This window comes from Miniopterus schreibersii (assembly GCF_964146895.1).
Source record: "Miniopterus schreibersii genome assembly, chromosome: 13".
NCBI classification, from domain to species: Eukaryota; Metazoa; Chordata; class Mammalia; order Chiroptera; family Miniopteridae; genus Miniopterus; species Miniopterus schreibersii.
The window spans coordinates 43,043,997-43,116,085 of record NC_138113.1 but is presented as its reverse complement, the minus strand read 5'-3'; positions in this window follow the sequence as shown (position 1 = coordinate 43,116,085).

The window sequence follows — 72,089 nt, the reverse complement described above, 5'->3', positions numbered from 1 at the left end:
GCATAGAATTTACCTTAACTCTTTCCTTCTCAGTGGGAGCTGAAGCTTCATGATCTTTTTTTTCACCATTATCAGCTGAAATCAGTAAAACATCTGAAATTTATTTTCTCATACTGTATGATATTAAATCTCCCAAGAAACATGCACATTTTAGCAAAGATCAAATTCATAAACTTAAGTGCTTAATATAAAATTTTGAACTTCAGTGGACTTACAGTAGGGAAAAGTGCCTATTAAAAAGACCAACACATTTTTTTCCTAATAAATATTTCAGAGATCTTTATGCATCAATTCTTTTTTCTCATTGTGCTTCTGAGATAAAATTTTAAATTACTTTTGGGTAAAATTAACATTTTATAGGGTGTCTTGTAATATTCAAAATCGAAGTTGTACCAAATCAAATGAAACAGCGTTGCTCCATTTTTTTTCCCAAAGAACTTTTTCTTGTGCCTACTTTTTTCCCCAAAGCATATCAAAATTTATTTATTTATCTTGTTTTCACATAAGTTAACTTCACAAAAGCAGGATATTTGGAATAATTTTAGACATATTATGACTTTGGATAAATATTCCAATTTTAGCCCTTTTGGGGAAATTATTAATAATGGCAATAATGAAGAATAATTAGAAAATGTTATTTTTAAATAAAGAGCTAGGTAACAGTTGGGGCGCATATGGGAGACAACCAGTGAATATTTCTCTCTCTCTTTCTCTCTCTTCCTCTATCTCTGAATCAATAAAAACATATCCTCAGGTGAGGATTAAAAAAATAATAATAAAATAAAATAAGAGTCTTTCTTCCTTTGGATTTCTCTTAAGAAGGAGAGAACCTCTTTCCCAAAAGCTCTTGACAAGCTTCATGCTGCATATAACACTCACCTTGAATGAATAGGATCTGAGAAAAACCAAAGAAGAATGTGAGTTTTTAGTGGATAAATGAAGAGTACCGCCCTCTGAAGTAATCATGAGGGCCTTGCAGCATCAAGAGAGTTTATTCTCATAATTAAGAACAAGAGCCATGGAGAAAGTATTAAATTGCTTAAAATGTACTCTATTTAAGAGCACAGGGTGGTACGAATTAAGCTTTAGAAACATTTCCCCAAAAAGTGACTAAAAAATATCTTGACACTTAAAGAGAAGGCTTTCTGAGTACTGGGCAATATGTGTTTATAAAATACATAAAATATTTCAATTTCTGATGGTGGCAGATAAATAATGTAATGGAGAATTAAATAAATATAAGTTTTACACACATCCTCTAAAATCAATTGCCATGGACAATCTCAAATTAGTTTAGTTCTAATCACATTAGCAAAATAGATAATTTAGACAAGTCACAAAATAAGATCAAGTTGGAGCTTTTTAAATTAAGAAATGCAAACAGAGCCTGGCCAGGTGTGGCTCAGTGGTTGAGCATCAGCCTAGGACCCAGGAGGTCATGGTTCGATTCCTGGTCAGGGCACATGCCAGGGTTGAGGGCCAGATCCCCAGTCGGGGGCAAGCAGGAGGCAGCCAATCAATGACTCTCCCATCATTGATGTTTCTCTCTCTCTCTCCCTCTCCCTTCCTCTCTCTGAAATCAATAAAAATATTTTGAAAGAGAGAGAGAGAGACAGAAAAAGAAAGAGAGAAAGAAAAAGAAAGAAAGAAAGAAGAAAGAAAGAAGAAAGAAAGAAAGAAAGAAAGAAAGAAAGAAAGAAAGAAAGAAAGAAAGAAAGAAAGAAAGAAAGAAAGAAAGGCAAACAGAGCTAAGAAAAGTGCAAATCGAAGAGTCTCTTTAAAAAATAATGAAAACCAAGGAAACTTTGACAGTTGCAAAGAGAATCTGCTCCAGGCTAAGAGAAAACATTGATATATTACTGTTGTTTACACTTTGCTTTTGGAAGAGAAAAACCTAGTTCTTCCTCTTGTGTTTCTCCTTTACTTTCATACTCACGACCCTTCTGACGCCAGATGTGTTAGGGTTTTTCCCCACAAAAAGCAATTTTCTGCAACACCAACTGGGTGTTCTGCAATTTATTCAATTCTGACACTGTCTGCTTGGTGACAGCATCAGATGCCACAGGTTAAGGGATCAGTCCCTCGAGACTTCCCTTATTTCAGACTCCAACTTCATGTAGTAGATTCCCAGCTTATTGACAACTTCTGTCCAACTTGCCTACAAATTGGAGGTTCCCATGACTTCCACCTTGGATTTGACTGTTTTCTAAAACAGCCCACAGAACTCAAGGAAACGCTTGGTTATGTTCAGTAGTTTATGAAAGGAAATGATAAAGGATACAGAAGAACAGCCGGATGAAACGATACATACGGCAAAGTCTGGGAGGTTCCTGAGCACAGAAGTTTGTCTCTCTGTGAAATTGGGGTCTTCGCCCTCCTGATGTATGGGTGTGTTCACCCACCTGAAAGCTCTCTGAACCCCATACTGTTGGAGGCTCCATCACATAGGCACAATCAATCATTAACTCCATTTCCAGCCCCTCTCCCCTCGCTGGTGAATGGGAGTTGGGACTGAAAATTACAACCTTCTAACTGTGGGTTGGTCTTTCTGATGACCAAGCCCCATCCAGGAGCCCACCCAAGGAGTCCACCCAGAATTACCTCATTAGAACAAAAGACGCTCCTAGTGCTTTTACTACTTAGGTCTGTACAAGGGTTTTAGGAGCTCTGTGTCAGTAACTGGAGGCAGAGACCAATATATACATTTCTTATTATTTTACAGCTTTCTTTCGTTTTGTATTTCCCTAAAACCGGCAACAATGATATTTGACTAAAAGAGAGGGAGAGTATGTGTGAGGGAGAGAACAAATTAGGTATTTGAAAAGAAGAGACTATTTATGGATTTAAGATGAAAGAGAATACCTGAGAGGAACATACACGGAGGTGAGGGAGGGGTCAAAATATATACTAACTGTTTTTTTTACATAAAATAATGTTTGCCAATTCTTGAGTCCTAAATATGTGCCTGAGACTGTGCTAAATGACTTAAATGCATTATCTCTTTTAGCCCTCACACTAGCCAGGAGTTATTCTCATTTTTATAGCTGATAAATCTAAAGCTCAGAGAAGTTAAATAATTTTATAAATTTTGCAAAACCAGCAAGCAATGAAGCTGGATTGCAGCCAATTTCTACCTTATTGCAGGGCCTGCTCTCATCTGTCTCATTACACTGCAAAAGGATTGGCAAGAAGTAGTCTTATGACAAATACTTACTTTCTTAGTATTATCTACGAAAACAAAAGTGAATCATCTGAAACATGGAAAATTTTTAAGTATTATCATCAGGAGCACCCGTAGAGTCCCAATCTTATAAAAAGTTGAATGATGATGGTGGACGTGCCCTGGATAGAAAATTCTGAACAATGTTAGTCTTTGTGAAGAATTCTTCCCTGGGAAACAGATGGGTTCATCTGAAAGATGGAAACCTGAAGAATCTACCAGGCAGAGGCCCCCTGGATCTCTCGATAGAGGTCTCTTGAGATCATCTTTCTCCAGCCTAGACGTCCAGCATTTGCACAGTTTCTATCATAGCCCTATCTTTCAGACACTATGCCTGGAGGACTTAGCTAAATCCCGTCACTAAAATAATTGTCTTGCCTTATGCACGTTTTTCTCAGTTCTGTTTAATTCATTGTAAAATTAATAAAAATTCCTCTCAGATTCTGACATTAGTTTGGCTGTTGGTTTGAATTTTCCTTTTGCTATAACTATTGATGGTATTGATTTTCTTCTTTATATTTATTTTATCAGGAGACTAGGAGAAGTTGAAAGGGAGAATGCTGGCCTGATGACGTTTTCATTTGTAAGTTCATTATTTTCTGTAGTATTTTATGTATATATATTTTTAATTTATCTTCATTGTTGAAAATATTACAGATGTTCCCCTTTTTCTCCATTAACCCCCTCCACCCCCATTCACTCTCCCTCCCCCAGGCCTTCACCACACTATTGTCTGTGTCCCTGGGTTATGTATATAAGCATATAAATTCTTTGGTTAATCTCTCCCCACTCACCTACCTTCCCTCTGAGATTTGTCAGTCTGTTCCATGCTTCTATGTCACTGAATTTATTTTGTTAATCAGTTCATTATGTTCTTTAGATTCTACATATACGTGAGATCATGTGATATTTGTCTTTCTCTGCCTGGCTTATTTCGCTTAGCATAATTTTCTCCAGGTCCATCCATACTGTCCCAAATGGTATGAGATCCTTCTTCTTTACAGCTGCATAGTATTCCATGGTGTGAATGTCCCACAGCTTTTTTATCCACTCATCTACTGATGGGCACTTGGGCTGTTTCCAGATCTTAGCTATTGTAAACTGCACTGCTATGAACATAGGGGTGCATAAGTTCTTTCTGATTAGTGTTTCAGGATTCTTAGGATATATTCCTAGAAATGGGATCACTGGGTCAAAAGGAAGCTCCATTTTTAATTTTTTGAGGAAGCTCCATACTGTTTTCCATAGTGGCTGCCCCAGTCTGCATTCCCACCATCAGTGTACTAGGGTTCCCCTTTCTCCACACCCTCGCCAGCATGTGCCATATGTTGATTTGTTGATGGAGCCATTCTGACAGGTGTGAAGTGATACCTCATTGTGGTTTTAATTTGCATCTCTCTGATGATTAGTGAACATTGAGCATTTTTTCATATGTCTCTTGGCTATCTGTATGTCCTCTTTGGAGAAGTGTTTATTTAGGTCCTTCGCCCATTTTTTAATTGGATTGTTTGTCTTCCCCTTATTGAGCTGTATGAGTTCCTTATACACTTTGGAAATATGTATCTTTATAGGCATCTGGTGATCTTTCTCAAGGGAAGAATAGAAGAGCTTGTTAATTCAGGAAAGTATCCTCAATTGACGCTATCACCAATACTAAAAGATTATTCAGAAAAAGGTCATCTGCACAATGCTGACACTTTTTCACCCAGATTACTTACTAATTACAAAGTGGGTAATGATCTTATGTGATGGGGAGATACCGTGTCCACTCCTCTAAGTAAATGATAACACTTGGCATCATTAATAGTGGGATAACCTGACATTATGTGACTCCTGTTTCTGGTTGAAATATTTAACTTGAATATAAGCAAGCCTCTAAATTTAATTTAGACTTCAGGGAGAAAAATATCTAACAAATCCTGAATGTGGGACATCCCATGAGAAAACTGGCTTGGACTCATCAAAAAAGTCAACATCAAATGAAAAGACATCCTATTGAATGAGAGAAGATATTTGCAAATAATATTTTTTATAAGGGGCTAATATCTAAAATATATAAGGAACTCATACAACTCAACATCAAAAAAAAATCTGATTAAAAAGTAAGCAGAGGATCTAAATAGACATTTCTCCAAATAAGACAAGCAGAAAGCCAATAGACACATGAAAAGATGTTTAATATCATTAATATCAGGGAAATGCAAATCAAAACCAAAATAAGATATCACCTCACACCTGTCAAAATGGCTATTATCAAAAAGTCAACAAATTACAAGCATTGGAAAGGGTGTGAAGAAAGGGGAACCCTCATGCACTGTTTTATAATGTAAATTAGTGCAGCCACTATGCAAAACATTAAGGGGATTTCTTCAAAAATTAAAAATAGAACTACCACACAATTCAGTAATTCTACCTCTGGACAGGTATCTGAAGAAAACAAAAACATTAATTTAAAGAGATGTATACACCCCTATGTTGATTGCAGTATTATTTACATTAGCCAAGGCATGAAAGCAACTGAGGTGTCCATCAATGGATGCATGAATTATAAGATGTGATATATATAATGGAATATTACCCAGTGGTAAAAAATAAAAAAAGAATAAAATCTTGCCATTTGCAACACCATGAATGGATCTAGAGTGAAAGGACCTAGAGTGCTCGGTGAAATAAGTTAAGCAAAGAAAAACAAATATCATATGGTTTTATTTATATGTGGAATCTAAAAAAACAAAACAAACAAACTAAACTAAACCAGAGTCCTAAATACAGAGTGTTCTGTATAGTTGACAGAGGATAAGGGGGGGTTGGTGAGATGGGTAAAAAGGTGAAGAAAAATAAGAGGGACAAACTTCCAGTTATAAAATAAATAAACCATGGAGATGTAGTATACAGCACAAGGAATACAGTCAATAATAGCATAATAACTTTGCATGGTGACAGATGGTTACTAGACTTACCATGGTAATCACATTATTAGGTATATAAATGTCAAATCACTATGTAGTACACCTGAAACTAATATAATATTTTGTGCTAAGCATACTTTAATAAAAAATAAGTCAACATCATTTTTAAAAGGTGATAAAATCTAAAGAGATATAAAATTCAAATGGAAAGCTTAGATTTTAATTAACACTGGTTTCCAAAAACAAGCTATGAAAAATATTCTAGCAACAAATGTAGATATTTTAATGGGAACTAGATAACAGATCATATTAGAGGAACTTATTAAAAATCAAAAATTTATTTTGAGTACAGAGAGGGAGAGGTCACTTATAACCAGGACAAGAAAGTCTGATTGTGAGAGGTAAGATTGGGCCTTAAATATTGGGCAGGATTTTGATAAATGTTTTTAAATAAAAGAATCCTTTTATATTAAAGAGGAAACTGAGCAAAGATTGAGAGAAAGAAAGATCAGTGTGAGTTCTGAGGTCTACTCTGTTTAGTTTCAACTGGGTTACAAAGAAGTTTTCAAGCCTGAAATAGATTCACAGAACCGTTATTAGAGATGGAAGTGATGACGGAGACCGGTTAGCCCCATACACACATTTTATTGATGTTAGAATTGAGGTGCATAACAGCACTATTTACAGTAGCCTAAAGAAAAAAACAACCCAAATGTCCATCCATAGACAAAGGGATAAACATATAATGCAATATTTTTCAGCCATCAAAGGGAAAAGTATTGATATGCACTATAACATGGGTGAACCTACATGGAAGAAATCATTATGCCAAATAAAATAAGCCAGACACAAAAGATCACATACTGCATGATTCCATTTATATGAAATACCCAGAATAAGTGAATCCAGAGAAACAGAAAGCAGATTTGTGGTTGTCAGGTGGAGGAGAGGAAGGCAAGGGGAGTAACTGCTTAATGGGTAGAAGATATTATTTTGGGGTGATCAAAATGTTTTGGAACTAGGTAGAGATGTTGGTTATACAAGGTAGTGAACGTAGTAAATGCCACTGATTTGTTTACTTTAAGATACTGTAGTTAATTTTAGGTTATGTAAATTTTACCTCAATTAAATAAACAAACAAACAAAAACACTAAGCTGCAGTGACTTGGCTGAGAGCAGGGCTAGTTACTACAAGATCCATGACCAGAACCTGGATCTCAGGGCTTCCATTACATCCTGCAGCAAAGCCCTGATTACCTGGCTAAGCAGTTTGGACTTGATCTGGTAGGAAATAGGGTGCCAATTGATACTTTTATGCAAGTGAGAGACATTTTATGACGGACTGTTTATATGACCTTGTTTCACTGTAGTTGACCCGTGAACAATGCAGGGACTGGAGTGCTGACCCCTTTCTAATCCCCCAGCATGGTCGAAAATCTGCTTATGACTTAACTTGGCCCTTTTTTGCCATTTGTGGTTTCCCAACTGTGGCTAGAAAATACTGTTTTTGATCTGCATTGGCTAAATCTGCTGATGTGAATCTCAGGAATATGGAGGGCAGCTGTATATTTATTGAAAAAAAGCCACATATAAGTGGACCTAGGAAGTTCAAACCCGTGTTGTTCACGCTGTATTTACCCACTTTATACTTGTCCCCTCAGTAATGTGTGGTACTTTCTTATATTTTAAACTATAAACGTACAATATATATATACTATGTAGGTGTATATATTACTGTGTATTTGCATGAAATGTACACATAATGTGTATATAATATATAATGTGTATAAATGTGTATACTGTATAATATATAATACATTTTATATAGCATTTAGTATATAATATGTAATATATATTACAGTAGAATGCTATACATATATAATATCCTACTGTACTATTCTTCTGCAACTTGATTTTTAAAAATTTAATATCATGCTTTCAAAATTCATTCTTATGGTATGTATGTTATGATTCATTTATTCTTGCTGCTGCTTACTATTCCGTTATATACATATACTACAGCGACTTCAACTGTATTATAAGGTTGTATTTTTGTAAGTGGTAAATATTTTCTAATAAAGCTAAAAGAAAAAAATTGGCTATTGAATATCTGATTTTATTCCATCTTCCATACAGACAAAATCATATACTGTGCAAGCTTGTAGAGTCACCTCAGACTTCTCATTTATCTTAGGAGATATTCTATTCAGACACTGCTATAGGCTCCTGATATCCTTGGAGCTGAGATGGTGTGAGGCTTGATCTCAGACAGCGGAAGCAGGAAAGAGTTAAGGAGGCCAGGTAAACAAAACTGAAAATAAAGCAGATGTCACCAAAGGCCTACATTTGAATCCTCCATAAAGCAGAATATTGTTTTAAATGCTTACATTCTACATTTTCTTCCTTTTCATTTTAGATCAACTTCAGTTTCATGTTTGTCCATCAGAAAGGATTTAATTTTGTTAAGTTGACATCTGTTGGTAATTAATTTCTTAAAAGATATGTAAAGAGAAAAATAACAATGCAGTAATATAATACTGAAATTTAAATAATATTCGTAAGATTTCAAAAAGGCCACTTGTGTATAGAAAGGCTCTTTGTAAGATTAAATTCACCAGATTCAATGAATGTGTTTTTGGTCTTTCAAGCCAAATAACTAAAAGAACAGGGGAGATAGAAAGAAATAACCCAGGACTGAAAAGGATGAGTGAGAGAGAATGTAACAGTGCTTCCATCAGATCTGGATCTGTCTAGCTCATATAAATACCTGCTTATCTCTTGTTGAGGACATAACACGGGGCATGTGATTTGTCATTACGTGTCTGACTATTGTTTTGCTTTGCTTGGCCTCCTCGATTTGCTCCAAAATTAAGCATCTTTTATCTTAACTTACATGGTGATCTGTATCTTTCTGAATGGTTCCTCATTCTAAATTTGCTTTCCCCTGAATTCACTACTGGTGGCATACCAAAATCTCCACCCACCGAGAGGGTCAGTTCTCCCTCTTGCCATGGATGCCTGGCCAAAATTAATTTCAAAGAACAGAAAAGGAATAATCCTTTTCTTTGGATTTCATCTTAATAGAATTTCATATCAGAGTCACATCTTGATGTGATAAAGTGTTCTGTAAAGCCTCATACTCCACATCTTCAAAATGCTCCTCTGGGAATGCTTTAGGGGTATTAAACGGCACATACAAATTTAATGTCTCTCTATGTGTGTCTGCATGTGCATCTGTGTGTATGTGTTTGTGTATAAAAACTAAATGTTTATGTTTATGCTTTTAAAATGAATCCCAGTATATCATAGAATGAGCTCCTAACATTTACGAAAAATTTATTTTAGCGGTTATGAGAAACAATCTCTTTCTTCCCTATGGTGGTGATTGAGTGTGTTCCACGGAGCACTAAAAATTCCCCAGCTTATCTGCAGCCGTGTTTATGTTCCAAGCTAATGTACATGGCAAAGCAGATGTCTTTTCTTTGTAGGATTTAATAATTTACTCATAATGTTTAATCAAAACTAGACACTGCCTCAATGGGATTTTATCACAAACTGGGCTGGTCTTTCCATTAACTTTGACAAGAATTTTTTTAATGGCAAGTGGAAATAGATGCAACAGACAAAATCTGAGAAATACCATCCTAAATCATGAGGTTTTGTGCAAAATTACAAGTCAAGAAATGATAAGCACATAAACATCAAAAGCCTGATTTTTGGCAATTCCCATCAAAAAGTCTTAAAATGATGCATATCCTTTCACCCAGCAATTCTAATCTTAGAAATTTATTCTGAGACCATAATCCTAGATGTACAAAACTACAACAATGAAATGCTCATCACAGCCCTCTTCATAAGCATGAAGGCTTAGAAATAACTGATGTCCAACACAAAGGAGTTGCTTAAATAATAGTGTCCATAGAACTGGATAATATACAGCCAACAAATGTATGGTTGGAAAGAAGATATTTAATAGTAAATGGAAATAGCATAGACTGTTAATTGGCTGTATCCATGATCCTTTGCTCTCCTGTAATAAAACGTTGATTTTATTTGGGATGGCAAAAAACTCAAGCTAAAAACTAAAAGGGTTGACCAGTAATATTTAAGTAAATGTTGTTTGATGAGCCTCCAGGAGAGCTTTTTAGACAGTACTGATATGGTTTCCATATCAGCTCCTTAAGCTCCCTTTCTTTCCTTGCTTTTCCTGTAATTCCAGCCTGTGAAGCCAACTCTATGGCTGTTTCAGTAACTCTCTTGTAACCTAAAGAATAGAGGCCACATGTAAAAGAACATGGCTGGATTCCTGAGAGCCTGGAGCCATCAATCATTCCACACATGAACTTCTGGAATTCTTTATGTGAAAGAGGACACCTCCTAATTTGTTAAGGCAACTATTATCCTGTCTCTGTTAATATTACTTGAATGAAATTTTGAATTGCCATAACAGATGACCCCTGCCAAAATAATACAATTCAGTTTTATTTAGAAATGAATGTATATATGTGCATACATGCATAAACATAGACATATATGCATAGACTAAAAATATGGTAGGGTTTGTATCAAAATGTTGATAGTATTTTAAAAGACTATAGGTAATATTTTATTTTCTATTTTTTATTAATTAGAAAACATACTAAAATTAAAAGTATAGGCATATATACATATACATATATGTATATAACTATAATTTTAAATTCACCAATAAAGAGTAAATCCATGATACCCTATACACCCTACCCTGAACCCCAATAAAGGCAAAACCCCAGGTCTGGCTTTCTCTCTTTACCTGTGACCTTTCCTATGTAGTCCCAGGCATACTGTGTACCCTTCAAAACCTGTGAGCAATAAACTTTGTTTTTTTAAATTCCCTGACAGTTGATGCTGAGGTATGTCTTGCAATCATAATAAAAACTGCAAGGGCTGATCCAGCCACAGCACTGGCTCCAGGTGGTGAAATGTCTATGCAAGTTTGTCACAAGTAGTATGGTCCCAAGCGAGTGCTTCAGGGATTCCTAGCCAATAACACCATTATCAATAGGCTAGACCAATGCAAAACAGAACTGTAAAACATCCAGAAGTCAACTAACAAAATGGCAATAGTAAGTCCTTACCTATCAACAATTACTTTAAAGATAAATAGACCAAAATCTCCAATCAAAAGACTCTTATTACCCCCATGGAGAAACCAATTCGACAGTAATACACACACCTATTCCCTTTCTGAGAGACCAGTTAAGAGGCTACTGCACCCCATGTGATCATGGAACCAGTCACATTGGAGCTGGTAGGAAAAGTTGTGGTCTCCTACAACTCCACAACAAAACAAAATGTGACTAAAAAAATGAACAAAGAATATGAGTAGACATTTTTCCTAAGACAAAATATAAATGACAAGCAGGTACATGAAAAGGTAGTAAACATCATCAGTTGTCAGGGAGATGCAAATCAAAACCACAATGAGCTCACTCCACATCTCTTAGGATGAGATTATATAAAAAAAAAGAAATTGCAAATGTTGTCAAGAATATGGAGAAATTAGGACCCTTGTTCACTGAGAACTCAGTAATACAATGAGGATCTAACAACCTCACTTCTAGGTATTCATACAAAATTAAAAACAGAATTTCAAAGAGATGTTTACACCCCCATGTTCATTGCGCATTTTTCACAATAGCCAAGAGAGGGAAACTTCTTAAATATGCACTGATAAGTAACCAAGTAAAGAAAATGTGCTACATACATACAATGAAATATAATTCAGCCTTAAAAAGGAAAGAAATCCTGCCGTATGCGACAACGTGGATGAACCTTGAAGACATGACGCTAAGTGAAATAAGTACTGCATGATTCCACTTACATGCGGTATCTAAAGGAGTCAAACTCATAGGAGCAGGAAGTCCAAGTGGTAGTTTCCAGGGCCTGGAGGAAAGGAAAACAGGGAGTTGCTGTGCAATAGGTATAGAGTTTGGTCATGCAAGGTGAAAAATTTCTACAGATTTGTTGTACAACATTGTACATATAATTAATATCTCTGTTCTGTACAGTTAAAAATTTACTTGGGTAGATTTTGTGTTATTTTTTTCCACAATTAAAAAAAGAAATTAATTTCAGTAGAAAATGGGCAAAAGTTATAAATAAGTGAGAAGTAAGTTGTGAGCAGAAAATAAGTAGCAAAAAATGTCCAGCCAGATAAATGTTGAGCCTCAATATTAATCAGATAATTTATATTAAATAATAGAAATATCTCTCACATTTTAAAGGATGAAAATTAAGAAGAAGAGAGTTGGAGTTAATGAGGGCAGGGACCAGGTATTCTCCAACCTTGGAGATGGGAGATTAAATTAGAATAGACTTCTAGGTGACAATTTAGCATGTTGTATCCAAAAACATGATACCGTACAAATCTTTTAACACAGATACCCAAATTTTATTTCTTATACTATCCTAAAGAAATACTTTTTTGGCATTTTGCTATAAAATTAAAATATTTAAGTTTAAATTTTAAAATAATTTGATTATAACAAAAATTGGAAGCCATCTACAATACAATGGTATTTACTTAACTGTAATGCCTTCACACAGTGGAATTGAGGCAGGTTTGTAAGAAGCTAGGAAAATTCCTTGGTAGGTGGAATGGGAAACTGCAACAGATACCTGAACAAGCTAACCAAGCAATTTATAACCCGATACAGAAGATCACCAGGGTGGGAAGCCCCTGTGCCTAGCAATGGGCAAAACTGGTGCTGGACCTCAGCCCCCAAGGTGGCCTTTCCTCCCCTGGCACATCACTGGTCATGCTGTTTAGACTCTCCTGTGACATTTACTTCCTGGAGATAACATCGAGGCCTCAGTTGCATTTCATCTCCAGGCCCAGAAAAGCAGCAAAACCAAGCAGGGGATGCCAGAACCAGCTGCAATGACTAATGGCCCCCTGCCCTAGCACTGCCCAGTCAGTGGAGCCCATGACCCCCCGATGGGTACACCTGAAAAACTGATGAGAAGTCTATTGAGATCCTCCCCTGAGACCTCCCCTAAAATCCCTGCCTTTGCAAAGCAGATAAAAACCCTCAAGACAAGAAGCCTGAGCAGGCCTTCCTTGGGGCACACACCCACTTGAATCTCCTTTTTAAGTGAATCTTCTTTCTCCTAAACTCTAAGGGTTCCCATGAGATTTGCAACTAAGGGAGAAATGGGCAGTGGCAGCTTGTTCCAGGCTAACACCCTGAACTTGTGCCCAAAGCCCCCTTTTCTCTGACTCTCCAGCGAGCTGACAGCAGCCTGCCCACTCACGTGTCTCCCATAACATTTCTAGAGAGCCAAAGCAGCCAGCCTAGTCCCTCTCCTGGTGCTTCTATCCCAGGCCGTCCCCTGTTTCAGTGTCCTCAGCTTTAATAGACATACTCTCAAATCACCTGGGCTCGGTATTATGAAGTCTTTCCTGCAAGAAGTCAAGAGCCCGCATGCTACAGGATGGTCCCCTTTCCAGTACCAGAGTAAAATGTGATAGTTTTAAATGGTTCAATCAAAGTTACTTAAGGAAAACAGAAAAGTGTGAAATTACAAAGCGGTATATAGTATTGCAATGCTATCCAGAATTTAATAACAATTCAAAAATTAACAATGGTTATTCTGAATGATGAGATTTCAAAGGATTTTAATTTTCTCTTGGCTTACCTGGCCTTTGAAATGTTATCATTCAAATGTGCTACCTTAACAATAATTTAATACAGCAAGAAAAAATAAAATAAAAATACAGCAAGAAAAAAATTTTAAGTGAAAACAAAGCGTGTCATTCCTCCATTTTTAACATTTAACTTACTTTATGGGAGTTAACGGTGTAATTTCCCAACTTGGCATTAATAAATTTGCACTGAAATGACTGTGATTATTTTCCTTCAGTTTTGATGAATGTCACCTTTTATCCCTAGTAATAAAAACAACAAGCAATCAACAGTTATGTTCCAAGGTGCTTGTGTAACAGCCAGACATATATGTATCCGTTTCACTTTGAAAAATTTTGCCTGGCTCCTTTGAGTCCTCAGATATAAATCAGCACCTTTCTCAAGTGGAACAGAAAATAGAGCACCTCCCTGAGTGCCCTTTTACCCAGCAACAGATTATAGTCCCCATTTTTGTATCATTTCATTGCCAACTGTGTGCTTATTTTTTTCATGTCTGTCATTACAGAGACATATCAGTTACTTTCATCTCCCATAATATTGCTGGCGTTTTAATTATCTATTGCCATATGCCTACAAGTTCCGAGCTGATTTAAGTGTAGGATGTAATAAAAGAGGAGCTAAGTGTAATGCGTATCTCCCCAATACCTTTCTTCTTACTCTTGACAAACTATGGGAGTTCTTCAGATATTGCAGTTTGCTTACTTTTGACTGATTTACACACATGAAATTATGCATGTTTATCATTCTCTAAAGAAATCTTACATTTGAAAGGGAGATCGTGCCGCAGACTTCTTAAAGCGACGCAAAGCTGAGTGATCCAGGCTGCACTTCAATGCCTCGAAGATAATGAATTCGAGTTTTATTCATGGATTCAAATGATTTGATATAGCATCTTAGCAGGGAGCAGTTTTTCTCACACTCTCAAGATATGTTCATCAAATGACGTGGAAAGAAAACAGATTGCAGAGGGTCTGGCACCGTTTCAGGGAGCTGGGGAGTAGTAGGTGTGAGCAAAGAGAAATATTCTCAGAGGTCAAGCAATATTCTCCTGACAGAGGCTACATCTGCACATCTCTGGTTCTCATTCATTCATCTTCCTTGCTCCTAGTCCTCCAAGTCAAGTATGTTCATGTTCTCTAACCCATAAGCCTTTTGATAACTTGCCCAAGGAAATGTTGATCTTTCTTGGAAGCTGCCAAAGTAGAGCTTGTTTGCAACAATTAGTGGCTCTCTCCATAAACTCTGGAGGGAAGAAATTGAAGAGTGATGGGGATATATTTTTATTTGTTTTGATCTAAACCAGAGGTGTCTGTCCCAGAGAGGCAGTTGATGTGTTTGCTTGGACCACACTGTGATTTATTTAATATTTAAGCAGTTCCTAAAATAAAGAAGTTAAGGGATTCACATAGATATCACAATGTCTGGCCGCTCTTAAAATATGGAAGAGCCAGACACTTTGAACATGGCAGCAGTGGAGAGGATCTGAGCAGGAGCCCTCACCTTTTTGTCTCAGTCACCACCAGACTCCTGTCACCACCTCTATTGTCTCTCTGGACCCATAATGTACTGGGCTTTGCAATCCCTGATATAAGCCTCAGGCCCTCTCTTGTAGTGGTATCCTGATTATGCTTATAATGATGTTACTGGCCTGACTCTTTATCTGGTGTTCTTTCATCTATATAAAAAAAATTAGCACTGGTTGGAAAAGTGAGAAGAGAGAAGGTATAGGGGAGTCCATTGCCCAAATTTTACCATAAAAAATATTTTAGACTTTCAAATCCTCAACAGAACTACAATGAAATGATTAATGCAATTATGATGTATAAGGTCTGTACAAATTAAAATTTTTTACCAATAAAAATAATAAAAAATAATGCATGATGAAAGTTTGAGCTAAATTGATAACACTTTATTCATGCTGTTTCTTACCATCTGGTTTTATTGTTGTTTACTGTAAAAAAAAAGTTTTCTTTCTCATGAACACACTTGAATAGTTGTGCATATTTGTTGCACTCCTTTCTCTTTCTGGTTTCTTTCTCAGTAACTAGAATGACTTTTAAATGGATGGAAAATCTCCTCATTTCCTTCAGTCAGTAATTCAAAGTCAGCCTCTCTCCCTTACACTCCTTCCCTCCCTGCCTCGCTTCCTCCCATTTTTCTCATTTAATTCAGAATTCCTGAGATAGACTGAGGAAGCCTCTATGCCCATAAGGAACTGGACCCCTAACAGTAGACAACAGGCAATATTTTTAGCATAATTTGTTAAAAATGCACATATCTAGGCTCCACCCCAAACTTATTAAATCAGAATCTCTGATTGGAAAATTGAGTATCTACCTGCAGTAATTCTGATGTTTATTGGATTTACACCCAAAGACCTAGAATGCAAGGAAAATTCAACACCTTCATGGTCACAAGCTTCACATATATTGTAGTCACTATTTTAATGATAGGGTGTGTTTCTGGGATCTACATATTGCAAAAGTCAGAAAACATAGCAACTCTATGTGGTAGAAGTCACAATGCAAGAGAAATATTCAGATAAAAGCACTTAATTCTACTTCTCAAATCATGTATGTATCATCCCCTCCAATGCTTTCTCTAGAGAAGCAGATACCACCCAGTACAGCAATTTACATAATTTCTATGAAATTTTCAAGCTGGCCTCTGGCAGATACATGATCTCAGGTCTACTCATTTTTCTCTTTGATACAAAATTAAATTCTGGTGATAAAAAAGGGCAAGGTAGTAAAAAAATTAAAACTCAGAAAAACATAAAGAAGTAATTAAAAATCACCTTTAATCTTGAGTTTTTTATTTTTATTTTTTAGTTTTATGTCTAGCCTTCAAGTTTAGTGGGCTTTTGTGTTTTGGAATGTTGTGTTGGACTCACATTTTTGGCATTACACAAGTGAAAATAGCATTCTGAAAACTTTTTCTTACCAACTTTATTGAGATAAAATTGACATATAACATCGTGTAAGTTTAAGGTGTATGACATGTCGATTTGATACACTTCTATACTGCAAAATGATTGCCACCATAAGAGCAGCTAATGCCTCTGTCATGTCACATAATTACCATTTCTTTTTTGTAGTGACAACATTTAAGATCTACTCTCTTAGAGACTCTCAGGTACCTCATACAATATTGTTAACTGTCATTGCCATGCTGTGTGTTAGATCCCCAGAACTTACTCTTCTAACTGGAAGCTCTTCCCTTCAATAAACCTCCAAGTCCCTGATAACTACAATTCTACTCTATTTCCATGAGTTTGGCTTTTTTAGTTTCCACATATAAGGGATACCACATATACGGTATTTATCTCTCTGTCTGGCTTATTTCACTTAGCATAAAGTCCTCAAGTTTCATCCATGTTGTGGCAAAAGCCAGGATTTTCTTGGCTCAGTAATAAGATCTCTCTTGGTGCTGAGCTGTACAGGGCACTGCCTTGCGGGAGGAGTGATGTGCACAAAGTCACGCTATTCCACTTACCCGCTCCACTGCATCCAAGCTCTGCTTGTTTGTTTGTTTGTTTCCTCCAATGGAGTGCTGGAATTTCTTCTCTGGGAACTCGTACATCCATAAGGGATCTATCATCCATGAGTGACTGCTCAACTTGGTGTTCTCCAGATCCTCCCAGCCCATGGTTGACAAAACCTGGAACCAGTTCCTAGGCTACTGCAGGGTACACAGCTGGGACCAAGGTCTGTCTGCTTATTACCAGATGCACAGGTCGGTGAGGTCTCTTCCAGGTCCCCTGGCATATGGTACTGGATTCCATAGCTCCCACAAAGGCACTCTTATTCATAGATCAATACCAAATATTTTTGTTGTTCAGTGAGGAGACCAAAATAAAAGATGTCTATGATGGTGATGTCACCCCCAAGTGCAATCTGAAAAATTTTGTTAATAGACTTAAACTGTAACTATTTCATAGTTAATTCATATAAATATAATGTTCAAATAAAATGATGATTTTAATTTACTTCTCTTAAAATAAATTTAATTTTCATCAGAAGCTTTTCAAAATTTAGTGTACAGTCCCATCCCACATTTCCTGGATTTAATGTAAGGAAGATGATTGGGAAGAAATGATGTCCTTATAATACTGTTTTCTCCTTCCTTCCTTCAAAGTGTGTTTGGGTGAGGGCTGGGAGTTGGGGGAAGAAGGCAGGCCCTAAAGGAATGAGATTATTTTATTGTATCAGCTCTGCAATACAAAACCCAAGATGCAGCACATGAGTCCTAGAAACAGATTCCTTAGTTTCAAATCTCAACTCCATTTCTTGCCATATGTGTGCTTAGATGCTCAAGGACAGGGCCCACATCTATGTGTAAAGACCACTTTGGGTGAAAGGAGGAGAGTGAGGCAAATTGCACAAGAAAGAATGTGGGAAAATCAATTGGAAGATGATGTCCAAGTGAGGATTTATAGTATTTTGAATGGGATGATGACCTACAGAAGGAAAGCATTTGAAAGTTCTCAAAGATACTTAGGAAAGAAATTGGCAGTGCTTATTGATGGGTCACATTTGAGTTGAAGGAGAAGGAAGTTTCAGTGATAACTCCTGGTTTCTGGTTTGCACAAATTTTTTATTTAAAGTAAAAATTTTCAAATTTTTTATTTAAAATACAAAACACCGGTTTTGGAAAAGCAGATTTAAGTTAGACTTGAGACAGTCTAGTAGGAATACAAACTATCAGTGAAATATTCAAGTCTGGAATTTGGCTAGGATGAACTTAGCCTAAGGGGTAGGAAGACCCAAGATTAGAGAGTACTCAACTGCATTAAATGCTACTGAGAACCCAAGTTAGATGAGAATTAATTTAAATTCCTGTGGATTTAGTGACATGAAGACACTGATAATCAGAAAAAGTCAATTCAAAAGAGGGATGTTACAAAACCTAGACTGGGGAAAGTTGAGAAGAAAATTGGGGAGACAAATAGGTAAAAGAATATAAACAACTCTATCAAGAAGTTTAGATATAAAGTTGATATACAATGGAGGCAGAAATGGAGGGTATGTAGTTTTCATTAGTTTTATGATATAGGCAATATAATAAGAAATTAAATATTTTCTATATTTTGAAACAAATATATTTTTATAATTAAGAAAAAATATATAATTTCTTAAAACTTTAAATGTTTCATTAATAGTTTATAATTAAGCATCAAACTTTTAACTATTTGCCCTGGCTGGGTAGCTCAGTTGGGTAGATCATCCCAATATGCCAAGGTTGCAGTTTAGATCCCCAGTCAGGGCACATACAAAAATCAACCAGTGAATACATAAATAAGTGGAACAACAAATTGCTGTTTCTTTCTTTCTCTCTCTCCTCTTTTTCTGTCTCAAATCAATAAACAAACTTTTAACTACTTACTTTTGAATATTTAAGTTTAATAATGATTGAGGGATATCATAGAAAAAAGAAATATAGTTCCAGAATTGTTCTTTTTAAAATAAAAAGACACTAGATAGCTGTTTAAAATCTGTAGGACTCTTAAATGTCATCCTTAATGTTTGAGTAGCCATTCTGTGTGCTCTTTACTTTTATGTCATTTGTTTGGGTGACACTAAAAAGCTCCAGTGCCCTTATATTTATTATTTAAGTAAAACTTTATATAATTTAACATTTGATACATTACATTAACTTACGTTATTTATAAACAGAAGCTGCCTTGCCTTGCTCTGGCATATAGGCATAATATACATACTGAAGTTAACAGCCCATTGCACAAGAAACATGAGCTGTTCAAACACCCAAGCAAGTCCTCCACAGACTGATGGTATGAGAAATTTCATAAAAAACTCATTCTCCCTCAAAATGCCTGAAATGATCTTATACAGTGACCTGTTTTTGTTTCGTAGCACTTTTTCAATCCAAATATTTAGATTTCCCTTTGCTCTGCCACCCTTCACCCCTTCACTTAGCTTTTTTCTATAGTTCTGTGTTTGTGTGTGGGTCTGCGAGCACCCACACACTAGCACATGAGGTCTTAGTCCATTCTTTCTCATGTTTTCATTAGATCTAGTCTGTATTAAAAGAAGAACCCTGTGTCTGCCCAGTAAATTCCAGAAGCAAGCATTCTCTTGTGTATCTAGTAAGGATTCATTTTTACAATCATGCCAATTGAGTACTAAAAGACTATTGTTCATAGTGAGGTGAAGAGCAAAGTATCTACAGCAACTCTTAATAGACTCTGATAGAAAGAGCAAATTCACTGTGAAAAGCTGTGTTTTTTAGGAGTAGAGAGTGAAGAAAGAATGTGCTCATTTATTTAACAAGAATGTGTCCAAAGAAATATGATTGTTGATTAAAATACACACTGGGTAAAGTTAGTGGATTATCCTAGGGTTTTCCCCCTCATTTTTATATTTTCCAGTGAAACTGCTTTACTGTTCTGAAATATGTTTAAAGTGATGTAAAAAATAAATAGAATCCATCAGGATTACCAATTGATCTAAAATGTCAAGGTTTTCTGGACCATGAGCTTTCATCAAACATTACACAATCATTTAAGAAAATTTCACAAGGTTTTTAAAGAGTACCTTAACAACTTGTAATGATTTTAACCTTTATTATGTAAATATTGTTGAACTGTCAAGATGACTGCTCATTTGATTGTTAATTACCCTCCTTATAAACACATTCAATAAATGTAGTTTTTGAGTGATTTGCTCTTCTTAGAATTACAGTGAATGTATTTAGATTTCTTTTACGTTGCTAAAGAGTTTTCTTTAAATGTTTAAAGCCTGTTTAATTGATTTTTCTCTGAATTTTAGAAAATATATTATTAAAATATTGAAAGAAGTCTAATGTAATCAAAATTATCTTATATTTATTTTTAATTCCACAAACAGTACATAAAAGTGGAAAATTTTCCAATTTATCTTAGCCTTTTGGATTTCTCTCTACAGAATTAACTAATGTTAGTTGCTTTAAAAAAAAAATCTGTCAATTCTAGATTTGCTAAGTAAATGGGATGAATACACATGCCTATTCTGTGAGATTTTTTTGCTAAGCAATATATCTTAGAAACCTTGAGGGATCCTTTTGATTGCTTTAGTGTATCATAATATGGATTAACATATTTATTTAATCTTTCTCTCACTAATAAAATTAAGGCTTTAATTTTTCACTATTAAATGATGCCATAATTGACATGCCCACACATATTTTTTTTCTTTTCATCTGTGTTTCTGTAGTATAGAATTGGGTATGCAGAGTAATGAGGTCAACAGGTATAAAAATTATATGTTGTGTACATTTTTTTCAAATTTCCCTCCAATAAAATTCAGATGATTTATTCAGGGCCTAATACCTAATCAAGATACTATAGTGTCTCAGGTTCTATGGCTGTCTGAAATTATTCATTTTTTTGTTGGTTGACTAAAGAGTCCATCTATCCATAATATTAGACTTATTATTTACTATTCAAATCCTCCATATCCTTCATTGGGTCTACTTTATCTGTAAATTTAACTAAGTTTGTTAAACTCTTTGATTATAATTTTGGACTCAAGTTTCTACAAATTCTTTTATTTTTTACTTATTCCTTAATAAAACCATGAAACAATTTAATTGGATGTTGACTCTTTTTAATAGAGAAATTTAATTCATTCACTATTGATGCCATTGTAATAACCTGGTTATTATTTAACAGAAATGGAGTGAAAGGGAAGACCAGGTAATATAGGCATGTCATTTATATAGCTTTGCCCAAAGCTGCATTTAACACTTTCCAAGTCTGTTCACTGCTGGTCAATGGGAGAAGGGACAGGAGAAACGTAGTTTAGACCCTTGCCCAGTAAGGTATGAGCCACGTGAGAAGGTGACCTGCTTGCCCATCAATCACACCTGAAAGCAGTCAGTGACAAGGATGGATGTGGCCTCTGCAAGGGTGCAAAATCTAAATATATAAACCTCCAAACAAAGAAAGTTCTTTCTTTTCTCCGCCTTGGGACTCCTATGACAGGAGGATGCTCTTCCCTCTGCCCACTTGGTGCATGGCCATGTTGATCCCACACATGGACTAATGGACTTTAATCAGTTTGGACACTGAACCACACCGGCTGCAACATGGAATGGAAACTTGGGACACTGGCCTTGTTTCTGGCTTTGCTGAACTTTTAGCTGTCCCTCTTTCAGGACTGGCTTAGGGGAACTGGGACATTAAAACCCGAGGAATATAACTCCATGCCAGTACATTCTTCCACATTGCATCCTTCTGTGAGAGCTTCTGAAGATTTTTATGTCAGTGGCACCCCAAGAACCTCCATCTCACTCCCACTCACGTCTGAAAAATTTGGCTCATTAATTCCTCCGGCATCAATATTATTATGATCATTGATTTGATTGGATTTAGTTCTACCTTATTTTTTGTTTTCTTAATCTTATAAGTTCTTTCTCATTTATTAAGTTTTGGTTTTTTTTGAATTGATTTTTGTTCCACTTTTCCCTCTCCTTGTCTGAAAAGTATATATTTTATATATATTCTTTAATTGTTACCTTTATAAGTTCATTTATTTAACTAATATTTATTAGGTTTCCACTATTGCCAGACAGTTTTTCTGCTTCTAGGGGCACCGGTGAACAAAACTGACAAAATTCATACCCTCATTCATTTACATTATAAAGGCTATAGGTACATGCAAATGGCGTAGTATGTTAGATGGTGATACATATTATGAAATAAAGTAAAACGGGAAATATAGGGAGCCAGGAGGGAAACAGATTTAAATAGCATTCTCAAAGAAGGCCCAATGTAGCTGTCTGGGGGAGAACCTTCCAAGAAGAGGGAATAGGTGCAACATCCCTATAGGCGGGATAGGTGGGAGCAGACCCAGCCTGTTCGAGGAACATCAGTGAGACCAGCAAGGCTAGAGAAAGTCTACCAGCAGATATGACGGGAGCTGAGGTCAAACAGATAACAAGATGCCAGAATGGTAAGGACTTTGTGTTTCAATGAATTTGGATTTGTATTTAAGAACTGAAGCAGTATAAAATATTTTCAATTAAACACAAAGGTTTTTTAGGACTACATTTCACTATAACCATTGCAGTGTGTAAGACAGTGTATTGTAGTGTGCATGCGGAGAGCATACATTGTTGTTATTATTACACATGAGCACAGCACCAGTCTAGTCAGTGTCAACAAATTACATGGTTTAAATTCTTTCCTACACACTGATGTAAGGTTGAATGTATTTATTTGAATATTTTAGGCAGACTGTATGATTGTAGGGGTACCTATATAAAATGTAACTGGCAAATAAAATACTTATTTCTGAATTAGAGCATAATTGAGTGATGTTTCTAATTTTAAAAAGAATAAAACCAATTATATTTTCCTTATAAAATATTTTTAGCATAATATTGGTGAAAATTACATGGAGATGCAAAAGCTAGTATATATAGTCAAGACAGTAACAAAAAAGGAATTGAAATGGTACATCACAAAAGTCACAATAAGTGGCAACTTGAATTTGCTGCAGCAAAGAAAAATTAAAAAGCTGTTTAGAAAAATATTAAGTATGTCTGGAACAACCATGTTATATGAGTCTACTTTTTCAACTATGAACTCATAAATTTTGAATGTAGATCAAGTCATTCAGTAATAGGCAGTTAGACAGACATGAGCAGACTTGGAACCATAGGCCATGTACAGAAGGTCACCAGGGCAGAAAGCCCTGGGTACCTAGCAATGGACAATTGGAGGTTGGAACTTCGCCCCTAGGGTGACCTTTCTTCCCTAAGCATGTCACTGGTCATGTGGCTTAGAGCCCCTGATCTTTCATATTGCTGGTCATGTGGTTCAGGCCTTCCCCTGACCTTTTCTCCCCTGGTATGTAGCTAGTCATGCAGTAGACCCTCTTAGAGAAGAAACAAGCGGCCTGGAGAATAGCCTTATAGGACTCCCATACAAGCCCTTGCACGACCACTCCCTTAAGCATTAAGTCCTCAAGACAGTGAGGTTCTGGCCCAAATCAAGGAATCTTAAGAACAAAGCCTCAGGTTTGCTGACCATAGAGACAGAGTTTTGGTCAAACTAGAGGTAACTTCTAGGCCTCAGTTGTGTTTCAGCTCCAGGCCCAGAAAAGCAGCAAAAACAGATGAAACAACTCCAAGGTTGACATTAGGACCAGCTGCAATGACAAATGACACCCTGCACTAGCACCAACCAACCAGTGGAGACCATGACCCTGAAAGGACACACCTGGAAAAGCTGATGAATGTTCCACTGAGATCCTCCCCTGAGATCGCCAGAAAAAAAACCTCAAGACAAGGTTATTCAGTGCCCAGTCCCTCTCTCTTGAGCACCTAGCACCTTTCTTCACCTCTTCTTTTCCCAGGTTATGCTCCCTCTCTCTGGAACACACCTGTTGCCTTTCCCCATCTCCTTTCTCCAAGTGTGTTATTTCTGCCTTTTTTTTTTTTTAACCTAAGCTCCAAGAGCCCTTCTTTTGCCTCTGTTAACTTGTTTCCTGAACCCACTCAGCCCAGCTGGCTCACTTCTTCCATGGCTCACTTCTTATACCTCTGTGACTTCCTAAATAAACTTTTGTTTCTATTTGAGTCTTGACTCTGAATTCTTTCTTAGCCAGAATTCAAGTACAGTGGTACCTCAGTTTTCAAATGTCTCTGTTGACAAACATTTCGGTTTTCGAACGCCATAAACCTGGAAGAAAATGCTTCAGTTTTCGAACATGCCTTGGAAGTCGAACATGCCACGCGACTTCCTCTGAGTGCAAGATCCTGAGGCCTAACTGTCAGCTGTGGATCCCCCGGTATTCAAAAGTTTCAGAACTCAAATGGTGTTCCGGAACGGATTACATTAGAAAACCGAAGGACCACTGTACCGAGGTTGTTGAACTGAGATCTGGTACTGGTGCCATTTTGTCACTAACAATTCCAATAAAAATTTAGTATCTGAATTGATATGTGGACTTGAACTGTAAAATAAACATTGAATTTCAAAAATTTAGTACAAATAAAAATGTATATTATAGTTTGTAAATAATTTTTATATTGATTATCTGCTGAAATGATAAAATTTTGGAAACATTTGCATATGTAAAATATGTTGTAAAATAATTTCACTTTTAAAAGCGTGGTTAATAAAATTTAAATTGTATCTATGGTTCACATTGTATTTTTATTAGAGAGTGCACATCTAGATCATTTGGGTGAAGATTGTACTCCTTTGTACAGGGCTATCCCGTGTTCAGCAGTATATTTCATGTTCCTGGCACCTGGTTACTGAATGCCAGTAGATTTCCCCAGTCATTTCAATATCCCAAAATCCTGATACCTCCAATTGAGAACCACTGTTTACATTGAAATGAAGGAGAATTCCCACAGCTAGAGCCCATAGGCAAGCATTCATTTAGTTTAGAATAGAGTCTTAGGGGTTATAACCTAGAGGAAGATGTATTTGTTATCAGAAACTGAGAACGTCTAAGGAGAGGAAAAGCTTTGGTGGACCAGTTCCTTAAGCAATTACACCAAGAATTTTCCAGGGGTCCCTGCTTCTGAAGATTGACTTCAAGCTTGAATTTTTCTAGGGTTTTTGTGCTTTAAGATTTGGTTTTACTTTTCCTATTGCTTTTTAAAAAATATGTTGCTTGCAGCTACGTCTGCTGGATTTTTTTCCTCCATCAATCAAATTCTACCGTTTATCATCAAAAATTTTCTCAGAAGCATTTCTCAAAACTCCTTTAGTAGGTTGCATTAACTACTTTCATGGCATCACTCTTTCAATAGCTTCTTTGTAAGGGGGAAGGAATGAGTGTGCTCAGTGCACTATCTTAATTATTTTCTAATTGCTAATTGGGGCAGGTGGTGAAGTTGTAAAATTTTTGACATTGTTTAATTGTGGCCACCTTGCTCTTACTTATGCTATGTTTGTCACATGATTACTCTGGATTTTTTCAGAAATAATCATACCAACTGCAAATAAAATTATTTTTTTCTTATTTCTAACAGAGCACTTCCTCCCATCCTCCTATTACTGTATTAGATAGAACTTTCCAAGAAGTAGTTGATAGTGATGATGATAGAGGCAACCTGGCCTTTCTCCTACATTTTAGCACAGGTTGCCTTCTGGAGATCTGCAGATGCAATTCAGCTCATAAATGTCTTATTTAGCCTGCCCACATTTTTGAAATTTAAAACTAAGTCTTTTCTGTGGGCTTTTACTCTCCAGTTTACCACAGTGCTGGCCATTCTCTATTGCTTTATACAACATCAATTTCTCTTGTTTACATTATCTATCCCCTGAATGAAGATACCTCAGATTTTTTCTTAATGATTTAGTTGGTCCTGGCAGAGAGAGAGAGAGAGAGAGAGAGAGAGAGAGAGAGAGAGAGAGAGAGAGATTTGTTGTTCTACTCATTTATGCCTTTATTGGTTGATTCTTGTATGTGCCCTGACCAGGGATCTAGCCAGCAACCTGGGGAGCATGGCCTGACCCATCTGGCAACAGGATGAAACCCAACCAGCTGAGCCACACCAGCCAGGACAGGGAACTATAATTTTATTTTATTTTATTTTATTATTTTATTTTATTATTTTTTAATGTATTGATTTTAGAAAGAAAGGAGAGAGAAACATCGATTTGTTGTTCCACTTATCCATGCATTCATTAGTGGATTCTTGTATGTGCCCTGCCCGGAGAGCGAACCCGAAACCTTGGTGTGTTTGACAGCGCTCTAACCAACTGAGCTACCCCGCCAGGCCCCTGTAAATTCTTGATGCTCTTCTCAAGTTACCCTCTACATCCCTGACTAAGATTTCTGCAGCTTCAATTCTTTCTAACTGAAAATGTGGATTTGATTTCTGTTGTTAGGTTATTTTCTCTGAGGCCAGTCTTTGTTTATTCTAGCGTTTTTCATCACCCCTTTTTTCTCCTAATGAATGCCAGCTTCCCTTTCATAGATTCGATACTTTTGTGGGCTGTAAAGATGCTAAGCATTTGACAGGATGACATCTAGACCTTACAACAGATCAATTACAAAAATAATTTCTTCCTTTGAGGCTTCCAAATACTCTTCCCTTTCCTCTGTTCTGTGCTGGGTTTCTGTGTACACATGGGGACGTTTCTACTTACTCTCTTCAAAGGAAGCAAGGCTCTATCCCGTAAATTGCCTGTCGCCCTGCCTGCTTGTGCAGATGGGCTGTTTCAATATCTTTCTCAGGTCACAGATGACTGGAAGCTCTATGTGCTTCACTTTAAACCCAATTCACAATTTTGAGCAGACATGGGTCCAGGGAAACTCTGTAGTAGTTTTTATTTCCCAGATTCCTAACAATGGGAACTCAGAAAAAAATATTTTAAACCAACACTTAATTACTAGTATAAACTGTGAACAGACCTCTGTCTCTGTCCCTGCTGTTCACATGGACTTTTATTTGGGGGCTGGAGGTGGGAGGGAATGAGAGCTCTACCTCCCAAGATGAAACACACGTCTTCACAGTATCTTTCAATTTCCTAATCTGTAGTTTACTTGCAGTTGTTTTGCCTGAGTAGATATTGAAAGCTGTAAATTAAAGATCCCTAGAAATACAAGTTAAGCAAAAATTAGAGGTTTCCTAAAAGCTCTGCATTTTTGTGCCCATTTTCACACTTAGTAAGACCATAGAAATTGTTTATAAATTTAAAGGTAATTTTAAAAGATGGCTGTTCTAAAATATTTTAAAAGCTATCATTTTCCACCCAGGAAGAAATAGGCTTTCTATTCTTCATCTGATAACAGTTTGTAGAATATGCCAGAGGAGGGAAAACTGCAGCAGTGTCCATCCAATTTAAAAAATGTTTCCTTAGTTGGGTCTAAAGTAATCATATTAGATATGAGCTTAGTGTCCTTTGCCTATAACTTTCCAGCAAATAAGTTGATGGAAAACTAGCATTTTAGACCTGAAACATGGCTTGCAGATCACATGGCCCAATGCACTAATTTTGCAAATGAAACTGAGAAATAGAAAAAAAGTTACTTGTACAAATTTAGATACAAAACCAAACACAGAATAGCAGATCTGACACGGAGTCCTCATTCGGGTTATCCCCCATGAAACCATTCTGCCTCTTGTCTGCTTATTACCGCAGTGGGCAGAACTTTCCTTAGCAGGGGAGGAAAACCTTCCTGTGTTCATGGAGACAGCCTGAGCCCTCAGCCCTGAGTGACAGCTGGAAGAACAGTACGACTGTCATCAAGTCTGTCAGTTCCTATTTTTTCAGACTCTTATCAAATACATTGCCAGACAAAGATCTTTTTGTACATCTACCTCCAAATAAAAAAAACTTTCTTCATATGCAGCAGAAATTGCTCAAGAAATTATGCCAAGAAAAGTGTATATGTGTGTGTGTGTGTGTGTGTGTGTGTGTGTCTATATATATGTATATACATTTTTTTTTTTTTATCTCCAGGTTTATATTGACTAACATTTGAAATTTGTGATACCTGGGAGATATTAGCTCCTCATTTTGGGTCATAGGTCAAAGGCATAAGCTAACAATATTTCTGAATTGATGAGATTTGTATGGGAGGGCCTATATTGTAAAGTCAATTAAAGTCCTGATGTAGAATGAAGTAAAATAATGCACAGGGCTTTCTAAGTATAAAGAAGGGTGTTATTTTTTTCCGTACCATAGGATAGCATAGGAGTTTATGGTCTTTCCAAAATATGGAACTCTATGTAAAAAAATGTTAAAAATCTTATCCGTTTTCTACCTTATTTCCTTACCCATAATATAGTGGAAAGAGCAAGGAATGAGGGCACTGCAACCGGATTGGTATGAATTCAGATCTATATGTCACAGCTGTAGTATTTTGAGCATATTATTTAAACCTCCAGTTGAGGCTTCTCACTTATAAATGGAAATAATAGCTTTACCTTGAAGGTACTATGTTTGCCGTTTATGTGAAATAAAAAGAGATATTGTATGTAAAGCTCTTGGGCCCATGCCTCTAACATGAGTATTCAGCAAATGTTAGTTCTTTTGTCCTATACAAAGAAAATTTCAGAAAAGCCAGGCACAAGCAGTGTTAAACACATAGTTAAGTCCTTTTTAATAAGTCTTTGAACTGCATAAGCTCCTTCCCTTTTAACCACATATGGATTTATTTTCTCTCGTCTCTTTGTACACCCATTCTCTCAACAAATATTTTTGAATACCTACCATGTGCCAGGATGCATGTGGGGTACATCAATGAATGAAACAGACAATCCCCTGACCTCCTGAAGGTTATTATTATCTCTAGGAGGGAGAGAGATAAAAATAAACATAATAAGCATGGTAGAAACTAGCAAATGCTATGCGAAAGAAACCATCACAGATAATGGGTATTTGGATTACATGGAGGCTGAGCTGAGTCTTTTCACTTTAAACACAGAGACAGAGTTAGGCCTCATGTCAAAGAAGTTAAGGGGTTGGGCCATGCAGATATTCAGATATCTGGGAAACAGTGCTTCAGGAAGAGGGAAGGGCCAGTCCAAATACCCTATGCTGGGATCAAGGACAAAGGAGAACCAGTGTGACTGGATCAAAGGAAGCAAGAGGTAAAATAATAGGAGATGCGGATGAAGGGGAGGAAAATGGCGAGGCAGGTAGTGGGATTAGGTGGGATTTATAATTATTACTCTGGTTGTAGTATTTGTAATACTAAAGCAAGGATAGATTGGCACACCATGGTATAGCAGAAAGACACATAGGCTTAGCATCTGGTTCTCTCAATCACTTTCTTATGTGAGTTTGTCCATCCAAATCACACAGCTGTATCTTAGCTCCTTTGTTCCTAAAATAAGAAGGACCTTAGATTAATGGATTAATAAATCTAAACCTGCTCAATCTTAGAAAATCATGCAAATTTTTAATCCTTAAAGAAATGAGTGAGAAAATGAGTAAATATTCTCAAGTAGGTGCCTTGCAGCACTGAGCCAAAAATCTTCCTAAATTTCTCTTTTATCTTCATCAATCTTGTTTTGTCACTTAAGAGTGTGAATAAGAGATGCCAGGGCTTTATTGATTTTAATTTAAAGGTCACATCTTTTTTGGAAAAGGCAATGTGATTGGCACTTTTGGTGTTTTCTTTATATTTATCACAACTTCAGAAAAGTTAGAAAAGAAGTGAAATGAAAAAGCCTGTGAATTTAGCCATAATCTTTAGAAAAATGTATACATTAAGAATGAAAAGAGAGAAACAATTCATTAAAAATATTGTCTCTTTTTCTTAATTTTATTTTTCTTGATTTTATTTTAAGGGTGATAGATTGCCCAAGAAAAAAGTGTAAGATATTATTTTGCATATCACCTCTAAAAATTCAACTCTCAGATACCACCAAGGCTTTTGCCTAAGGCAATACTAATCACATAACTCAAGAGGTTTAAAAATATTAAATGTTCAATGTTTGCCTCCTATTATAGGTAACAAGAGAAATTATTTTGAGTTTTGTTGTTGTTATTTTACATCTTAACACTTTCAGGAAAAATATTTTTAATTTTTTACCAGTCAGAATGGACTAGTTATGCTTTAGTAGCAACTCCAAATCCCAGTGGTTTAACACAGGTTAAATTATTTTCATAGTTTTCAAATCTCTGGTTCGCAACAACAAAAGCCCCTCTTCTGCATTTATGCTAAATCTCCATTACAGATCAGTGGGTCACTAATGAGGTCACCAGGTTATTGAGTCATCAATCTCGACAAATGCCCTCAGATTACCAAGGCGGTAAAAGAGAATGTGTTGGATCACACTCTGACTCTTCAGCTTCCCTTGGAAATCACACATATCACTTCTACTAATATTTCATTGGCCAAATCAAGTCACATCGCTACACCTAACTTCCCATTCTGGGGGAAAACTAAACAGAACCCTGAAGGGCATGACTCCCAGTCTCCTTCAAGACTACAAAAAGAATTAAATGACTGCATCTCTGAGATTCACGTTCTTGGTGTCCATTCTGGCATTCTGGATTCTTTAGTTTTCAGAGTCATTTCACATAAACCTCAAGTTAAGGTGGAATGAATCCAAATAAAAGGAAAAATACAGAAAGCTCAGTGGGAATCCGAGGCCAGAAACCTCTGAATGAAAAGTTACAGTCTAAATTAGCTCGGTGGCCTGAAATTCTACAGCGACAGAGAGGTCTCTAAGGCTTTTATTCAATTCCCATCATTCCTGTTCACCCTGGATGTTTCTCTTCCCCCGGGGTAAGCTGTTACTCTGTCTTCAAATTGTTTTGCGGACTCTACTGTCAATTGTCATTTATCCATAAAACTCAGCTATGTAGAATAATGAGTTTTAAAAGGTTTAAAAAGAGTTCTCTGATAAGCAGAGTGGATCACACAAAATATTAACACTAAATATAATCACAGGAGAAAGTCATCCTTTACTCCCTATTTGTTGTCTGTTCTCCCACTTGTGATTAATGTTGTTTGTGAATTCCCAAATAGCATGCTTATTTATAGGTTGCCTCCTCACCATTCATAACCCAAGTCTTTAACCATCACACCCAGGTTTCCTTTTGAGAAACCTCCATTCCAAACGCTCAGCCATGGAGTTTCAGTGAGATTCATCTCAGGGCCAGTCCCAAAGTGAACTCTAATTGACTTAAGCCAATCGGTGTATTATCCCTTCTCCCAGACCACAGGGACTGCTTTAGGAGGGCATGAGTCACAATTTCCATCAATGATTTAGTAGGAGACTCCTGGTGAGGACTTCAGGGGGAAAAAAGTTTCTCTTGGCTCCTATGGGAGCCATCAAAAGATTAGATCCTTCAGACAGTCTGGAGAGAGAATGACAGTTCTGGGAAAGCTTCCCTGAGTCATCCTGAGGGCAACCCTGAGAGGAAGGGGAGCACAGGGTCTAGAGAATCACAGAGAATTGCACCTGGAGCTCCTTCAACCTGCAAACCCCTAAACCTGCTATTGGACATTTCCATTGTATGAATCAATATATTTTCTTTTTTGTTTAGTAAATTTTGTTTGGGTTTCTGTCACTTGAAACCATATGTTTCTTAACCATGGTATTATCACATGCATAGAGAAGTGCAAGTAAAAAAAGAGTGATCCCTCTAGCCTAGGGAGAGGTGCTCATAAGAGCATAAAGCTTAGCTGAGACCTTGGCTAGCAAAAAGAAGAAAAACACAGAACTAGCCTGGCACCCAGGAGACCTTGGTTAGAGTCACAGCTCTGCTGGGCTCCATGCATAAGAGTTTAGTTTTACAAGCCTCAGTGTTTTAATCTGTAAGGTAAAGGATTTGTGTTTGATAATTTCTTAGGTCCTTTGCAGCTTATTAATTATGTAAATTTATTAATAATAGAATCAAGTACAATAACTCAAAGGGGGCATTTTGGGTAAGAGTAAACAGTCCCAGAGAGTCTGAATGTTTATTTGTCTAGGGTGCAAAAATCAATATCCATAATCATGATATCAGGTCATCAAATAAAGTTCAAATATTTAATAGCCTCTGTTTTATGATGATAATATATTTTAGAAAGCCTTGAACATAAATGATTAAGATAATAAAATGCAACCAGCAGCAATCCCTAAAAGATTAGTGCATTGCATCATTGTTTGCAATAATTAATTCAACATACAAAACTTAGCACAAATAAAAGTAAGGACATGTTCCTGACAATGTATGTCATGATCCTCCCCTGGGGTGCAGGATACACCTGCAAGAGGGCTGGCTCCCACCCAAGAGGGTCTAAATCAGAACCTCTGGGAATGGGGCCCTAGAATTTGCATTGTTAATAAACTCCCTGGGTGAAATGAATGATCTAAAAGGTTTCATCCACTAGTGAAGCTTTTCCTTTCCAGGTGTGTGCACCTTAGCAACAAAGAGGGTGACTTTTCAGAAAGAATCACCTCATTAGATCACATTGTATGAGGTGAGTAACAGAGCAGAGCTGTACTGCCTACCAGTAACACCATCTAGATTTTAAAGATGAGTTGATATTCCCAGAGAAATAACCCATTGTAACCCAGATTAGAAATATGACCGGTCCGATCATGCATCCTAACACATAAAATCCTGTTCTGATACTTTTGGACTGATAAAAAGGTATAAATACCACACATGATTGTTTTAAGAGTATTACACCACATTTAACAGCTGAGTCGGGTCATTTGTTATTATGTAAAGGTCTGTCATCAATCTTATACTACTTTAAAGAGTCATTCTTGTTCTGCTATCCCTGTCTACTTTAAATCGAACAATCATTTACTGACTACCTTTGGCAGGCTTGGTGCTCCACTCAGAGATTGGAAGTGAAGTTGGATGGGATTCACATTTACTGGGTGCCTACTTTGCATTAGGCATCTGGGCTCTTACTCTAAATTGTGTTACTATGCTCTTTAAGAGCATTTTGTGTATTTAAAGGACCCTACACTAATACTGGAAATGCAAACTCATTTTCACAAAAGGTCAGTAATTTCAAGGTTAAATGCCCATTGTATAATTTTATGGAAGGTAAAAGTCATCTGAATTTAATAATATATTATTTAGAAAACCTACTGGAAGAAAATATATCAAATGTTAATCATAATTGCCCGTTAGTTGGGCGATTATGAGTGAGGTTAAGCATCCATTTCACACTTTCTTCCTACTACCCAAATTTTGAATAATAATTTTTAAAACTTTAAATAATAATAAAATATAGTACGCAAAGAAAATAATACAAGGTGCCACCAGCTTTAGGTAACCAATCAGCTAGTATGTAAAATTTTATTTTTTCCTCCAAAATTCTGGTCTTCTTGGTACCCAATAAGTTTCTGGATTTATGTTACACTTTTCCTGTTATAATATTGTATTCATCTTTCTCTAGTGGCATTTATTATTCTGTTGTTACATATGAACTATACATATCAAAGCAATGGGTTTCAAACATACTATCCACTCTATGTATTTATTTAACTGGCCCAATCTTTTTTTTTCTAACCATGAGCTTTAGGCTCCCAGGATAATATATAAAAGTTAAAAGCCTGTCTAATTTACAGAACATAGATTTTTACAAACCTCATGATTCCTACTAGCATGTGGGAACAGAATATTTCTTTTCTCAATTCCTAGCTTAGAAAAACCAACATTCATACAGAATTTCAATGTGAGATCCAATTTGGGGAATCTTCAGGAAAATTCTCACTAAAGGCATAAAATTCTTCTGTTGTGAGCCATGTTAGACTTGTCCCTCTCTTAATAATGAGGGACCAATGTTCCCAGGCATGTATTTCTTATAGACAGCTCCCTGTTTGTAGGAGAATGAAGAGCCATATGCACACCCTATACTTTTATTTATGAGTCCTGCTGCTTGTACCTATGGAACGTGTCTCTCCTGAACTTATAGTGGGAGAAACGTGTTGCTTTGTTTAAGATTTAGGAAGATTGTTTGGCAAGGATCCTCTCCTCCGTCTTCCAATTACCATAAGATTAGACCCTAGAAAGATGGCAATAGATTTTATCACTGTTTCACTGTCTCTGCCCAGCAATTCTGAGCTTGGCAAGTCAAGGTATGTCTCTTCTATTTCCAATCATCAAGGACAAAGAGCAGTTAGAACACAAGGCCTTTTAAAAGGCCTCCTCCACCTGCAGGTCTTGAAAGCAGTGTTGGTAATATCTACATGTCATTTGGGTATTGCATTTACTAGAGAATAAAAGGGCATGTGAACACCTCTGACCATGGCCAGTTCTCTTGAGGCTCTAAAACTTCTATCTCATTTCAGTTAGATATTCAAAACAAAGTCTCCCCTGGAAAGAGCAGTCACTCCTGATTTGAGGAAATTCTTATAACAACACTACCTTATATATAATATATTCTCCTATCTCCTCCTATCATTTTCCCTTCTATCTTTTTTTTTAATATTTTTTTTATTGATTTCACAGAGAGGAAGGGAGAGAGAGAGAGAAAGAGAGAGAGAGTTGAAACATCAAAGATGAGAGAGTCGTTATTGATCGGATTGAGCCCGCAACCCGGGCATGTGCCCTGACCAGGAATCGAACCATGCTCTCCTAGATCCTAGGTCCATGCTCAACCACTGAGCCATGGCCAGCCGAGCCCTTCTATCTTGAGACTTGTGACAGCCTTAAAAATATACCTCATGACCCACACCCCCACCAACCAGACAATTTATAATTTCTTTTATCATATGAAATTCTGAGTTCTTTCATTTTCCTTTTACACACAAAAATTCCTGAGCTATGTAGATTTTTTTTATAACAGATAAACAAGCATTCTTCCCCTTCCCCTTATCTATCACAGTAGTTTGGACCAGTCACAGTCAAAACTTTAATGTATGAGGGTTTTTCTCTTGGTCATAAGGACAAATGTAGAATATGAGGAAATAACCACCATCAAATAAAAACTTTTGACTAGCAAAACAAGAAAAGTCATAATGCGCACAAAGCTCCTCAGCCTCAGGGAAGGGGCAACTTTTTACCCTAATTCCTGATTAAGACACAAGAAAGAGGAAGTAGGGGAAGATTCTAGAGCTTTCTGTCCTTTAACACAGCTCTCTTTGATTCTGTCTGAATTAGGTCACTATAGCGTTGGGCCTCTGCCATGCTAATGCTTATTGACAGTTAACAGGGAGTTATTTTTAACTATTGCTCCACTCAAGAACTTATCATTCACACTAGGTTCTGCAAAGTACAATTTCTGGGAAAGAATTCATGTGCTGAGGGAAGGGCAAATGTTAGCTAAATGAATAAAGCTGATGTTAAATTCTCTCCGCACTATTGGTTTGCTTCTCTTTTCAGAGGACCTAAAGAAATTCCTGCCACAGCAGAAATTTTGCAAAATCCAACTGCAAAACATAAAAATAATTCATTAGGAACCACCTTGGTCTGTACTTTTTCCTTCTGAGTATATTAATTAATTAGTAACAAAGGCTTGTTGAAGAGGGAATAAGAGATGTCTTATGACAATAGGTAAATTATCAGTGGTAATAGGGTGAGACATAAATTATATGAATAATCTTGTGATGATTGAGACTAAACTTGAAATTGGTCCAACTCATTCCTGTTCAGAACATTTCTCAGGGAATATGATAAAATCAGTCCACAAATACTTTCTACCCAGAGCTTAATGTGAACACAGCAACAGCCTAAGTACATTAAGGAAAATAAAAATATTAGACAGGTAGACATAAATAAATATAAACTGCATATTAAAGTGGCTTGAAAGGCCTAGAGGTGCAAAGAAGTTTAGTAAATGTGTGAGTGATAAAAGTAAACAGAATAAGTCATCATCATGAAAGGAGACTTTGACATAGCATTCTCAGACAAATTAAGAAAAACAAAAGTAAAGAATTAAATGCCTCTAATAATAATAAGACTATGAACTAAATTTAATAGATTTATTTAAATTAAATTATATACCCTCTACATATCACATTTACATTTTATCCAAATAGCATGGAATATTTACCAAGTGCCCATCAATAGATAAGTGGATTAAAAAGCTGTGGTACATTTACACATGGAATACTACTCAGCCATAAAAAAAGAAGGAAATCTGACCTTTTGCAATAGCGTGGATGGACTGGGAGAGTAGTATGCTAAGTGAAATAAGCCAGTCAGAAAAAGACAAGCACCATATGATGTTACTTACATGTAAAATCTAATGAACAAAATTAAGTAACAAAAGAGAAGCAGACTCATAGAGACAGAAAACAGACTGACAGCTGTCAGAGAGGAAGGGGGTGTGGGAGTTGGATGAAAAAGATGAAAGGATTAAGAAAAACAAAAACAAAAAAATGCTTAGACACAGACAACATGGTGATTACCAGAGGGAAAGGGGAGTGCGGAGAAGTAGAAGTGGGTAAAGGGAAAGATAAATGTTGGTGGAAGAGGACTTGACTTGAGGTAGGGAAACACACAATACAATACACAGAGTATATATTATAGAATTAGACACCTGAAACCTATATAATTTTAATTAACCAATGTCACCCCAATAAATTGAATCAAACATTTTTAAGTGAAAAAATAGCTCATAAATTCAGTTATAAAGCAAATCTCAATACATACCAAAGTATAGAAAATGTACAGTTTATATTTGCTGACCTCAATGCAGTAAAACATAAATGACAAAGAAATCAAATAAAAACAGCAGGTAGAATACAACACTCTATTAAAGAACAATACACTTTGACCAAAGAGGTTTAGTTTCAGAAGTATGAATGGTTCATTGTTATAAACACTATCAATATAATTCATTATTTTAATAGGTAATGAGAAAAATTCAATATTTTCTTCCAATTTTTTTATAACTTTAGATAGCTACAAGTCAACAAATACATTTGTAATCTGCTGAATAATATCGATATTAAAAAACCAACTAATGTTATATTTAAATGTAAAACCCATGACTTTTTCCATGAGAGTCCAAGATCAACATAAACGTTGACCCAAATACACTACTTTTTAACATTGTTCTGGAATTTAAGATAAGGAATAATAGGCATATTATTGACAAAAAGAAAAAAAGCAAAAAAGCATTGTTTGCAACTGTGACAGTCTACCTTGAATATTCAGTAATCACTGGACAAATATTAAAGCCAAAAAGTACATTCAGGATGGTATATACAGGGTGGGGCAAAGTAGGTTCACAGTTATTCGTATAAAAAAATTATACACTAATTAATAAAAATAATACGAGAATAACCTCCATTTCACATAGTCACAACTGTAAACCTACTTTTTTCCCACCCAGTATTTATAAATGAAGATAAAAATTAATTATATTATGTCACATTAATTATATTAAGAGTCAATAATTAATTATTAGCAATAATGTGATACATGTAAAATTGCAGACTCTTTTATTCTCTAACTAGTGGAATCCCAAAAAAATCACCATCAAACCAACTTCAACTACCTGGAAAGAAAAAAATATCCATTGTTTACAATTTACAATTTGCTGTTATGGAAAACATTATGAAAAATGAGAGAGAAGTAATTTTATACTTCCTGAGTATGCAATGGGTGGAACAAAATGTAAACACCAGGTCTAAAATGTATTCTTAATGGCATCTCACAGTATTTAGAATTAATCGTATCTTGCTCTTTTTTAAAAAAATATATTTTTATTGATTTCAGAGAGAGGAAAGGAGAGGGAGAGACAGAGAAACATCAATGAGAGAGTCATTGATCAAGCTTGCAACCCGGGCATGTGCCGTGACTGGGAATCGAACCCCGATTGCCTGGATCCTAGGTCGACGCTCAACCCCCGAGCCACGCCCAGGCAGGCTGTGTCTTGCTCTTGATACCCCATTCCTATGACAATAGAGGAAATAAGCTTGGTAATTTAAAGAAGTCTCCCCTCTTCTCACCTACTACATATGCTTAGTGTAGCTGAGTCACTTTTGTTGAGAACTGTTCAATTCAAAATTAATCTTCCTATCTTCTTTCTTCAAGAAGGTTTCTTCTCTTTATCTTCTCTCCAGGAAGATGTCTGCGTACAGGGGAAAGTTTACAGATCCTCCCAGTTTAGAAAGGAGCTGACTCCCCTGTGGGTCTCCTGTGCACTGTGATGGTTGGACTGGTCCTTGGTAGTCTGGCACCAGCACCTGGTAAGTGCAGCTGATCCCTTCTCCTTCTGATTCTCTCTTTCTCTCTCTCCTCCCTCCCTCCCTAATGTCTACTTCTTTTCCCCCCTCTCTCACCAGTTATACCTCCATCTCTTTCTGCCCATTGTACATCCCAGAGACATATAAGTACATCTCACCCTCAACTTTCATAATTTTTTTCCACACCACCATAGAGAATGTTATTTGTAATGTTATAAACTGTTATACCCAAAACCCCAAAAGACTTATAAACCTGGACTTAGCTAAATTTTGCCACTCTAGGGGGGAATTCGTGCTTAGGTGGAAAACTATGCACTGTCTAGACTCAGGGATATCTGATTCTGATTCTATAAAATCTAGTTTACAGCTCTGCAAATAGAGGATAACTGACAGCAAGATAAATTAGTTCTTGTCTATAAACATGTAAATTCTGTTCTGTCTATTGACACTGACTCAGATGAGCATCCTTTTTAGATGGTTAATCTTCTCCATTATCTCTTTTGTTCAATTTGTTCATCTTTACAGCACTTCCCAATGGGAAATCTAGTTTTGCCTCCATTTACACATTCATTTTAATATTCCAGGTCTATATACTTGTCAGTGCTTTGGATTCTCTTTTGAACCAGTTTTAGCATCTACCTGATTTCTTTTAATTATGAGTTACATAAATTTTAAACTTGTGTTCATTTTATGTCTCTGTGAGAGTCTTGATTTTCCTTTTGTTTAAAATTATCTTTTAACCCAACTCTTGTGTGTTCCAGGACCCTCTGCCATTCTCCTGTCATCTCAGAAAAGGCCTCCCAGATGCATCACTGTGGCATGTGAGTTAGTTTGAACTGAATGCAATCGAGACCCTGTAAGCTCAAGAGAAACTTTCACTTCTCCCTTAAATAATTTAAATTGGGAGACTTGCCCATAAGTGTTATTACCACAAATAACTTTTTGTTACCTACCCATGGGGCAGAGCAAACTAATTACTGAACATTTGCTCTTCTTATGATCCTGTGAATTACCTTCCTCCCCTATGAAGCCCCAGGCACCTTACCACACCCCTTGGCTCAGGATGTCACATGTACCCATTTTACCTTTCTGCTTCTGAACCTCTCATTCACATGAAGTCTCTGACTCTCCCATGTATGTGGGGTTCCCATACATATGCATGTAGTTGAATTTGGTCACTTTCTTCTGTGAATCTGTTTTATGTTGATGTAATTATTATACTAGCTAAAAAAATTCAAGAGTAAAAAAATTTTTTATTTCCCCATAGTAGGTGACTGAATTTGTGGTGGGTAAGGTGTGTGAGTCAGGCCTCAAAACAAATATATTTTCCAACTAGTGGTAGGTGACAGGAACCTTGTTTCAATGGCAGCTTGATGGACTGGTGTAATGCAATGTAATGGGTACACTGATTTCTCCACCCTGGGATTAGCTGATATCCTCAAGACATTTCACCTGTTCTATAACAATAAAACACATCATAAAATAGCGAATGTTTTATTGCCCGTAGGAAGTTGATCTTAATTTATGTCTAGCAGCACATCAAGATAGATTCTAAGACCAAAGAAAACTCTGACATTTACTGACCCATAGTTGTTGACATGCAGGCCTTAGAGAAAAAATTAATCCTTTCTAATCAATTTAGAAAAACAATCCTACTTCATTCTTTGGAGAGAATGAAATTAAAATCTGTCTGCTGTCAAACACTCATATTTTACCTTAGGAGTCAATTTGCTGCACACAGTGCTGAAAATAGATGGGTACCAGAGGATCTGGTCTGTGATGGGTTGAGGTTCAGGAGATCCAAGGATAGATCACAATACATATTATGCAAAATATAGTGGTCATTGCACTTGGACTCATCCTCAAGCCTTTAGGGACCTAAACAAAGGCCACACTGGCATTTGAGAAAGACAGAAGCACAAATTTCATGACTGTATATTTACCACCCAAAATACTGAGTGGTAGTATTTGTTAAAACAATGTATTAGATAGTTTGGTAGTAGCTTATATCCCTGGGAAATCTGAGAGTTTGGAGGTGATTTTAAACAATGTAGTTTAGAAATACTTTTTGACAGGATGTGTGTAGGGAATACATTGGGATGACAGCTATCCCCTGGACTTAGCCGGACAGAAGGTGAGAGTCAAAGAAATGCTTGTTAGATGACTATCAGATATGTAGCTGCTGGGTAGCTGTTGTGTCTCCCAAGAAGATATGTGGAAGTCCTAATCCCTAGTAGTTAGGACGGTGACCTTATTTAAACATAGGGTCTTTGAAGATGTAATCAATTTAAGATGAAGTCACAGCAAATTAAAAAGGTGTCAATCCAATGATTGATATCCATATGATAATAAGAAAATTTGAATACACACAAAGAGAGTACCATGTAAGGGTGTAAAGCACACAGACACTTGATGAGAGAAGTAGAAAATGGACAAATCAAGCCAAGGATTGCCTGCAATCACCAGAAACTGAGAGAGGCAAGAAAAAATCCTCCTCTAGAGACTTCAGAGAAATCCTGATTTTGCTGACAACTTCATTTTGGACTTATAGCCTCCCGAGTTAGAAGAAAATATATTCTTAAGCCACCCAGTTTGTGGTACTTTCTTAAGGCAGCACTGGGAAACTAACACATTGGTATTCTTATTTCCATAACATGCAAATAATGTGACTACTTTCCAAGGGTAGATGAGTCAGGCTATTTCACTGGGCATCTGGATCTGGAACATTGATGTTGTTGGAAATGAGCTAAGGTTGTCATTCTGATTTTGGAGATGAAAAGTCTTTTTTCCAATAAGTGGGAAGACAAATCACAGTAAATCTAGATAGGGATGGAAAAGGTGACTTCTTCAATAAATGCAGTGATTTGTCATTTAAGTGTCTTACCCTGGGTGCAAATTATTACCATGGCCTAAGGCAAAGGGAATTGACATCACTCTCCAATTGGCATATGGGGTCCAAGTAATCTTTCTGTATTTTTCTTTCTTTGTCCTGATGGCAGTATCTGCTTTTACACATGCTAAGTTCTCTTGGCAGGTATTGCTGATGCCAATTCACCATTTTCCATGGCGGGACTGCATTTCCCATAGAAGTTCTGCTGCACAGGAAGGTGCTGACTCTGATGGGCATCCTTTTTGAGCTGCTAAATCTTCTCCAGTTTCTATTCTCCTCCATTTGTTCACCATTGCTGAATAAAATATTTTTGTCTTATGTTGGGAATTGAGACAGGCTCTACCAGAATTGGGCTGATTCCATATTAAATTATTTTGGCCCACAAGAAGGAAGAACAGACAGATTTTGTTTAGTATGATGTCACTTGTCCAGGAAAGGCAGCTGATAGCTGATGAGCACTGGGGAGGGGACTCCAGCTAGAGGAGCTGAGGCAGAGAATCGCCTCTTAGCCGACATCGTCCTCACTATGTTTGTTGTGGGTGCCCCCAAATCAACAGGGACAGTCCTCCATTTCTATCTGGTGACTGGCATGTTCTCATAGCAGTGCTGAGCATTCTTTCACTTGCTCTTGTCCCCAGTGACTATGAAAAATTGCTCTACCAGCATAGACTCACTGACCCATTTGCTATTTTTTGTTTGCTCAACTGAGTGCTTAGTAGAGTGGACTGTGGCAAACATGTATCATAGGGGTTCCCAGAGGCTGAAAGTGTCCTCAATGTTGTATGTGCTAAAAACTTTAAACAATGCAGACAGGTGCAACAGCATGACCAGACCACCCAGGTAACGAGGGATTCCAGAAGGCAAAGTGAGGGAGGACTCGCCAATGGAAATTGAAGCAAAAAAATAGTGCAGCGAGAGATCTTGTGATAAAAATTACTTCATTGTATTAAACCAGTGTCTGCACCAGAAACCTGGGTGTCTGCTGAAAGTGCTTGAGGAAAAAGGTGACTGAAGATACTAAACTGTATCATTATAATAGAGATAAAATTGTCAAAGCCTTAATTTTTTTGCCTATTAAATGAAAGGGAAATGTGTATTGAGAAGCATTACCTATGTTTACAAAAGCATAAAAAGTCTCAAGAAAGGAGAACATAAAAAAAATGGAGCAATAAAGAACCATTCACTCAACAAATATATCCACACTCCCATGCCAGGGAATAGTGTGTAGCTATGAATAAACCCAGACCCTGCTGTCGTGAACTTTGTGTCCTGGTGGGATAAAAAAGACGTGAAATCAACATTGTCATAAATGTATAGTTATATAAATGAGGTTAATAATGTAAAAGTAATAATGGTAATAATAGTAATGCCTGAAACAGAAAATATTTACATGTGCTATTTTAAGTTCTTCATATGTGTATTAATTCATTTAATCCCCAGAATCACCTTGGAGAGTAGGTATTACTTTTATCTTCATTTTATAAATGGGGAAATTAAAAGACAGAGAAGTCACTTGCCCTAGGGTCACGAGGCTAATAAGTGGTAGACTCATTCTGTCTCCAGAGTTCATGAGATTAACTAGGGCCTTATCAGAGAGTATAACACGGAGACTTAATACAGAGGGGCTTGGGGGGTTCAGGAAGGCCTCGCTGAGGTGGTGGCATTGTTTTAAGCTGAGACATAAATGATGGTAGGTAAGACTTTCCTAAATACAGAAGGAAACCAAGAGTGCTCCGGGTAGAGGGAAGAGTATGAACTGTGTATCAGGCAGGCGGGAGCTTCTGGTGTAGAACACAAGACAAGGAGAAGTCCCTCTGCCTTGAGTACGGCAAGCCCATGAAACTATATAAGGCCAAGAAGGATGTAGGCTGGAAAGTTCAGATTATACAGAAAATTCCTCATGGAAAGAATTTTGTGTTTTATTCCAAGTGCAATGGGAAGCCTTTGGGGGGACTTGCAGGTTTCTTCTTGTGTTTTGAGTTGGTCACTCTGACTGGTGTGAGGTCAAAAATACTATTGCTAGTTTCTTATTTCCCATAAAGCTTATCCAAATGAATTATCTTTATTTCAGTGAAAGAAAGAAACCATATTGTCTTGATCATTGGGATTACACTGAAATAATTTAAACATAAACCACAAAATAAAAACTGTCATAATAAAACTGTAAAATAAAGTTGCTCATTTAAAAAAATACAAATGATCAGAACTGAGTCAATTACTGATCACTAAAACAGGGTATGATCAGTAACTTTAGAAGAATTTGAAAATATTGTCCAAAAAGGTATCAGGAAAATACACTTTAGAATAAAGTGTGAAAAAAAAATGCTCAACTTTCAAAAAACAAATAATTCCAATATTATTTAAAATGCACATAGAAAACTGCTGAAATCCCAACTTATTTTTAAAAGTGACACTAAACCTGATAGAAAGCCCTGAGAAGCACTGCACACACACACACTCACACACACAGCAGGCCTGACTCAGTTATTAACGTGGATGTGAAAATCTAAAATAGATTGTTAGAGGAGTTATAATATATAGTAACAGAAGAAAACTAGACTTTGGGTATTGTATGCACAGTGGAGCATACAGATATCAAATTCTGATACTGTACCCTTGAAATTTATATAATGTTATTGATTGGCATTACCTCAATAAATTTAATTTTAAAAAGGTAGATTATTAAAACAGAGCCAATGTAGTATGGCCAGGTATCCCCTTAATTTAACAGTTGGATATCTATAAATATACTACATTTTGTCAGTAGATAAATTGTTAAGGGGAAACAAATTATCAGCTACATGGTTCCCCAAAAAGTCAATTAACAAATTTTAACATCTTCTCAGAAGAAAGAAAATAAAAGTGTTTGTAAATTAACAATAAAAACATACTTATTGAGATGATAAAGAATATCTATGTTAAGTCAAAATCCAGCATTATACTTAATAATACAGCACCCAGAAGGAAAAAAAGGGGGGTCAGGGGAAGAAAGAGGAATGTTATAGTCATTGTTACCTTCAGATTCTAAAATACATTATAAATCTGACATAATTAAGACTGTGTGAAATTTCCACAGGAAGAATGACCAGGTAAACAGAGAAGACAGAGAATCCAAAGATAAGTAGATATCACTTTGGTAATAAAATTATATTTTGAATTAGTGGGGAAAGGATAATTAATAAACAATCATTTATTTTCACCTCAATTCAATACGGGATTAATTTCCAAATATATAAGGAACTCCTTCAATTCAATAGCACAAAAACAAATAACCCAATTAAAAAATGAACAAAGGACTTGAACTGATTCCTCCAAAGAAGACATGCAAATTGCCAATAGGTATATGCAAAGATGCCCAACATAATTATCAAGAAAATGCAAATCAAAACTACAGGAAATATCACCTAACACCAATTAGAATGGCTATTTTTTTTTAAGATAATTGTTTGCAAGGTTGTGGAGAAATTGAAACCCTTGTAAGAATTAAAATGGTGCAACAGCTATTAAAAATGATATGGAGATTCCTCAAAAAATTAAAAATGGAAATATATTATCCAGCAATCCTATATCTGGGTGTATATCCGAAAGAATTGAAATCAGGGTCTTCAAGAGATACCTGAATTCCCACGTGCCTGTAGCCCTATTCACTGTAGCCAACAGATGGAAACAACTCAAGTGTCCATCAGAGAATGTGTTGTGCACATACAATGGAATATACTCAGCCTTAAAAAAGAAAGAAATTCTGCCCTTTATGACAGCATGGATGAACCTGAAGGACATGCTAAGTGAAACAGCCAGCACAGGAGGACAAATACTGCATGATTCCACATATCTGAGGTACCTAAAATAATCAGACTCACAGAAGCAGAGAATATAATAGTGATTCCCAGAGGGTTGTGGGTGAGAGAAACAGGCACAAAGTTTCAGTTATGTTAGATGAGTAAGTTCTAGAGATCTGCTATATAACATAGTGCACATAGTTAACAGGATGGTATTGTGCATTTTGAAACTTGTTAAGAGGGTAGATGTCATGTTAATTGTTCTTGCCACACACAAACAAGGGGAAAAAAGACATGAGGAAACTCTGGGAGGTGTTAGATACACCCATTACCTTGATTGTGATAATGGTATTATGGGTGTTTGCATATGTCCAAACTCATCAAATTATACATATTAAATATGTGCAGTTCTTTGTATATCAATTTTATCTTAACAAAGTTGTTTTTCAAAAAGAGAAAAGTTTGGGTAAATGCTGGTTCATGCTACGGCTTTAACCAGGAGTTAAGTTTTTACAATTAAAAAAATCAATATCCCTCATTTCACCTGTGTGTGTGTGTGTGTGTGTGTGTGTGTGTGTGTGTGTGTGTGCGCACGCGAGCGCACACCAGTATCTATGTGTGTCCCTGGGTTTACAGGTGCTTGCTAACAATCTTTGTCATTTCAGCACATAAAGTATTTTCACACAGTTCTGAGAGGTTTTAATTACCTCCCTCTTTAATTCATTACCTGTCAAAAGCTGAGTTTTCAAACAGGATGCTTGAGAATTTTTTACATAGTTCAGCATTTTTCATACAATTTCTTACCTATTTACAAGGCAGCTCAAGTGAATTTTCTTTGTTCTGAAATAGAATTCACCTGAGAAAATTATGCATAGACATAAAGTAAAAACTAATTGCAATTCTGGTCTTTCCTAGAATTTTTTCTGATATCCTAACTTCTAACTCCTACTTTGACCACACATATTTTACTAAGAGAATCATAGTGGCAAGTGCTTTTGGCTAGTCTGCTGTCTTCATTTGCATAAGAAAACACAATTCCAAAGCCACACATCCCCCTCTTGACTCTGAGGGCCCTCAGGCAGTGGTTAACAGAGCTGAGTTTATCCTTTATGTGGACTTGAATAATGCATGGCCCTGAAACGCCAGCCAGCCGGCCTGATCATTGAAAGCAGACGACTGATCAGCTTTGACTGATGGGAGCCCTGTGAACACGCAGCGTGGAGAGACCCCTTGTCAGCACGGCTCCATCGCCCGCACTTCCCATGTCCTCATGCTGAAATGCAGCCTCTAGTGTTCACTTCCAACGAAGAGCCAAAAAGTGGACTGGGCCTACTCCTATCTATTTTCCTTAGTATTAGAAAAGTCTGAATAAAGACAATAATCCAAAGTTACCAGAAGTTAGTATTGTCTTACCCAAAACAGTGGACTGTGTCTGCCAATTGCTTAACTTCTTAAAACAGAGCTTACTTCATACTTCGTGCTCACTGTTTTCGCTAACTGGAACCCATAGGCCGTCTTCACCTTCTAAAACAATATGTTTATTCAGCGACCTTATTCTCTAAATGACACATTTAAAAATTCGAACCCTGCCGCAAGTCCTCTCTTCTGACCATTTTCCAGACAGGCTCAGATTCTTTCATGACTTCCTGGGTTTGTTGAATATTCTCCTTAATATCCCATGTCTTCTTATTTCTATTTCTTTCCATTTTGGGAATAAAATAACATATTTTTGTCCTCACTCTCTCAAGAGAAGTCCCAACGCAAAAGACCTACTTTAATTAAAATAATTATGGAAAGTATTGCTTGAAAAATGTGTATGTGCCATATATGTTACATTAAGCATTTATAATATTACATTTTGTTAAATTTTCAAAATAATTGTACGTGATAGACACTAGTATTATCCTCACTTGACTGATGACAAAACTAAGCTTTATGCAATAAGTATAGCTTGCTTGAGATCACATAGTGAGGCAGAGGCAACACTGGGATCCAGGTGCAGTGCTGTTTACTTCCCAGGCCCACTCCAAGTGCTATCAGAATTGCTTACTAACAACTCAACTGGGGAAGAAAACAGGATCTGCTAGCTTGCCTCTAACAAATATAATATGGCAAAAGTGGGAGGACATTATTACAAAGATTAGATGGTGAAGACTGGCGTCTCATTGGTTCTCTCTCACTCTCTCATTTGATAGGTCTTAGGGAAGTCAGCTGACATACTGGGAGCTGCCCTGAGGAGTTGCCCATGTGGCAGGACCTAGAGGAGAACTCAGCCAACAGTAAGAAATTGAAGCCCTCAGTCCAAAGTCCAGGAAAAACTAAATCATATCAATAATCACATGAATAACTTGGAAGTGAATCCCCACCTAGTTGAGCCTTCAGATGAGGTTGCAGCCCCATCTCACAGCTTCACTGCAATGCTAACAGACTTTGGCCTTGACCGTGAGACACCCAGCTAAGCCATACTCAGACCTTGACCTTGAGACACCCAGCTAAGCCACACTCAGATTAAGGATCACAAAAACTGTGAAATACAAAATTTTTTTAAGTCACAAAGTTTTAAGGTAATTTGTTACACAGAAATAGATAACTAATACACCAAGTATGAGAGAACTGTGGGGAAATGAAAATCTTCCTTCACAGTCAGTGGAAATGTAAACTTGTGCAGTCATTCTGGAGTGTAATGTGGCAATATTTAATAAATGTATGAATCACTTACATGCTATGATTCAGCAATTTTACTCCTGGGTATATGCCCTGAGAAACTGTCACATTGAAAAAAGGCAATATGTAGGGATTATGTAGAGCTGCGATTTTCAACTAGTGTACCCCAAGAATTTTTAAAAAGTGCAATACCTAACATCTTTTCCCTTAGATTGTCAAATTTTTAAAAAATGACAACAGCCATCCTGTGTGAACAAATCAAAATTATACCTATTTTTTGTCAGATTGACCAAAAACATCATCTATTTTTTGGTATGCCTCAGAATTTTAGTAATTAGTTTATGTGTGCCATGAGATGAAAAGGGTTGAAAATTATTGATATAGAGTGTTGTTTGGGGCAGCAAGAAATTGGGAGCAGTCTAGATGCCCATCATTTGGGGGATGAATAAGGAATGATGGATGCCTACTGTATAATACTATTCAGTTGATCTAAGCAATGATACAGCAAAGTGCATAGAATGTGGAGTAGAAAAATAGGCATGAAATGTAGAATACAGTAAGTCCTCACTCAACCTCATTGATAAGTTCTTGGAAATTTTGACTTTAAATGAAACAACCTGTAAGAAAGTCAATTTCACCATGGGGCAATCCATATACACAAGAGAAGTTCTGGTGGCATATTTCTGGTGACAAAAACATCAACCAACTTCTAAATAAAGACCCAAAATACTTTTAATAATAAACACTGAAATAAATGTGAGTTATATACACATTTAAGAAAGATGAATGAAAGCAAGTAAGGTCATTCGTTTCCAACCCGTTGGTTCCATTTCAAGGTGGCAGGTGGCCAGAGCAGCTCAGGGCACTAGGTGGGACTCACCCTGGACAGGATGCTCTTCCATTGCAGGGTCACTCACACACCCTCACACTCACTCAAACTGGGACAGTGATGACAAGCCAACTCACCTCATGTGAACATCTTTGGGATGTGGGAGGAAGTCGGAGGTGCCTGAGAAAATCCACATAGACATGGGGAGAACGTGCAGCTCCACACAGATGGTGGCCCTGGCTGGGAAGTGATTCTCTTTTTCTCATCAGTGTTATAATGAAACATTAAACAAAATGATGTTATTTGAGGACCTGCTGTATAATATTGTTTAGGGGGAATTAGAATATATGCTAAATAATGCAATATATTTTTCAAAGATACATAAATATCCTAGTGCATGCATCAAATATATTAGACCAGGAGTGTGACAAATACATAAAATAAGAGAGGAACATTGAAAAACCAATTTTTAACAGTGTGCTACTAAATACAGAGTATGGTTAATTCAGCTGTTTTTAAAACATCAACAGACAAGCAAATAGGTGTGTTATCTCCTTTAGCTAAGTTTTTGTTAAAATTCAGTTCAGGAGTCCTTTCTGCCACACCACATCATTACCCCCTTTCTAGTAAATTGTTTTGGAAATTGAGGCACAAAGGTGCCTTTTTTTTAAAAAAAAGAACAACTTCACTCCTTCACTCAAATAGCTTCTTTGAGTCTGAAGTTGCATTTGAAGAAAATGACAAGTTTTTCCAAAGCCAAAAGTACCAGATCAAAGTTAAGAAAGCTTTTAGTGACCACTGAGCAAACTGGGACAAAAGATACTTGGTGGAATTAAATTGCAGTGAATTAGAGAAAGTATAGTATGATTGTTTTTACATGTGGAAGCTTGGTGAATGACTGGCTTCTCAGATGGTACAAGGTATTGCCAATTGGTCAGCCAACTCAGGAAAGTATTTATTAAATAACTATCAATTTGTACAGTATTTTTTCTTCAGATACTTGAGGCAACATAACTGGTGTATGTGATAAATACAATCAACACCTATAGTAACTTATTTTAATTTTTATGTTGGAAAAATCAAGAGATATTGACATAATCACAAGACCGTATAAGAGACAGGCCTAACTGGGTAATGAATTGCAGAACATCTAAAATATGAAAAAAAATTATTATGCTCATGCAAAAGTACCTCTCTGAAGATTAAAAAGAATTTACTAATAGTAAGAAGATCAGTAATCCCATTTCATGTCTTGGCAATACTTTTCAGATGTGATAACTAAACCGAGGGGAGCAAAAGAGAGATGAAATCTCTGTATGACCAACTTACACCAGGAAATTCTAACTTAATTCTCAGCTTTCACCACTAGACAGAACTTCTTTTATCAACTGTACTTTCTCCAAAGCTTATTCTGTCAAAAAATAAGGAGTCCTTTGGCCAGGGAGGGCAGAAAGAATGAATTTTGTGCAATAGGATCAAAAAAGACTTTTGTTGGGTAGTAATATCCTTTTGGAAAATTTGGTCTTTTCAGACAAAAGGTTTTAAAGACTCATCATGTATGTGTTTCTTATTATTTTCCTCTCCATTCACTGTCTTAAAGAGTAAGTTATTTCTGACAAACAGCAATTATCAAGTATTCTAACAGTCCGTGGGATCTTTTCCTTAAAAAACATGAAAAGAGAACAAGAAAGAAAAAGGAGTAACATCTCTCTCTTTCCTCTTTCCTCTTATTATATTGTTAAAACTGACAATAAGAAACACTGTCAGGCTTGGGTTAATAAGCCTAGCTGTTCCAGCCTTAAGTGAATTGCAAGGCCCTTCTCAGAGTCTAGCAGCTGTGCTAGCGCTATGAGGCAGATGAAACTAAGGAAATCTAAGAGCAATATTTATGTCTGGACACACAGGCTCTTCAAAGGGAATGGAAATATACTGGGGGTAATACTAGGTAGAATTGGATGAGCAAAGTCCCCAAATGTTTGACTTCTCTTAAACATAAGTACATTGAGAAAATGAATATTTATTTAATAAATTGGGTTTATACTATGTGATTTCCTGTTCTAGCTATGCTGTTCTACATTGCAGGGAACATTCATCTACTAAAAGAAGACACTTGGATTATATTCATTGTAAGCAGAGTAATTATCAACCATTCCCGTTACAGTTAAATGTAGCGTTAAACTCTGGTAGTCGCTTTTTTTACTGGAGAGTACCACACTTGGACCATCATCCATGCTAATAATAGAGCTATTTGTATTTAAACACCATATTTTCCACAACTATACAGCTGTAGACCAAAGAGTCCGGATTGTACTCATCCATAACCTCTAATTTTTTCTGAGTATTTGCATTTTTCTAGAATGGATATGTGCCATGGAATCCTTGGTGATATAGTAGAGTCATCAATTAAAAAACACTATCAGCCTTGGCCAGTGTGGCTCAGTTGGTTGAGTGTCATCCCATGCACAAAAAGGTCACCAGTTTGATTCCCACTCAGGGCACCACATGTGGGAGGCAGCCAATCAGTGGTTCCAATGTTTCTCTCTCACATCAATGGTTCTCTCTCTCTCCCTGTTCTTTCCTCTCTCTCTTTAAAATCAATAAAAGAAAAACATTTTCCCTGGCTGGTGTGGCTCAGTTGGTTGGAGCATCCTCTCGTGCACTGAGGGGTGGCAGTTTTGATTCCTAGTCAGGGCACATGGCCAGGTTGCGGGTTCAATAACCAGCCGGGGTGTGTATGGGGGGAAACCAATCAATGTTTCTCTTTCACACTGATGTCTCTCTCTCTCAAAATCCATAATAAAAGAAAGGATAAAAAAACACACCATCAGCCACTGTTTCCACTGCATTTGTGTGTGTGTGTGTGTGTGTGTGTGTGTGTGTGTGTGTGTGTGGTTTGTTCACATATAATTGAAATAGTACTTTTGATCAAACCAACTCTCCAACTTGAGAGTCTGTATTTTCCCTCCAAAGAATGTATTTATTGCTGCTGTTGAGCCTTTTTATGTTGCAGAGAGCAAACTTGCAATTTTACAAGAACAATTCCTGAGGTTGAGAGTGTAGAAACAAACTTGAACATCTACTTGATAATTTGCTCTTAAATAAATAGCTATGACTTCAGCTGTGATCTTTTCATTCCTACTGGGTTGCTAATTACTATGGTAGATTATTAATTCTAAGCTGAATGTTTCAGGGTAGCATGCGGTAACACAGGACAATCTAATGAGAGTATCCGGGTCATTAAGGGGTGTGTGCTGCCAAGAAGAATGAACATGTAAATTAGTTCAGAGAATGATACTTATGAATAAGCAGGTCTGATAATTATATTGGGATGTATTTACATTTCAAGGCTCTAAATGGGCTATGTTCCAAATGTTCATAGGCAGGTTGGTTACTGGCTGAGAACTCAAAATGCATTGAAAAAATGCCATTAAACAGAGCTTCAAGTCTCAGACTTGCCTGCAAAACCTGTTCTACCAATAGTGGCTTAATGAGTATAGGTTTGCATTTATAATAGAAAGAAACTACAAATGCATAAGAAATAGAAGATAAATATATGATAGATGATAGAAAGATAGGAGATAGCTTAGATGATAGATGATGATAGATTAGATAGATGCTAGATAGATGGATGATAGATTAGATAGATAGATAGATAGATAGATAGATAGATAGATAGATAGATAGATAGATAGATGATAGATAGATAGATAGATAGATAGATAGATAGATAGATAGATAGATAGATGATGATAGATAGATGATAGATAGATAGATAGATAGATAGATAGATAGATAGATAGATAGATAGATAGATAGATAGATAGATAGATGATAGATGATAGATGATAGATAGATAGATAGATAGATAGATAGATAGATAGATAGATAGATAGATAGTAGATAAATAGGTAGATAGATGATAGATAGATGATAGAGAGATAGATGATGATAGGTAGATAGATGATAGATAGATGGTAGATAAATAGGTAGATAGATGATAGATAGATTATAGATAGATAGATGATGATAGATGATAGATGATGATAGATAGATAGATGATAGAAAGATAGATAGATGATAGATAGATGATAGATAGATAGATAGATGATAGATAGATAGATAGATAGATAGATAGATAGATAGATAGATAGATAGATGATAGATAGATGATAGATAGATAGATAGATGATAGATAGATAGATAGATAGATAGATAGATAGATAGATAGATAGATAGATAGATGATAGATAGATGATAGATAGATATAGATAGATGATAGATAGATGATAGATAGATATAGATAGATGATAGATAGATAGATAGATAGATAGATAATAGATAGATAGATAGATAGATAGATAGATAGATGATAGATGATAGATAGATAGAGATAGATGATAGATAGATAGATAGATAGATGATAGATAGATAGATAGATAGATGATAGATAGATAGATAGATAGATAGATAGATAGATAGATAGATAGATAGATGATAGATAGATAGATTAGATAGATAGATAGATAGATAGATAGATAGATAGATAGATAGATGATAGATAGATAGATAGATAGATAGATAGATAGATAGATAGATAGATAGATAGATAGATAGATGATAGATAGATGATAGATAGATAGATGATGATAGATAGATAGATAGATAGATAGATAGATAGATAGATAGATAGATAGATAGATAGATAGATAGATAGATGATAGATAGATTCTCAATTCATATTCTGGAATGGAAAAATCACTTCTAGATGATCTTGCAAGCACCATCAATTTGGACATAAAGTACTCTGGTCCTCTGCAGCAAGAGATATGGAAGATGAAGTTTAGGGAATATGCCTGCCACATAGCAGCAACTGATGGTATAAAGGAGCCCTAAGGTGATGGTCCCCAACACTTTATCTAGAAACCTGTTAGAGCTCTGCTCCTCTCCTACAGACCAGGGGAGAGTCTCTGAATGAACCTCAACCCAACCCTTCTTCTTCTAGACTCTCTAGTGAGTGAGGGATTAAATGTAATGTGTGTATGTGTGTGTGGGGGGGGGGGTGTTAAACTGGGGAGAAGGTGGATAATTCATCAATTGGGGTTAAACACATCTCATTACTCCCAAAGTCCAAAAAGTATTTGAGATATCAATCACTCCCCCTACAGGGGTTCTCATGTAGCAATAAAGAAAGATTAAGCTCATGCCACAATGTTTACTGTTCCTACTCTTCCCTGTTGCACAACTTTCCCTTCCCAAGTCCCCACAAGAATGTCCTAGGATGCAGAAGACTTAGAGATTACCTATTTCTTCATTTCACCCTTCCAACATAACTTTGGTGGGAGAATGGACCACAAATAAGGTTTCTATTCCATCTGACACTTCATATCTATTCTGTTAAGGAATTCATTGTGCAATTCTACAAATTAGTTATACAAAAAGGTCAATCCCAGATTTTCCCCTGGCTTTAAATGCCACAGGCATTAAAGCTGTGAGCACTATCAGAACTTCAATACCTGATATGGAAATTGAGGACACCTTAAAAAAAATTGAGAACTGTACTTAAAAGCATGTTCTGCATTATCTTTTGAATTCCAAATTGGCTTTATCATCTTCTAAAACCCCTTTCCTTTTTGATATATGTCAATAAAAATAGTTATAATAGTTACCATATCTGTTACAAATTAACAGCTGAGGGAAAGGAGTTAAAGCCACTGGCCTAAAATCTATTCACTTATTTTACTGTAGGAGAGCTCCCAAGGTAAAGATAAAAGGTAAAAGAAAAGATAGAAAAACATATACTTAATTTCCTTGCCAACTGGACCTTTGTAATTTCTAATGATATTTACTAAGAGAAAGAGGCTTTATCAACACAATGCTCTTAGCAGATGGATGTCTATGGTTAAATGATTACTTGTAATAAATAAATCCATGTATTGAAAATAAATAAATTTTGAGTCATGGCTCCCTTAAGAATGTTACATTAGCAGGTAGTTACTAGACTTATCTTGGTGATCACTTTGTAAGGCATGTAAGTGTTGAATCACTATGCTGTACACCTAATATAATATTGTATGATAGCTGTAATTTAAAATTAATTAATTAATTTTCTTTAAAAATGTCACATTAGCTATACAATAGCTGAGGCAATGTTTTGTAATTTACAGAATGCCTACTGTCTCAAAACTCCACAAAACCTCACTTGGAGATCTTATCTTTTATTCTAGCCAAAGAGAATGTGTCAAGGATGGGGAGCCACCTTTGATGTCTCAGACCCCTCTTTGCTTTGTGCCTCCTGACCTTCAGTATACTTGAAGTTATTAGCAGAGTTTGATGCAAGGTTCAATCTCTGGTTCTCACGCAGTCTGATTTGATGACCTGATTCTGTGTGTTACTTTGTCAGACCATAAACTCAGCTGTGCAAGAATATAACCTCCCCTCCCACTGGTGTGGTTCAGCAGTTGAGCAGGTCGACCTATGATCCAGGAGATCACGATTCAATTCCCTTTCAGGACACATGCCCAGGTTGCCAGCTCAGTCCCCCGTAGGGGGTATCCAGGAGGGAGCTGATCAATGACTCATCACTGATGTTTCTATCTCTCTCTCCCTCTCCCTTCCTCTTTTTTCAAACAAAAAAGAATATAACTTTCTTGGTTTTCTTTTACTCAACATATAATTTGAGTTCCCTTCTCACTGGGGTGGCAAGAAAATTCAATCTTTAACTTCAGTCTTTTCAGAGCCTCTGTCTTCATTTCTTCTCTAGGACTAGTTGAGTTTTTGAGTTTAGGAGAAGTACCAAGGTGTTGGAGTATTAAGTAGGGATAAGAAATTAGCATCACCTTTAACATTCTTTATTCCTCTCTGCATGGCCTCTTAAGTCGGGTAGACTTCTGCTGCGTCCATACTATTCTTCAGGCCCTGATCTCATATCAGTAGACTCATGGTATAACCACTTCTCTTCAGGATCTTGCCATTTCCTTCTCTCAGACTCATGATGTCCTCTTTCTTCTCATAACCTCCATATCTTCTCCAAACAGAGGAACTCGTTTTTAGTACAGAGATAATCTCTCTCCTACTATCTATCATCTATCTATCTATCATCTATCTATCTATCTATCTATCTATCTATCTATCTATCTATCTATCTAATCTATCATCTATCATCTATCATCTATCTATCTATCTGTCTATCTATCTATCTATCTATCATCTATCTATCTATCATCTACCTATCTATGTATCATCTATCATCTATCTATCTAATCTATCATCATCATCTATCTATCATCTATATCTATCTATATCAATCATCTATATCTGTCTATCATCTATCTATCTAAAATGTGATATCTTTAGAGGGCCATCTATCTATCTGTCTATCTAATCTCTCTCTCTCATGCATAAAGAGAAACTGGATTAGTTTTCTATGCTGCTGTGAAAAATTCCCACATAGTGGTTTAAAACAACACAGTTTATTACCTTACAGTTCTGTAGGACTGATGTCTAGCACAGGCTAAAACCGAAGTGTAAGCAATTCTGTGTTTCTTTGCAAAGGCTCTAGGGAAATATCTATTTTTCTTTTTTTCCAGATTCTAGAAGGCCTCCCACTTTCCTTGGCTCTTGGTCCCTTCCTCCATCTTCAAGGCCATCAACATCTTTCTATAAATACAGTAGAGAAAGTTTCTTCATTAAAAAAGACCCTTGAGATTGCATTGGGCTCACCCAGATAACCCAAGATAGTTTCCCCATCTTAAGGTTTTTAACCATAATCACATCCTCAAAGTCCTTTCTTGCCCTGTAAAATAACATATTCATAGGTTCTGGGAATTAGTATGTGACATTTGTGGAGGGCCATTATTTTGCCTACCAGAAGAACCTAGTAAGATATTCTTAACAGGTTTAAATATTTATAAAATAAAAGGAGGTTTAATGTGTTCATACATATATTCTAAAATATTCTTTGGATATGGGATTTTAAATGATTTTATTGAACTTGTCATAATTTATTTAACAATACATTCTTGTTAGGCTTTCAGAAAATTCCCCCTTTTTCATCATAAATCAGGGAATGATATACCTTTTTACATGTAAATCATTCCATTTTAAAATCATTGGTTTAGAGTAAGTCCTAAAAGTAAAATTACTGAATTATTGATCATACCATTTTTAACACAGTTGGTGTTATTTGTGGTTCTCTCCCACACATAGAAGCAATCTTGCCCTCTCATCTGCCCTGAGGAGCAGGAATGCTGGATGGATAAACTTAGCCCTTCAGGTGAATCGCTTGGGAAAACTCCGAACTGGACCTTGGAGGAAATTGCTTCCTTTTCCTTGAAAAATTATCATTGGATTTCTCTTTTCACACTGCTAAACTTTTCTGAAAATAATTTTTACTTATTCATATAGTACCTACTTTTAATTTTTAAATGCAAATTTAAAAATCATTCATAAGTTCACCAACCACTGTAAATTTGTAATATATATATTTGTAAACACTATGTGTAATGTGTGTATACATACATATATACATATATATAAATATCTGATATAAAATGTACTACTTATGTTATTTTGTACATATAGGCTCAATTTTTCATACACATAAAATAATACTTTACAGAGAGCTTTATAGTTATATCATTGCGTGTAAAAGTAATTATTTTAAGACAGATACCCAGAGCAGCATTGCTAGAAGTATATTTTAAGGAAACAAATAGGGTTAACCGAATTGATTCTGCCAAATAATCCTTTTCATAGCATATAAGAGAACCCTCTTCTTTCTGATGATGAACACAATGAGTATTACTTTTACACATTATCAATTTTGTAAGTAAATATGATATATCATTTAAATTTGAACTTCTCTGCATGGCTAACTAGGCTAAATATATTTTCTTATGTTTACTTACCTTTTATATTTCCTTTATGTTAATTAATCATTTATATCATTTGTCCATTTTTTTTTTTCTAGGTGGGCTATTAAATTTCACACTTAAAAAATATTAAAGGATCACCATAGAAAGGGTATATATGCCATTAAAGTTTTAATTTGTCTTTTAATCACATTGCTAGTTAATTTTACTAGCAGAACAAGTATAAATTTTATGGACAAATTTAATACTTTTTAATTCATTTTTTTTTCTACTTTTTTTGGTGTTCTGGGAATCCAAGCAAGATATCTTCAAGTTACACTATTCTTTTCTAGAAGCCTGAGAACTCCTGTATACCACAGCCCCTCTCTGGAAAGACCCTTAAGCCTTGTTGACCATTCTCAGTATATGACTGGCTACATAATCTGTGGTACTCAGTGCAAAATAAAAAATGAACAGTCTTTTGTTCAAAAATTATTAAGAGTTTCCAGACAACCAAGGCAGGCCATTAGATCAAGTAGGGGCTTTTCTTAGCATGGGTCCATGTGAGACAGCACAAGTTACATACCATGGAGTCAGCCTAGCCCCAGCTACAACTAACTGATCAGAGATATTAGCCCAAAGGCCAAAGATCAAGATTGGCATGTCCCTATAAAAACTGGTGTGAATACTCTGTTCTATAAGGTGCCCCTATACTGGGTAACAACTGGTGAATCATTCAGATTCACAGTTTTGGTGAATTTAAACTTGGAGAGAGTAGGAGAGAAAGAGGAGACTGAGAGCTAGGAATCTACACTTTTCCCAAATGTTTAGCTACTTGACATATCACTGTCACTGCAAAATCATCTTTCCCTCTACCCTCTGACTTTTACAGGACACTAATCTCTTGCATATGGAGTATACCGTGTTTTCCAGGTTTTTGAATTCTAACAGGTTTGATAAGAGTTCTGTACTGATTTAAAGGATTTTCATGATTTTTTTTGGTATTCTCATTTTTTCAAGAAAGAAGCCTAGAGGTTTGAACTGAATGAAGCCTGGGTGCAATGAAGCCTCAGTGCACCTGATACATTCACTGGGAAGATGAGAAGGAAGAGAAAGGACAAAGGCCCTGTCTCGGTGATGTTATATTGGAGATGTCTACTGGGCCTTCAGGCAGAGCTGCCAAGTGGTCTGCCAGCCAGGAACAGGAGATAATAGACTTGGGCTCATTTACATATTATTAATGTTTACAGCTGAGGCTGGATAGAACTACCTGAGGAAAGAAGGTGAGAGGCCATAGAAGGAACCAAGAATGATGCCTGGACACTTGGGATTAAGACTGATGGTTGCTGGGTAGTGAGATTCTTTATCATTTTTATTTTCCTATTTGGGTTCTTCCTATTCCATATATATATATATATTACCATAAACAGGTATAATGCTTTAAGCCATAAAAAAAGTAATTAAAAATTGAAGGTCTGCCCTGGCTGATGTGGCTCAGTTGGTTGGGTGTCATCCCATGCACCAAAAGGTTGCCCGTTTGATTCCTGGTCTGGGCACATGGCCGGGTTGTGGGCTCAAACCCTGGTGGGGGGTGTGCAAGAGGCAGCCAATCAATGTTCTGCTTTCACATTGATGTTTCTCTCTCGCTTTCCCTCTTCCTTGCTCTCTCTCTAAAAATCAATAAAAATACATTTTTAAAAAATTTTAAGGTCATATATTTTATTTATGATTATGCCAAAGACCTAACTTACAAGCATTCAGTTAGTTGTTAATCAAAATGTGAATGGTAAATACTTAATATTTAGATATTTTATTGTGTATTAAATATACTTCAATAAAAATGCAAATATAAAAACCCATAACTACTAAGAATTCTTATAGTTTCTATTTATTTGAGAACAGGACAGATTGTATTAAATATGAAAGCACTTGATCACTAATTTATAAGCTGATAGGACTTTCCATTGGCAGGGGCAGGGAGGGAGGAGGGTGTTTCTTTTGCCAGAAAAAAAAAAAATCCTACTAATGTTTTCTCTTCAGTCTATTCTAAAAGAAAATACACACACAAAAAATGAGTAAACTAAAAAAAAAAAAAAAAAAGTTACTTCAATATCATTAGCATACATTTAAGTTTCTTAAGGAAACCAAGGTGTTCTATTTTTTGGCAAATGTGAAAATGCATCCCTACATCACCAGTTCATTTATTCAACAATGATAAACAAAGAAGACCCACTCTCTGACCTTTTCTGGCTTAAAGTCTGATGAGGAAGGCTGGTGTTAAATTGAAAAATAACTGACATTAAATAAAAATAGAGAGTTTAATGAAAGAGACAACCTGAGGGAGCACAGGAAGAAGATTGGAGGGTCAGGCAATCCTCTCCGGGGAAGATAAGAAACCAAGATCTGGAACATAGTGTCATAAGCAGAATAATGTCCTCCAAATGTGTCCACATTTTATTATCCAGAATCTGTGAATGTGCACTTAGATGGTAAAGGGACATTTTCAGGGGAAAACATAAAGAATTTTAAACAGTTGAATGATATTTTGAAAATCACCCTGAGTCATGTATAAAGAACATAAATTGTATGTGGACAAGAGGGGAGACCAGTTTGAGACTAAAGGGCTGTCAATTAGATATATAGGTTCAAAGGAGGGTTAGATAAAGGGGTAAAAGCTGGGCTGCTTGGGGTGGTAATAATGTTAATCACCTATAGGACATACGCTAAAGAGATTTATTCCAGTAACAACAAAGGCCTGTATTTTTTTGCTTAAATGATCTCACTGTTCCGTTTTTGCGGATGCCCCAGTGGTTTAAGATGGTGTTCTATGGTTAATAAACATAGAGTGAAAGGAAATAATTTGTCTTGTTTTAGAATCAACTTGATCAACTTCTAGATCAGGGGTCAACAATCTCTGGCTCATAGGCTAAATCGGTCCACGGGCCTTCTTTCTTCTAACATATGCATTCAGTGCTATAAATTTCCCTGTAAGCATTGTTTTTGCTGCGTCTCTCAAATTTTGATAAATAGTATTTTCATTTTCATTTAATTCAAAATATTTTTAAATTTCTCTCGAGACTTCTTCTTTGACCCATGTATTATTTAGAAGTGTGTTGTTTAATCTCCAAATATTTTGGCTCTTTTCAGCTATCCATCTGCTACTGATTTCTGGTGTAATTCCACCGTGGTCTGAGAACATACTTTGCATGATTTCTATTTTTTTAAATATGCTAAAATATGTTTCATGGCCCAGAATGTGGTATACCTTGGTGAATGTTCCATGTGAACTTGGATAAAACAATCTATAAATATCAATTAGATCCAGTTGATTGATGGTGCTGTCCAGTTGAACCATGTCATTACTGAATTTCTGCCTGCTGGATCTGTCAGTTACTGACAGAAAGATGCTGAATTCTCCAACTATAACAGTGGATTTGTCTATCTTGCCTTACAGTTCTATCAGTTTTTACCATGTATACTTTGAGGCTCTGTTTTTGTTATGTCTTTTTGGAGAACTGACCGCTTTATAATTAATCCCTGATATTTTTCCTCTTTCTGAAATTTGCTTTGTTTAAAATTAGTGTAGCTACTTTCATTTATTTTTATGAAATGTTAATATATCTGTCTCTAGCCCTTTAACTTTTACTCTGTGTATTTATGTGTAATGTAGGTCTCTTGTAGATAATATAAATTTGGGTCTCTGGTAATCTCTGTCTTTTAATTCGTGTATTTCCTTGCCTGTTTTTGTAAATAAAATTTTACTGGACTTGAAAGGCAATTATTTGTTTAGGTATTGTCTACGGCTGCTTTCATGCTGCAATGGCAGAGTTGAACAGCTGCTACAGATATTATATGGCCCATAAAGGTGAAAATATTACTCTCTGGCCCTTTATAAAAAATGTTTGCAGACACCTGACAGATCACAGCCCTCTGTTACCCATTCTTACCTTTTAAATGATTCCTGATGGTTTGGGTTTCATGGATTCTTTTATCCCCAAATTGGGACCATTCATAAACCAACTGATGCAAATATTAGAGACAATATGATTTTTTCTTTTTACTTGTCACTTAAAAAAAAAAAAGAAACATCAACAAATCAAGTGGCCTAAGCCCTCGCTAGGGGATGATGCCCAGTTAACCTGGAGGGCATTAGTAGAACTCATTAAATGTGTTTTTAAATGAGTTTCTTGGTATGTGAAAGGAAGTTTCCATATAAATGTAACGCACTAATAAAAATGAGTAACGTACAAAAAGCACTTCTGGGCTCTGCATCACATTTTCTTCCTACCCACTGCCTACATAAGTCTCTATGTAGCCTTAAACCAGCTGACAAATCCTGGTGTTGCATAAATCATTTGCTGACAGTTTAAATGTATGGACTTTTAAAAGAAATTCACGTTACTTTAGCAAGTCAAATGAAGAATATAATTCTTCTGTGGTCGGCAATGACATGCTGACATCAGCTGTCATGAAAGAGCTTATCCCGGCATCCGTGCTCCTCCCAACCACAGCGGCGACTTTGCAGAGACCTAACATTGCTGGTCCTTAATGTACTGTTGACCCACAGATATTGATGGTGACGGGACCAGCCATTACGCCACAATTAAAAGCTTCTTTCAAACGAGAAAAGAAAAATCACCCCACATATAGATTTTAAAATGCAGCATTAAATATTTATAAGAAATGCCCCCAAGATGCTGAATTTAGCAATTGCATAAGGAAGGCACCCCGTATTTCAGAGAAGGATTACTCCCCAGTGTCGCACAATCAGGGAATTTTTCAGTGGCCTAGGAGTGAAAGAAAAGAAACAGAAGTGGGGAAGGGTAATTACAAATTAATAAAGCATGTAGCACCGTTTGATTACCAGCCACTGCAGTGTGAAATGAGTTGGTTTTAGTCCAGCTGTGCCGACTGATGGTGATCACTGTCTTCCTGCCACCAGCCCCTGATGAGTTGGCCCCAACAGAAGTCAGTGGAAGGGGTGCAGAGGGAGTGAAGAAAAAGCAGCTCAGAGATCTGCGTGGGGCGAGCAGAGGAGTTTCCATTCGGGCCGTGGTCAGCCTGCTTTGTGGCCCTGAAATACCAAATGCTGAGACTGGCTATCAAATTAAAAACACTTTCTGAGAATAAAGTGCACATTTAAAAGATTGAAACTTCATTATATAGAATCACGATGTGGAGTTGCCAGTGGCCCGAGGAAGCATCCAGTCAAGTGGTTCTCTGTGAGGACTAGTCATCAAAATAGCACCTACATATTTTCAAACTCAGCCATGAACCCGCTCAATCAGAACCTCAGGCAATGGGGCCCAAAAGTGTGATTAAAAAGAAATCCCCAGTTTGATTGATTGAATGACCCTCTATCCACACTCTATTTTTTTTTTTTAATACTCACCTAAGGATACGCTTCTACTGAATTTAGAGAGGAAGGGAGAGAGAGAGAGAAACATCTATAGGTTGCCTCCTGTATGTGCCCATAAATATAAGGTGTGCCAAAAAACTGTATACACATACTTTGAATAATTATAAAGGCAGTGCTTATTAAAATATATTTTATTTTCAAAATTGAGCTATCAGCTGTTAAAGTGTGTATACATTATTTTGGGACACTTTGTATCTTTGATTTAGAAGGTCCTCCAGCCCAGTTAAGACAACCCCTCAATGGATAATCTCCCCATATGTGTCTTTCAAATACACAGTACCTCAAAAAAACAAAACACCAATCTACCTAAAACCAGGAAAACCTCTGATTTTTTGGTAGGCGATTTCTTTGCAATGAAATACCCTACTGTTGAATTACAGAACAGCCTGGGTGGAGAAAGGCGTTAATATTAACCGAGGAAACCCAGACTGCATTTTACTCATGAGATTTAGGTTTGAACTGATTAAAGAGCACTTAATAAATCCACTTGGGCAAAGTTATGGCACTTGCGGGAGATTTGAAATAGGGCTATAATTGTAAAAAGTTCAGGGAATGCCAATTCATACCAGCAACTATAATAAAAGTGGCCAGAAGTAACAGGTCTGGGACTGTGGTTCCGATAAATTTTCCAAGGTAAAACAGCACTAAAGAGGTGTTATACACAAAGAGAATTTTCTTTCATGATTCACAGCGGCAGAGGCTTTCAAGAGACAAAGAACCTAGCAACTCAATGGATAATAGTGTGTTTGCTGCTGGAAAGCAGAGGAAATAAGGAGCTGAAGATGGGAGACTTGCAATAAACTAGATAGGCCTGAAGAGCTATGTGCTTTGATAATCACCAACAAAGTAAAAGTTTAGACTGTGAATGGAGACCTTAGAGGTACAGAGGAAGATATATTTTCCTCTACTTCACTTGTTGGATTATGTAGAGCAGAACAGCCTTCTGCTTAAATGGTCTGCTGCACATTCATCTATTTGAGGGCAGAATGTAGCATTCTAAACTGAATCAATCCAGCCTGTCTCAATGGCGTGTCTGATGTAATATTTATAACCTATGACATTGAATGCAACTTCTGTATCCTTTGTCCACAATTTGCAAGCATTAGGTAAAACCTGCAACCAAGTTTCTCTATACTTAGGAACCACCTGGGACCCTGTTAAAAATGAAGATTCCCATTCCCCACCCTCCCCATTGTGATTTAGTAGATTTGAGGCTGGGGATAGTTAAGAAACACCAAACATGTCCCCAAAAGCAGGTGGTCCACAAAATAAAGCCATACCCTAGACAATAATAAACTTTTCACCCATCCATTTTCTAAAGAGAACAATGAGAAATTCATTTGGGACCTAATTTTTCAACTTATTATTTCCTATCCCCCATCCTTCAATTATATAATAAGTTAAAAAGACAACTTATCAGTGGATGCTAAAACCAGTGGTCAAAAATTTGATAAGAAACAGTATATTTGCATAATCTCAAAGAACTTTCCCAAGAAATACGTATTAATAATGATACTTATTTAATAAGTAAAAATAATCTAAATTGACCTTAGCATGACAAAATCTGGCAGATGCCATTTTAGCCAAGTGGTAAAAGTAAACATCAACAGCAGTGGGACAAATGAACTTCATATTAAATAGCATATCAAGTCTGCGGTATGTCTGCCAAAATCTCATAACCTGAATTGAATCATGAGGAAATATTTCACAGTATGTAATTAAATTAACTGGCCTTTACACCTTAAAAGTATTAAGTCATGAAAGCCAAGGAAAGACTGAGAAATTGTTCCCAAGTGAAGGAGACTAAGGAGACTTGACAACCAAATCCCATATTGAATGCTGGATCAGAAAGGCAAGAGAAAAAAGAGAAGCAGGCCTTGTATGTTTGTTTGATTTTTGCTATAAATGACACTGCTGGGATTGCGGAAAGAAATTTGAATGAAGTTTGAGAGTAAGGAGGTTGTATTGTACCCATGTTAATGTCCTGATTTTGATGGATTTACTGTGATTATGTAAGAGAGGATCCTTGTTTTAGAAAAATATGTGTGCAATAATTTAAAGATAATACGAGGCATCATGTCTGAGACTTGTTCTTAATAGTAAAGAAAGTATAGAGAAAGCTAGAGAGACAACAAAAACAGAGAGAATGTCAAAGCAAGTGTGGAACTACAACAGTGGAACCTGGGTGAAGGTATGCAGGCATTGAATTATTCTTGCAACTTTCTTATGATTTTGAAATTCTTCAAAATAAAAAGTGAAAGGATAAAGACCCATCTCAAATTCACCTTATAAAACGACAACATCCATTCCTGGTATAAGCATTAAGCTCCAGGTTTTATATTTATCCCACTATATGTCATTTACAAGGGATACATCTAATATATAAAGTCACAGAAATGTTGAAAGTCAAAGATATGTCTGGCAAATACTAACCCAAACAAAACTGGTATCAGCATATTAATAGGAAGCAAAGCAAACATTAAGTAAAAGGCATTACAAAAAACAACAGAGGAATGTGATAAGATGTTTGATTCATCAATTCTAAATGTATATGTATATACCTAATTGCATAGCATCAAAACTAAGATGTAAAGCAAAAACTGACAGAACCGTAAGTAGAAATAGACAACTTCACACTGAAATGTTAACATATCACTCTAAAACCAATGGATGACGCGGACAAGAGTCAGTCAGCACAGGGAAACGTGTGCATTAGCTAGCCTGGTCAATGAGCTCGCATAGAAGACTGCACTTCAAACCCGCAGGATACATGTTATTTTAAAGTGTATACGGAATACTTACAAAAAACCCCCAAATAGTGCACCACGCAAAATATCTCATCACATTTTAGAGGACTGGTATCATACAGACTACATTCTCTAACTGAAATTCGAGTAACCAAGAAATCAATAACTGAAGGTAATAGGTAAATGATATACGCTTGGAATCCCCTTTGTGCGGGAAACCCAGCCCTTGTTGCCACAGTCCCCTACTGAGAGCGGCTATTCATCATCATGCCAGCAGTTCTGCTGGTTTGTAAACAGTTTTTCTTGATACCCACGTCACCAAAATGAGTGAAGACAGACAAGCCAAAGGAAATATTTCAAGAAAACTGTGTATACGCAATGATCCTATACAAAGAGTGACTGTCCGGAGAATTTAATACGCCATTAAAAGAAAAATCACAATAAGAGCTATGATCAATGTAGAGAAAAGATGAGTAATGAAAAATTAATGAACTTTAAATAAAGGACTAAAATTACTAGACTTTTTACAGGTAAATAAAATCAGTATTGCTACTATGACGCCATTATGTATTAAGTGAAAAAGTCCTCAGGCTTTGAAACTTTTTGCAGTTGGTGAACTTATTTTTTAAAAGGGGGGACACTTACAGAGTGCACCAGAAATTATGTGCATTAAGTAGAAATAATCAATTGCAAAAATATTGTAGTTCAATGTATTGTAGAGTTGGCTAAGCACTTTGAGGACAAAATGCATGAAAAAGTTAAATCTTTTGTGGCAGATTCTATTGCAGCTGATGAAAGCACAGCTATAAATATCACCACACAGTTAGCTATATTTATTCATGCTGTCAAAAGGAATTTTGATGTGACCAAAGGACTTTTGGGCAGAGTGTCCATTATAAGAATAACATCAGGAAATGACTCTTTGTGTATGTTAGGAATATGTTCGCATTGGACAAATTCAAAATTAGTACTGTAGTCAAGATGACAGACAGTGGTTCTATCACAAGTTTAATTTAAGTAGTAACATGTTCTTAGGTCATAGAACATGGCATCATTCACCAGGGAGATCTTTATGCTAAAAGTTAAAAATGAAACTCATTGTCAAAGTAGCCATCACCACACAGACTGAATCTCAGACAATCCAGAACATGGCTTGATGAGTTAAATACTGTACTGCTTGATAGTGTCTGGCTTAGTGGTGGCATGGAGCTGAAGACACCTTTCAGACTTTTCAAAAAAATCTACTTGTTTGTTTCATCCAAGGAAAGTACCCAGGCTAGTTTATAAGTCAAAACAGAATCAGATTTCATCTTTGGGGTTGATGTGACAGTCCATCTAAACCCTCACTATTTCTTTGAATGGGGTGTTTATATGTACTTACACAAAAATAGATGATTTCCTTCACTTATTCCTAGAAAAATTGTGGCTTTGAGAAGCTCTTGGGCAAGAAATAATAACTATCCCACCTCCCTACTCTGAAATTGGTTTCTAGAAATGAAAGTATTGCCTCAACTACATTTTCAAAATTGTGGAGTTGAGAACTGAATTCCAAAAAACATATTCTCTGACTTTATATTTTATAATAATGACCTAATATTTTGGAATTAACCTTCCTCAGTGAATGAGGAACCAAGAAGGAGATACAACAAAGAACTGAAAACCAAATATGATATTAAAATATCAGAATTCTACAAGTATTTCAAAAGGAATTATGCTAAATTAAAAACTGCTATAGCAAATTACTACCCATGTTTTTAGAATTACCTATTTAGTTGTTTTCCAGTTATAAAAATGAATAAAACTAAACATTGCCCCCAATCAAAGTAGTATGCTTGAATGTTTATTGTGCTTTGAAATTCAAGATGCAAGACTAACAGTTATATCTTTATTTTATTTTAAAAAGCTGAGTTTAGATTCCAAACCAAAGAAATAATAAATTATGAAATAAATCATGGTTATGTTGTACTTTTCATTTTTTAATTTAAAAAAATCTCTAGAACATACATTTTTATGTTATGAGCTCACACCCCTTAATCTTATGTTACCTACCCGGCCCCTTTCACTTTATATGTAGCCTCAGTTTACATTTTCTACTACCTCCTAGACATCAATGTTTTTAGGTATCTATGGCACATTAAACTCAACTCAACTCAGAAGACTTGCCTCTGGAATCCAGGTTCATTAGACAGCACATTTAAAAAAAATTTTAAATATATTTTTATTGATTTCAGAGAGAGAAATGGAGAGGAAGAGAGATAGAAACATCAATGATGAGACAGAGTCATTGATTGGCTGCCTCCTGAACGCCCCCTACTGGAGATTGAGCCTGAAACCCTGGGCATATGCCCTGACGGGGAACTGAACTGCTTTCTCCTGGATCCTAGGTCAATGCTGAACCACTGAGGAATGCTATAATGTTGATGAGATGTTAAGAACGTAACTCTTGTTTATATCAATTAGCCATGGTGATATTGGTTTCCTTATATGTCTTTTCACCTTAAAGTTGCAGAACCTATCGATGACATTGAAGACTCACTGTATATGCTTCCCTACAGATGTTAAGAGCTATTATGTTAAAGTTTCCAGGATGTAGCTTGTAAAGAAAGAATCTGATGATGTCAGGATTTCATGCACGTGGCAGCTACCCAGTAATTAATTTTTTATTGTACCCTACATATTCATTAGAGAAGCTTTATGGAAAGCTGTCAGTCTCATCCAAGAAAATGATGATTTCAAACAAAGTAATGTCTCTATTTCTTAATTATTTAATGGACTAATTTTTCCTTTACGAAATTAATAGAAATTGCTGTTAACTCTACCTGGTGACCTGGAGCAACAAAGATGTACAAAAGCACCAATATCTTTCCCTAATCTGTCCCTCTTCCCTTTGTGATGGCCACAAAAAGGAAGTGAAGAAATCACCCTTTAAAACAGAATTTCTTTGGTTTCTTTTTTAACTTCTTATGTATTACTCTTTCTTATCATATATATTGTTATGTTAAAACATTGTTTCCTGCTCACAGAAGTCTAAACTATTAGGACATTAAATTCAAGGTGAATTCTGCAAGGTCTACGTGAGCTTAAAATTCCACTGTTTTTAACATATTTTTATTTCAGGTTTAGGAAATATTGTATTTGACTCATTTAGAGTTTTTTCATACCCCTTTTTGGCAAGAGAAACAAATGGGTTTAAAAACTATTTTATGAACTGAACTTCACAGTTGTAAGACATGTTTGACAGGTTCTAAGAATTTGATTTCTTCTAGGTTTTTGGAGATTCTTGTTTTTCTCACAATGGATATAAAATTTTCATTGAATGTAATTTGTTCCTCAGCCCTTCAGTACAGAGTCTTTTTTTCCAAAATGTAACATCAGGTGGAGATTGAGTGCTCTTAAGAAATCAATATATGACTGACTAATTGATTGATTGACATCTTAATTATGATATGAAGGTCCTGTGTCTCTGGCTTGAGGAAAGCCTTATAAAAGACCTAAATATTTTGTTCACAGCTGTAATAAAATGAAATCTTCCATATTTTTGACCAGATAATTTCCATGCCCTATCTCATATACCTAGAACAGAAAATGATAACCTTTAGCTCACGGCTAAAATTGGCCTGCCATCTGTTTTTGTAAATAAAGTTTTATTGGAACACAGCCACACTCATTCACTTATATATTGCTTATGGCTGCTTTTGCACTAAAATGGCAGAGTTGAGTAGGTATGACAAGGACCATGTGATCCACAAAGTTAAAAATATGTATTATTTGGTCCTTTACACAAAAGTCTTCCTATACTTTGTTTAAACATTGTGTCTCCATTAGGAATGGTATAGGCAATGAAATGTTCTTTAGCTTTTACAAAGAAAGAAATCCTGCCATCTGAGATAACATGGATGACCCCAAAGGCCATTATGTTAAGTAAAATAAACCAAATACTAAAAGACAAATATCGCATGATCTCACTTACATATGGAATACAAGAAAGTTGAACTCATAGTAACAGAGAGTAGAATGATGGTTGCCGGGGGTTGGGGAGGTATGGGTAATAGGGAGATATTGATCAAAGGGTATAAACTTTTAGCTATAAGTTCTGAAGACTTAAGGTACAGGTGGGGCAAAAGTAAGTTTACAGTCATGAGAATGCAAAACAGTTTATTTTTGCATTATTATGTATTATTATTGTATTATTTTTCATACAAACAACTATAAACCTACTTTTGCCCCACCTTGTATGACATACTGACTATAGTTGGTAGTAATGTATTATAAACTTGAAATGTGCTAAGACAGTAAATCTCAAGTGTTCTTACCACACGCACACAGAAAAAGGTAGCTATGTGAGGAGATAGGGAAAGTTAATAAGCTCGATTGTGGTAATTATTTCACAACATCAATCATCACATTATATACCTTAAATATATAAAATTTTTACTTGTTAAAAAAGTATTTCTTGTCACTAAAATATGAGCAGGAGATGGATTTCTTTTTTTAAATTTATCGTTATTGCTGAAAATATTACAGATGTCCCCTTTTTTCCCCCATTGATCCCCTCCACTCTGCTCCTCCCCCCTCCCCAAGTCTTCCCCCCACTATTGTCTCTGTCCACGGGTTATGCACATACGCATATGTTGTTTGGCTAATTTCTTCTTGCCCCCCTTCCCTCCTACTAATCTGTACCTCTAAATCCCTTCACCTTTTTCAACCACCTCCTCATCCCTCCTGCAATCTGGCAGCCATCAAAATGTTCTTTGTGTATATGAGTCTCTTTCTGTTCTGCTTGTTCACTTATTGATTGATGTATATACAGCATTGTGACCTGGAAAAACGCTCAAGCACTTATCCATATTTGTTCAATGAACAAAAAAATCAGAATGATATACAGAAGACCTGCTAGGCTATCAAAATGCTTCCTGCTAATCTAGGGAAGACCTTTCACTTACCCCACAAACATTTATTGGGTTTCAGCGATGATCCAAGGCCTATGCGAGACACTGAGTGTATGTGGTGGGGAAAAACAAAAATGCTGGCATGGTCTTGACCCTCATGGAGCTTACAGTCTAGTGTGGAATCGCTGAACAAACACCCAAACAAAAATTCCACGCGCACGAACGCAGTGGTCAGCAAGAAGCTGTGCAGAGCACACAGGCCATAGACAGTCACATCTACAGGCGGCTGGTCTCCGTTGGTCCGCAGTGAGTCCCACCGTGAGGGTGAAAGGGTGGGAAGGCTGGGACAGGTCCAGCCAGCACCTGCTCTTCTTGCATCTGAATTTAGTGGGTTGGCAGCCGCCAGGAGGCACAAGTAAAGTATTAGCCTGGAGAATGGTAGAGTTTAGATTCGGGCACTGGCAGGAAGGCAGTTTTTCTAAAGTCGTCCCGTGGCCGCTTGCAGTCAGGTGCTTATTAGCCCTGAGGCAGGTTTCCCTTGATGGTGCCCTTCACCCCGACTTGGAGAGACTGCAGCTTTTAAAGAGGCAGTTCAGTCCCCACTGTGGCTCAGTCCTTGGCCTAATTTAGGCAGCACAGTAATGCTCTCCAGCTGTGAGGATGATGAGATGATTTTTCTGTGATTTCTTGTGCGAGAATAGCTCACCGAAATCTGCAAGAAAACCACCCAGCCCATGAGTCTTTTGGACTCTGCTGCAGTGAAGCTGGTGTCCTGTTGATATAACAGGCTCATGATGGAGCTAGTCCAGAGGCAAAATGTCCCTGTCGCTCCCATTACTACCTGTTCCAGATAATCACAGACTTCAGAATTTGAAAGGTCTGATAGATTATTTGACCTAGTCCTAGCACTTTTTAAAAAAAATAGAAAATAGAGACCCTAAAAATCTAAGTTGTTCCTATTTGACAAACAATTTCGGGGATGAAAATACCTGGGATGTCAATGCAACCTGATTCATTAATGGATAAAACTTGTTTAAAAGCTCAGGATCCTTCCTTCATAAAGAGTGATATTTTAAGGTAAGTAGAAGAGAACCTTCTGAGGTGTGTGTAATCTTTCACAGTCTTAATTCCATGTGGATCAGGGCATTACACATCACCTCACAAATGCCATTTTACCCAGGCAAAGAGTTCCTCACCCATGGCCCTGCCCCATCAGGGCTGTCTCGTTGAGAGCACATACTTGCAAAGCTTTCCCACTGAGCACCATGATGAAGCAACACTGGAAAAACAACCCATCCTCATGTCAGATCTATGCTGCCACTTCAACACTGGGCTATTGGAGGCTAACACATCCAGAGAATTGTTTCCCTCCTGGAACCTTAGGTATGCCTTTTAAAAAGTAATGTAGTGAGAATCATGTATAGTCATTTTTCTTCGTTCCTCAATAAATGTCTACAGAAAAAAATAAATAAATAAATAAAGTTTCTGACATCCAAGCACTAGCAGAAATGGAAATTCTTGTATAACGTGTTTTGCTACCTCTGGCCATCAGTTTTTAGAGGCAAGAATCACATGAGAGAGATAAGTGATAGATTAGATAGAGAGAGAGCTGATAGATAGATTAGATAGATAGATG